The sequence below is a fragment of the Taudactylus pleione genome, unplaced genomic scaffold, assembly GCF_031769625.1.
Source record: "Taudactylus pleione unplaced genomic scaffold, aTauple2 ptg000774l, whole genome shotgun sequence".
NCBI lineage: Eukaryota > Metazoa > Chordata > Amphibia > Anura > Myobatrachidae > Taudactylus > Taudactylus pleione.
Window position 1 is genome coordinate 1 of NW_028285176.1, and position 72,089 is coordinate 72,089.

The window sequence follows — 72,089 nt, forward strand, 5'->3', positions numbered from 1 at the left end:
ATAAGTTAAACTAACTGCATTAAGCACTAGGTAAAATATATAATATAGTTTTACACGAATACTGGGTGCATCAATCGCAACAGCTAGTCGGTTCACTGTCCTGCCAGCTTAGTATCATTTTATGTATGGTAACAAAGGTTATGTCCTAGAGACCATGAATTAAAGTGATTTGTTAACATGAAGACCGAGAGTGCACTGTATAACCCAGGTGCTATTTTATGTCCTGACTCTTAAAATAATTAACCAGTATATCAATATAGCAATCAATTAGGGCTCACATTTATGATGACTCTGGATATCTACTGTACATGAAAATGTTTTGCATTTGCCCATATAATTTATTTTAATATAAGAGCTTAAAAGTAAATCACTTAGCATTCCCACAGTGCATTAGGTTATTTGTGTGCATATATTATAAAGTAATAGTTATAAGTAGGCTCCAAAGTTGCTGCATATGTATGTGCATGTACACACACACACACACACACACACACACACACACACACACACACTGACTGTATGTCCGTATGGTTATAAACTCAGGCGTCACTCTATTTAGAGGGTTTTTGCACAATCGCCAACGTTTTTACTGTGTTTAGAACAAGCTGCTCCGAGTGACACAAGGGGGAAAATTTACAAAGCAATGGCTTCTGTAAGCCCAGCGTGCTTTACACTGACTGCGAGTGCCATTTTAAATATGTACCTGCAACCCGCCCGGAAGCATCAGCTTACAGTAGGCGCTGCTTCGTAAATTCTCAATATATCCAAGTCATTGTTTTGTGAGATTACACAAGGTATCCAAATCCAGGTTGTCCAATTAGCAGCAAGGCATCACAGTAATTCCATGTATATCAGTTATTTAAAACAATTGTCATACAATAAACACATCGGTATAGTCATGAATTGCATCAGAACACTGAGTATGAGTCACATCTCACCACCTGTTTAGCCAACATTTCAGGACGACTGCGTGTTTTTTTTCTGAAGGCGTAAAGGGAACAAACATAAGCATGAATCATTGCATTGATTGGATACATTGTTTAATCTCACAAAACAATGACTTGGGGGGAGACTTATCAAATCTTGGCGAGAGATAAAGTGGAGAAAGAGAAAGTACCAACCAATCAACTCCTAGCTGTCACTTATCAAACACACTGCTCTCAGCTAACATCTCCTGGAAGAAAGCCAAGGCCGAAACGTGTTGGAGACCACCAGCCACCCACCATTCTTTCCCCACCAGGCATATCACGCTCCTGACCTCCAGGCTGCCTAAGTCAGGTACGCTCATCTGCCAGGTTACCGGCAGCAACAGCAGCCACCGGCATCCCCACCCCCCGGGAGGCCACAGAGCGCATCCCAAACAACCATCCCCCACAGGCAATTCGATGCCTGCCACACACAGAGCCGGGTCGCTCACCACCTGACCACAGCCGCTCACCATCAGCGAGCTATTGCACCATCAGGTCAAGGTGCAGTGCGGACACCACACCCACCTCTGCATCCAACCTCGCTGACAAACATTCTGCAACACCTGAGTTCCAGCCATCGAACCAGCATAGTCAAGACAAAGAGGAAGGGTACGTACCCACGTCTATTCCACCGTGCAGGATGCTACCGGCACAAACTTCCTACCACCGAATCATCCCTCCCCAGTCACCTTACTCTCCCAGACAGCTCCTTAAGACTGTAGACCAAAGATCCAGCAGGGATAACGTGCTGGTCCAGAACCGCACTCACCGGAGCTCAGCCTATCACACCTCTCCCACCAGATCCCATTCTCTCCCCCACTACACCCCCCCCCCTCCCCGATCCTTATCGGAGCGGCACTGTGCCTCTCATTAAACGATCTGGCCCCACATTTTTCTTGTCTGTCACCTTTCATGGTACTACACGCCACACTATATACCACCACCCCTCCACACAAACACCACCCCCAACTCACCACACCTCATCACCCAGCCAACCCATCATCCACAAGAAGAGCGCACCCGACCAACAATTATCAATTCTACCAATATCAGGACCTGGTACTCCTGAAAGAAGGTGCAGCACTTCACAAACCCCCAACCCATCCACCACATCCACTTGCAACATACTTACTCTCCCACCCATCACCCTGCTCTCCCAACCCCACCCATCTCCATTTCTCCCCACACCATTCCACCCCACCTCACACCCCCTCCACATTATTCTCCAATTAGGGCACACCACGGATGTGCGCAGTCCACCCCAACCAACTTATCAAACACAGCCTGTAACTTGACAATTACAAGCTGATTGGTTGGTACTTTCTCTCTCTCCACTTTGGGCCTGATTCAGAGATGTACGGAATTGCAGCAGCACACAAGCGGCTGTGCAATTCCGTCCATTTAAAATGCAAATGCAGAAGGAGGTGTCACACACCTACTTGTTGCATCTGCATGATTGCAGTGCTATGACCGAGATCGCAGCCTGGGATCACCATCAGAACAATCGCGACCATCGGTCACAATTGTTGGCCCTTCGGCCAGGGTGCGGTAGCTGAAGCTTACCGTAGCCTGACTGGGTCCTGTCAACTTGTGAGGCCAGGAAGTCTGCATGCACCCACGCTGACCCTGGCCTTGCCCATCCAAGAAAACGGGGGCGACACACCCCTGTTTCTGGGAACGCTGCCCAGGAATGCCCCCGTTCCCCCTCCTAAAGGACAGGCTGCGGCTGTGGGGCTTTGTGAACGAACTCTAAGACTGAGGGCTGCGCATTCGCAGTACACCGCCTGTGCATGCGCAGTCCTCCCACCATTGGAGATGTGCACTAACCATTGGGTTTGTGTAAATTTCTGAATAAGGCACTTTATCTCTCTCCAAGCTTTGATAACCATAAGGACAGACTAGGTTAATATATGACAACGGTACCGATCTGGCTGTGTTGAATTGGAAATTAGCGCCGTGCTGTTGTAAAGTTTCCTTCATAATCGTGTGCGTGTGATTCTTTGTGCTTTTCATTTTTTTTTTACAGTTTGTTAAAACAGTGTATGAATAATTCACTAATTCATGTGAATGCATTCTTTTAATTCACAGCATATTACAGCTGGATTTTCTGCGCAGTAACAAGGGTTACGTTTGCAAATCATTTCTTTTATTTACTGCTTCCTAGCCTGGAAAATACATAGAGTTATCATAACTCTTTAGTGCTGGGAACCTTTAATACTAGTAAAATGTTTTTCTTATGGTGTCACTTGTGCAGGAAGCTGTGTTTTTAATGTATGATTTTGTAAAACAGAATTTTGTAATATATCTGTGTTCTGTAAAAGTCGTTAAGAATCCGGATATAACTGCTTGTATTTATTGTAGGTCCCTACGCAAAGCACTTGATTACACCAAGCAGAGTCTAAGGATTTCCATTGATCTTGGACAGCATGAGAAATCTGCTGAGAGGTGGATTCAAGCTGGAAAACTTTATTATCTACTGCAAGAGCACGAACTGGTGGAGATTTATCTACATGTCAGTGATATTACGGAACAACACCACAGTGAAACACAATGTATCACCATAATTAGAAATCTATGCCCCAGCAATAGTGTCACTTAATTGGATACTAATCTAATACACAAATTGAATAGAAGCACACATCCATCTAGTACAGTTTCTACAGATAAACTTAGTACTGGTTGTGATGAGGGACCAATAGACAATATGAGTGATTTACTGAGTACATGTAATATAAGGACACCATTCATTTATTAGTAATGCTAATGTCGGTCAGTCAAATATAAATAACTGCGTAATGACTGATTTATTCTGTGTTTTCATTACAGGCAGGCATCCAGGCTTCCATGAAGTCAGAGCACTTTACTGCAACATTGCGGGTGTATGAGGCTGCTGGAGATATATTCTTCCATGGGCTACAGAAGAAGGAGAGGGCTCTACCTTTTTACAAGGTGACCAGCTCTTACAGATAACAAAGTAACCTGACACGCAGCACAATATAATACAGAAACTGATCTAGCTACTGTTGAAGCAGCCTTTCATCAGAGTCTCTATTCAAGGACCTGCACTATGATTGTGAATGTAATTGTGTTTGAATTGTGACAATACTTAATTGGCACAAAAGTATGCAGTGGGCATTGCTAGTGTCATTGGCCTGTATGGTGTTGCACATATTCTGACTTTGTATAAATAAGCTTAATTGGTATTTTTAGCAATAAGGACCACTCTTCTGATTTTTTTAATCCAGTTTACAGTCTCTTGAAATACAGTTTTGTACTTTTATTCTGTTTTTAGGAAGGCGCTCTCCCACTAGCAAAGAAACTTCAGGACACCCAATCACAGCTGCGAATTTTCCACAAACTCTCTCATCTGCTAATAAGTCAAGGAGACCATAAAGCTTCACTGGAATTTGCTACCATGGCTGTCCGAATCAGCACACTTGTGGGTGGGTATTAGGAATGTTATAAATGTACAGCATACCTTTTAGGAAGACTAGGATCATGACTTTCTCCCTACAACTAGCATTTAAATGCATTGTTCCCATGACTGGGACCTCACCGTTTTTGAAACTCTTACCCCTCCTCCCTGGGCAATGGTCTGTTGTGGTATGCTCAACGGGCTGCAGAACTTTGCATGAGTCCACAGCTCCGTACCAGTGATAGTGCCATGCCATTCATTCAGCTATTGTCAGCAGTCTTCTAGTCACAAAACATGATCTGTAATGATTAGAGTATTAGGGGAAGATGTACTAAGCTCTGGAAAGTGATAAAATGGAGAGTGATAAACCACCAACCAAACAGCTCCTAACTATCATTTTTCAAACACAGGCCCTGATTCAGAGCCGGACGCTCTGAAAGAGCGTTCACTCTGAATCTGGGAGTTTTTTCTTTTGGAGCGGCCTCCCGGCCGCTCGCATAGCTGTGGGTGACCACCCACAGCTATTGCGAGCGGCCAGGATGATGGCACGATGGTCAAAACCATCGCGACCATCGGGCTTGCGAAAAGACCCTTGTGGTAGGGTCTCGTGGCCGCAACCCCCAGAGAGCTTCCGGCTCTAATAGAGCCGGAAGCTCTTCCACTGACATCACTGGTGATGTCAGAGGGGCCGCCCACAAACGGCAGGCGTTCGCATGGGAATGCCTTCGTTTGTGTAGCCCACCCCCTGCCACACCTACAAAATGGGGCGAGCTGTCGATCAACATCGACAGCCGCCCCTTTTGTAGTGAGCCACGGAGCGAGTGCTTTTTGCGCTCGCTCCGGGGCTCGCTTGCGCACTGGGCCACCATCGACCCTCTTGCGAGCGGGTCTGAATCAGGCCCAGAGTCTGTAACATGACAGTTAGGAGTTGAGTGACTGGTAGTTCATCATTTTCCAATTTATAACTTTCCAGAGCTTAGTACATCTCCCCCTTAGACTTTACATTTCCTTTATAGAAATGCAGCCATGAAAAACTACAATCCCATTGTATGTCTCTGATATTGGATAATAAAATGTGGAGGTTAAGTCCTTTTTTAATTGGTTTCCATAAACATAGCTTATTTATGTATGGTAGATTCACATAAACATTTACATTTAATCATGAAACATTAACAGTTGGTTTGTGTACTGTAAATTATAAGTAATAGGCTCCAGTGTTTTAGCATTTCCAAGCTGAAGATTTGTAAAGTAATGTAATACACTATCAGCCTCTTGTGAGTTCCGCATGATTTGAACCAGTCTTATGAAATCTAATACTTAATAAATGTGCTAGAGCAATGGTCATAGTAAAGCTATTAAATGTAAACCTGCTGCATAGGAGGCAGTCTGTAATCCTAGAATAGTGGCCACATGCACTTAGTGTTCTTAGAAATGGAATGTTAGGAATCTTTGTTTGAATTGAACGGAGAAACTGTTCTATATAGCATTGCTCTTCATCTTCCTTCTGACCACAGTGAAGGAAGTTCTCCATCCCTGATGTTTAATTGAATTTATTTTTCTATTCAGGGGATCCACTACATGAGTTGGTTGCATTCCATCGGTTGGCAGGAGTTTATTACTCCTTGCATATATATGAGGTTGCTGAGTACTGTTACCTTAAGGCACTATCTATATGTCCTTCACCAATCCAACATACTGCGGAGGCTGGCTATTATGTAAAGGTTTATTGGCGCCTGGGGGATATCGCACTGCATAGAAGAAAGGTAACACGTTATACCCATCCCAATCATGTCCTCTGTCTTCATTACCATAAGCCAAGTGGCTGCAACTTTGTGCTTTAGTTTTACCTTGCTGAAACAGTGTTGGAAAACAATCCATAGTGCAGCCCAGAAGTATTTACTTTTGAATGTTCGTTTTCAACCACATACGCCTGAAAATTGTATATCATAATATTATATTTTGGGATACTGTGCTTATGTGTAGCTGTTTATGTGTTCGCTTAGGATATACGGTGCTACTGTGAGTTCAAAATCACTTCGACAAAAAATATCACAATATATTCAGGGCCAGTGCAAGGTTTCTCTGCACCCTAGGCAAAACTTCAGCTTACTGCCCCCTCCTCACACACACACCCCAATACCAACTTTCCAGCCCCTCAGGTTAAAGGGTGGAGGTGTCATCTTAGAAGTTCCACAGCCACCGCCTGAATTAAGCACAATAATGATGCCTCTCTCTCAGACACATCCTTAATTTTAAGATAGGCAGACTCAGGGGCGCCCCCGAGATTCTGCAGCCCTAGGCAGCTGCCTAATGGTAGAGTTGTCCCTGAATATATTTTCTGTATAGGCACAAATTAATCAAGCACATGAATAGAGATTATTATAGCAGGCAGTGGTTCCACCGCACAGAGATACTACTAAACAACCTTACTCTAAAAGTGTTGTAGTCACCATACTCTGGATTGCTGTCCCAGTCACCGAGCTACACTATTCACCCTATCAGTTACCTAGGATCCGATAGCAGAGTCTACAAAGTCTGCGAACAGGGCCGGCTTGAGGCATGTTCGACCAGCTAGTGATAAAGTGCTGGGCTCTCCCCCAGCGTGACGTTACATGGGAGGCATGCCATGTGGGCATGCCCTCAAATGATGGCATGGTTTATGATAAATAGTTCGCACCCCCATTTTTGGTCACACGCGACTAGGGGGTGAATAATACCCATCCTGCACAGGGCGCGCCTACCCCTGGAGCCGGCCCTGTCTGATAAGGCAACAAAGTCTGCTAAGGTTTGGTAAATCTTAGACTACAGTATAATTCTATACAAGTCCAACAGGAGCCACTAGTCAGCCTGTTCAAAGTAGAATGTAGAACCTTCTGTGCAACCTCTTTTACATCCGGTATGGTTCCCACAGTGGTTTCTTTGCTGATTAATTGAGATAGCTGTTCCCTGCTAGATTATATATTTGCATAAAGGAGTAGTCACTGACCAACCCCCACATCCTCAGGTAAAAGTAGGCACCCACTGGAGTTGGCTCCAGGAGGTGTATAAGAGGTGGGGCATAGAGCAAAGGACACCTATTTTGTCAGGCAATAAAAGATAACCACTTTAACCCATATCATGTACATGAATTAACCCAATAATGCAATTTAGGTGTAAATGGCAGTCCAGCTGACTGACAATTCTGGTATGACATGAAAGGAAGTATAACAAAGTTTAGTTAGTGGCCAGCACAGTTTCCATGGAAGGTTGGTTGCCCTAACAAGCCCAGCTCTTGTAGGGAACATTTTTTTGTCAAATTATTGATGCCTGGTGACATTTAAGGACATGTGAAGAAGTTTCCGGCTCAGGAGGATTGGCAGCCATGCATAGCGTTCACAGCTCTATGGATGGGAGATGTCGGAATATGGCCCTTGGTTGGATTAGGTGCAGCATCTATGCAGTTAGACGGCATAATAAATACTAACTCTCTACCTCTGCAGATTTATAATGACTGCCGCATTTAGGTCTTTGCTGTTGGAAATGTCATCATTCATCATCAACTTTTATTTTTAAGGTGTCTCGTTGTCTCAAAGCTCTGCAGCAGCTGACAGTTAGAAAATCCAAATTCTTCCAAATACAAATCTACTTAGAGAGAGAACAAGTGTTAACGAGACTGTCTTAGATGAAGGCGTGAGAGGTTATGAAAGAGGTGGGGAGGTGCAGGTCAGAGGCAGATCTGAGCAGGAGCTTTTATATCATGACAGGGTCAGAGATGTATGAAGGGAATGAGTTGACAAAGGCTTTGAAGATGAGTGTGAATATCTGTTATTGGATCTGGAGGAACGTGGGAGGCAGTGTAGAGATTTGGTGAGTGGATGTGGAGCAGCACATTAGGAAGATCTGGCTTGCTGCTACATTAAGTAATGTAGAGGGAAAGGAAAGATAGCAGGAGGTTGCAGCAGTCAGAGCAGGAGATAATGAAATAGTGGGATAACAGCTTTGGTAACATCTAGAGTGAAAATGGGTGTCTTCTGGCAGTGGTGGAGAGAGGAGGAAACATGATGTGAAAGACCATAGGGGAGAGTAGTAACACTGGGAGTAGGGAAGATAATGACATTGGTTTTGGACTTTAGTCATTGACCATGGAAATCATCCATTTTAAATACAAGATAAAAGTGGATTTTCAATAGGGGGGGGGGGGACTTTGACCAAATTGCTTCTCAGAATTGGGAACCTACTGATACAGTAAGTCACCAACAGGAACTGAGCTTGCTGTGACACTATATAAATACCAGCTATTCTTATTCTGTGTAGTACAAAGCAGGAGATACTTAGAATCGGTGAAACCTGATGGGCTGAGCTATAATGATGAGTTTTGGCTTTTTAAAGATTAAAGTAAATTACAATATGTGGAAATTTGAAAGTACGTCAAAGTGCATACACATTTAATTTCACACAAACACAGGAGACTGACAGCTTGGTAGACTTGCTTTTCAGAACCGCATTGGGAGGATTGATTAATACATCGGATGAAGTTATGTCGCAGTACTGTAAGCAGCTTAGTGATCTTTATTAGGTCATATAATAATGCTCTAGTTGTGGGAGGAGCTTTAGCTACATGTATTTCAGTGGGAAGGAAATACTGCGATGCTTAACAGCATGGTGGTATATCTACTTATCACTAAATTATTTATTTTACCTTCATGATTCATATCTGAAAATGTTAATTTTGGAGTTTGGACTAAAGAATATATGTAAGATCTGGATACAATAATGAGGCATCCGTTATATTTAATATGCATAAAAGGTGGAAAATCAGATTTTAACAACAACGGGACTAACAAAGTAAGCATTTAATTTTTTTAATTATGATACCCCTGTGATTTGATGCTTGAAAAAGTAAGAATAAAATAATGGATGATAGATCTTCCTGCAGGACATGGCGCAGTGGCTGTCCTGATGTGCGTACAGTAACCGATCTACGTGTTTTACAGGATGCTGAGGATGCAGCCACATACCTCTGCTTGGCCCTGGCAGCTGCTATTGAATTCGGGAATGAAGAGTATCAGTTGGTGCTGATGGGGAAACTTTCAGACCTGTACAGCAAGATCCTTTGTGATGAAGAGCAAGCAGACCTGTTCATTAAACAAATTCTACAACTTGGCAATAACCAAGTATGTACATGAAACTTTGCCATACAGGACAAAAAGAGAAGAGCTCAATTCCCTTCTGTGTCACATAAACAATGGAAACCTCAGAGAGCACACACAGCCTGAGTGTTAAAATAGTTACTAACCAATGAAGTTATGATTAGCTAAAGATTATCTCCCATTTATCAGTATGGGCCATTACAGGAGTTGAGTCATTGCACAGAGCCCTTACGCACTGATAGCATCTCAGGTATAAAGAGGATAATGGTATTATTATCCACATAATACTAGAGAGATCGGCTAAGCATTCTGCATGCACTGTTTACTTTCAGCTTAGAACTCTGATCTCATATAAGAATCATCAGATGTTCTATTTGCCAGAAGGGCAATGTTGACACAAAGGAGCATTGCAGCTCTAAGATGTTGTATCATTTTTAAACAAATCTGAAAGGACTATCTAATGTACATTGTAACACTATATGTAATATGTAAATAAGAAGCAGTGATGTGTTTAATGTATCACCAGCAATGAGCGCTAAAACTGTCACTTTGCACTGATGCACTTAAATCAGAATCACCAATTAAAATGCATATAATACAGTATATACTGAAAATAATTTGCTTAAAAACAAATTCAACACAATATTGACATCATACAGCAAAGTCCTAAAGTATCTAAAGTCATTAAATGAATACATGTATTTCCCCACATTTACTGGCTAGAATCATAAAACTGCTCAGTGACTTATGCCCTATTGTAAAGCAGCGTAAGGTTATAAGTGGTCCCTTTTATAACATATGCAAAAGCAGAAAATGTACATTTTCACTGTACATAGGATCCAGATGGCAAACTGCATTAAATGTAATAGACAAATCTATTCACAAGTGATAATGCCTGGTCTCTCCAGCATCCAAGGCTACCTGCTGCGCACCAAGCCCCAGTCCTGTTTACAGAAGACCAGTGCTGAAGCCTCTCCTGGGCAGGAGCCAGACCGGCACATAATCAGATGCCCACCCAAATCTTGCTGTGCTCCCAGCGATGCACTGTTCCACCCATGATTTGCATCAGGTCTTCAATGGTTGTATTGGAAGAGTACATGTAATAGTCCAGTCTATTCATGATTGGTCAATATAAGCATCATAATATAGAAGAATTAACTACAGTTAAAATATGGTATTTCGCCAAAATGCACTTTCGTCAATATACACTGTATACTTAGAGGATATGTACCTTGACTTATACCTTGTCATAGAAAGAAAGCACACATGCACATCGTACATTATTGTGTGTTTTGATAATAATACAAATCCATATTCTGTATATAAGTAATAAATATCTTGAAACACATTACTACTGATGATTTCCTACAGTAGTAGAATACTGTATATTGAACTAAACTATATTAGTTGACAGAATGAATAATGATCATTTGTGAGTGTTATCAGTACAAAGAGTTTAACAGTTAAGTCAACCAGCTTATTTGAAAAATGTATAACAAAAAAAACACCTTTTAGATCTAAATCAAATGTATATGCATTTTGTGGACATTACTGATGGGGCTTTCATGTTCAATAATGTCTTGGTCCAACATTGTCCCTGTAAGATATGATACTGGGAAGAGCATTATATGTGGCTACTGATTTGGATTGCACATTGTTCCTGATCAATCAGACCTCACTTATAATGCACATCTACAGTCCCAGGAAATGCTAAGTACGCAGAAATTACAAATCACTCCAAATAATACATATATACAGCACATTTATTACAGTCTGGTATCAGGGCACTGTTACCAGAGATAACCTATGCATTATTATATGGATGTATTCGTGCGAGCGTTGAGAACTAATAGACTTGAAAGAAAATAAAGAATCATTGTATATAACCAAGAATAGATTAGGCTTGTGCCTAAGGTGCCTAGAGTTAAAGGTGCACCATGCTGCTATGCTCAGTTGACATTTGAGTCTACTTTGTACCTAACAAAGCATTGTACTGTAAATAGCTTAGCTAATTGTCTTTCTGCAAAGTCTTCTGATGGCCGCGATCACTTCTGGCCCAATCGGTGCCTTTTCTAGAACTTACAATGTAAATAATGCAACTAATTTCAGACTTTACTGTGTTGTGAATATTATATTGGAGCTGAATTGATTTATGAGCTGAAAAAAAGATAATACATTCATTTCTGGGGTAAATTTTCTAATTGTAAATTGGTGTATTTAAGTGGGGTGACACTTTTTTTTTACATTTCTTCCCATTTCTACAAACAGAACCGGTTAGATATTATATTTGGTGAATCTATTTACAGCTGCTCTAACCCAATTCCCCCCCCCCTTATATTTGTATAATGTAAATATTAATAGTTAAATGTGTAAAATATTCTTGCTATAAGTATTTGCCTAGTTTCTATGATACTTATAAGCCGTTTGCAGAGCTCCCCATCCTTACCCTTTTCTATTTTTCTCTGATCTCCCAAGCTCTGCTGTCATATACATACTACATACACACAGTATCATTGTATTAAGCAGAGCTAAGCTAAGATTTCAGTTTCATATCTATTTAAGTGCATGGCTTTCACATAATTGAACATGATTAAAAGCAAAAGTGATAAGTGAAGAGCCACAAAAACAATTGATCATCTCCATTTGCAATGAGTTTTATTGCATTGTGTACTATAGAAGGAAATATGTAACTATATAGAGGTGATGTCACTACTGCACCCCCACATCCAAGGAATAACTTTGATGCACTGACACAAGAATGGTTCATTGGTTCTGCTGTCATTTTGTGTTTGGTGTGATTGGCTGCTGCTTATCTTGCATGTTGTATATAGAATATGTAATTAGCTGAATACGGAGGTGTACATTTTTCCTCATGTGTTTTAATCTCAGTAACTACCGCATGATGCAGTAAACAGCAGTTTTCATTTAATAATTTATTGCATGTAATGTTTTTTCTACAGTCATGGTGCTTTTTGTATTTTGTATCACATTTTAATAAACCAAAAGTATACAATGAACATATTAAAGGCTAATTTCATGGTAACAATATTTTTTTTAACCATATGCCATATCCCCAACTACAGAACTGTGGTGTTTGTCATAACACCTGCAACTCACCCTTACTGGAGATACAATAATGTTTGTCTAGGTAACCCATGAACAACTGAAATACAAACCAAGCTTCTGTTAGCTGTTAATTCAGCCGCCTTTTGGACTGCGACCCAGCATGAACTAATAAATCTCAAAAACTAACACTACCCTTTCCGGCTGCTGTTAGTATGGACCAGCAGCTGGAGCCCCAGAAGAGGCAAACTATATCAATGCGCAGGCTGCCTGTTGTATGAACCCCCCCCCCCTGTACAATTTCTGGTTGGAGGGAGCGTTATTAAAATTTTTTATGGTGGAATTACACGTTTTTTTTTACAACCAATATGTGGGGGGTCTCCATCTAGCTTATAGTTAAATATTGGCACTTGTAGTTCCACTAACTACAGGTAGACTAAAAAACTGAACAATATTGAATGACAAGTTACTGATTGGTGAGGTTCTGTTTCTATATTTAACATTTCTGTACATTAAATCCCATAATATAAGAATATTTTTAAATTGCATGTATGAAAGTTCTGTTTGTGTTCATGTAATTGCAATGATGGTTCTCTGTAAATAAACAACATTTGTGTATTTTTAAGAGTATGTGAAGTCTTGATTCATGACGTACATGTCCCTGGCTGTTTGGTTGTTACTGATTTACATGAAATATCTTCAATGTCATAATTAGGGGTGTGCACCGGCCACTTTTCATGTTTTGGTTGTGGATCTGGATCTTTCTTCATGTTTTGGAGCTGGATTGGTTGTGCCAAAACCACCCTTCTGGGTTTTGTGCTTTTGGATCTGTATTTTTTTTGAAAAAAGCATAAAAACAGCTAAAATCACAGAATTATTATTTTTTCTTCCTACGCTATTATTAACCTTGATAACATTAATTTCCACTCATTTCCTGTCTATTCTGAACATATCACACATCACAATATTGTTTTTAGTAGAGACGAGCAGAATCGGTTCCCTGAGAACCGAACCCACACGAATTACGGGGATCTGAGGCAGATACGAGTCGGCTCGGGTTTTCCCGCCTGACTCTGATCTGAAAACGAGGCAAAACGTCATCATCTCACTGTCGGATTCTCGCGGGTTTTGGTTTCTATAAAGGTCCCGCGATTCGCCACCATTTTTCATTCCGGCTGTGAAGAGGAAGGGAGCTGGGAGCTGTGCTGTTGTGTTATTGTTAATTGCTGATGCTGTGCATAGGGGCTGGCTGTTGTCTATAGCGGGGCTGGCTGTTGTGTCCATATGGGCTGACTGGCTGTCGTTGTCCTGTCCTTAGGGGCTTGCTCAAGGCTGTCATTGTCCTGTCCATAGGGGCTGGCTGTTGCACTTGTCCTGTCCTTAGGGGCTTGCTGGCTGTAATTGTCCTGTCCATAGGGGCTGGCTGTTGTACTTGTACTGTCCATAGGTGCTGGCTGGCTGTATTGCTGTGTTGTCCAGGCGGGTGCTCTGTCCTTCAGGGGTGCTCTTCACCCACCCCCAGTGTGAAAAAAATAAAATAAAATTAGTGTTAGCCACACTTGTCATCAGTGCAGGGATGCTGTGCTGCTGTCTGTTAAGGGGCTTTCACCCCAGTGTGCTGCTGCCTATTTTTAGGGGTTCACCGCAGTGTTAAAAAATAAATAAAATAAACAATTTTTTTTGTGTGGCATGTTAGCCACACCTGTCATCGGCGTAAGTGCGCAGGGGTGCTGTGCTGCTGTCTGTCGATGGGCTGCTGCCCATAAAATAAACAATTTTTTGTGTGTGCGTGTTAGCCACACCTGGCTGTCACTGTCATTGGCGTAGCTGTGCAAGGGTGCTGTGCTGCTGTCTGTCGAGGGGCTGCTGCCCAAAGAATAAACAACTTTTTGTGTGTGCGTGTTAGCCATACCTATCATCGGCGTAGGTGCACAGGGGTGCTGTGCTCCTGTCTGTCAAGGGGCTGCTACCCAAAATAATAAAAATGAAAACAACAATATTTTTTGTGTGGTTGTGTGCGTAGTGAGTATGGAGGACAGTCACATGACCAGAGAGCAGGAACCACATACCAGTCTTGTAGCTGCCGTCAACATCATTTATGAAGGCCAATGTACCAGGGCTTAAGTCAGGCCAAAAAGTCAGGCTAAAAAAAATCAACTTTTACCCTGTTTAAGCAAAAAAAATGTAAAGCTAAGTCAGCTTTAGAGAAACAAAAAATTGGCAATATGCCATTCAATACACGAAGTGGCAAGGAAAGGATAAGGCCTTGGCCTAGTTTATTTATGACTGGTGGTTCTAGTGATAATTTAAGCCCCTCTGCTTGTAGGAGAGGTACAAAAAAAATGTAAATTGTTAAGACGAGTAAGACATCGGAAAAATCAGAAATCCCAGAGGAGAGTCCAAGTGTGTCCACGGTTGCCATGTGTGAGCCTGACCTTTCTAATACTGTAATTGAAGAGGATCCTCCTTTCACCATTTGTGTGCCTTCTGATGTAGAAATTGAGGATGCTTCTGTGGAATTGCACGAGGAGGATATTTATGCAGTTGGCGATGACAAAAAGGATTATGAGGATGTTGATGAGGATGTTTGTGTAAAACCTGTAAATCAGGCAACAGTGTTGCCCATGGTGGGAAAAATCCCATTGTTGGCATGCCTGGGCAAAGGACCAAAATATCCAATTGTCATGTGTGGAATTATTTCCACCCAAATCCGGACAACCATTGCCTAGCCATTTGTAACTATTGGCAAGTAACAGTGAGTAGAGGTAAGGACCTTAATCATCTTAGAACCTCCTCCCTGTTACGTCACTTGCAGCGCATTCATCAAATTGGAAAGGGTATTTTAAATTCTAAAAATTTGGGATCAAAAAATCAAACAACAATCAACCCAGTGTCACCTAGCTGCTCCCTTCTATCTGGATCCAAGCGCCTGCAGCCTCCACCACCAACACCTGCACCATCAACATCCTCATTTGTGAGTAATCCTGCATCCAATTTCATAAGCATCACTGACTCCTCTCCTATCTGTGATTCCTCAGAAGGATCCTATAGTGCTACGCCTGTTGCTGCTGCTGGGGGTGGATCTTCATCCAAGAAAGGGACCAAGAAGACTACTACTAGGATTAATGTAGAAAAACAATTGACTATTAAACAGTCCTTTGATAGAGGAAGTAAGTATAACAGCTGTCACCCAGTTTCACAGCGGATCACTGATGCCATGACGGCTGTGCTGGTATTAGATGGTGAAATAATAAAAAATGAGGATGATAGTGTGGAGGAAGTGCAAAAGGAGGATGAGGGGGATATTTTTGTCCTATCTACGCAGTGGTGTCCCTCCCCGCGGTGTCACCTGGTGCGGGGAGGGATGCTGTGCGTGCATCGGGGCCTTGCGCTGCCAAAGAGGGGTGTGGCCTGAACCCTGGTGGTCCCATTCTTGTTACTGCAGGAAGGTGCAGAAGGTGTCTTGTGGCAGTGCTGTCTCCCTTACAATGTCAGGAACCAACGGCTGCACTCAATGCTACAGTGCAGCACTCGGCTCCTGTCACTGAAGGGGAGTCTGCACCTTGGTGTCACCCTTCATCGGGTAACACCCGGGTGCGGGCCGCACCCCCCTTGTGATGCCACTAATCTGATGCTAATGTGGATGTTGATGATGAGGATGTGGTTTGCTTAAATCAGCCACCAGTTCTTGCTAATGATAAAAAGAAAGCCAGAAAAGCCACGTCTTGGGTGTGGAATTATTTTAATCTAAATTCTGACAACAGTTGTGAAGGCATCTGTTCCATTTGTAAAGCCAAAGTTAGCAGAAGAAGGGCCGTTAACCATCTAGGCACCTCCTCCCTGTTACATAATTTGCAGCGAGTTCATGCAATTTGTTTAACAAAATTATCATTTGTAAATTAATAACAAGCAGTCAGTATCGGCTACCAGCAGCCTGGACCAGCACATCCAATCTCCACCACCAACACCCTCATCATCAACCTCCTCCATAATAATTGAAGGTAGTCCTTCCAAAAAATGTTTTGTGGGGACCCAAACAAACCAAGGACTTCAGCTATGAAAGTGTCAGTCCTAGTGGCTAAAGTGCTTGGTTTGATAAACTGTGCAAGTCCTTTTTAATATCCCACATAAGAGTGGGTGGGAGGGACAATTCCATCTTGCATCTCTTTACTTTACATTTGGCACAATTTGGGGCATTGTCGTCTGACATTATTATAGCTTATTAAACTGCCATCCAGTCTGCCACTACTGTGTGGCAAGGTTTCATAGATGTCCTATATATTTTTAAACTGCCGTGCATTTGTGCCGCTGCTCTGTTGCTTACTTTAGCCAGCCAGCTCGCTGCAGCCTATGTTGGTGAAAAATAGTGAAATCAATATTGTGAGCTGTGAGGTAGTTAAAAATGCCTAGAAATGCCTGAAAATCATTGTTATTAAGGTTAATATTACTGTAGGAACAAAAACAGGCCCAAATGATGTGGTTTTAGCTGTTTATATAATTTTTTGGCAAAAAGACAGATCCAAAGCCAAAACCAAAAATAAAAAAAACACAAAGGAAAAAAATCCAAAACCAGATTCAGATCCAAAACCAGGGGAGAGTTTTTAGGCCAAAAGGTTGCACCGAGGTAGCTGGATGACTATGCTAAGCGACACAAGTGGGCGGCACAAACACATGGCCCATCTAGGAGTGGCACTGCAGTGGCGGACAGGATGGGAGTTTGAAAAACTAGGCCCCAAAAGGCGCAGCACGGTGACTTATCGCGTCACCCATCGACTGCTGCTGCTGGGCACACAGGACGGGACTCGGGAGAGAGATGGGCGCCACCAAGGCTAATAGGACGCTGTTCGTGGGGAACTTAGATCCTATCAGACCCCAACGAGGAGATCCTGTTCAAGCTGTTTCTGCAGGCTGGTCCTGCAATTAACGTTAAAATTCCAAAGGACAAGGATGGAAAGTTGAAACAATTTGCTTTTGTCAATTTCAAACATGAGGAGTCTGTTCCCTATGGAATGAGTTTGTTAAATGGAATCAAACTGTTTGGGAGGCCGCTGAGAATTAAATTCAGATCAGGAAGCAGCCATGGCTCTGCAGAAGCAGATAGCACAGCCTACTAACCACAAGGAAATGGCAGTTTTACTGGAAACAGTCCATCAACACGACTGCAGGCATGATGGCAATGGGGAGTTCACAAAATACTCTGAACTTTCACCTCCTGTTCCAAACTATCAGAGATCTTACTCTTCTCCAGACAATCTTCAAAGACAAGCAATGATAAATAACTTCTATAGGTTGGAATTCTATCAGTAAGATATTGCCACAAGACTAAAAAAGTCCAGGTAAGGCTCTAGAAACATGACAGTAAATGTACTTACTATATTGGCCGGTTCAGCTGCCAGATCTCAATCTATACTAATATTATAAGAACGTTGTGCCTGTCTGTTCCAAGTTGGTGCACAAACTACTGAACCGATTTTCATGAAAGCTGCATAATTTTGAAGTGGAAACTCCTGGAAATAACTTGCACTTTGCTTCATCTCGATTCGTCAAGTTAAAGGGAACATTAGAGACATCTTTACGGTGGATCTGACCAGTATCCAAACACTACACTGGTAATGACACACTTGGACATTTTTGTTAGTTATGCTTTTGTCAAACTCTACATAGCCCACAGTTCCATCACCATGCCATACCTATGTGAGAATACCCCATTATGGCACAGCTGCACTTCCTCATTCAGCAGGTACTACCTACACAGGCTGGTTGAAGGGGCCCGGATCAGCTGCTTAGGGGAACATTGTCCTCTTTTGCAGTGTTACTGAGGCAGTAGAGGTTCCAGAGGGGGAGGAGCTATCAGTGTGATCGCCCCAACCTGTAATACTTCTGTATAGCAGCACAGCCACACATCGGGCAGGGAGTGAGGGGACTGCTGTTTCTAGGACTGTGGAGGGTCCAAGGAGGCTGCTACTGCTGAACAGCAGCAGTCTCCTCTCTCTCCCTGACTGATGTCGCTGCCGATGCTGTACTGTGGCCCGTGGTAGTATACAGTACAGATAAGAAGTGTAAAGGTGCATACACATGGTCCGATATGTCAGATGTAACGATACTGAATCAGAACCTCTATACACACCTTCCTATACCTTCTAATGTCCTGCCTATACCTTCTAAAGATGACGCTACTTTGCGTACGCAGTCATACCATAAATAAAGACTTAGACGTGGAATCTGTGGTTCCAAAGCACAAGTGTTATTCAGTTAAAAGTTCAGACAGTTACACGCAATTGATCTAGACACAATTTAGGCCCAAAAGGAAAATTATACAGACCCAAGTACAGTATATATACGCAGGCGCTTCCGGACCCGGAGATAGGCATCAGCAAGTGACCCCTAGTCATACAGCATTCAGCACGAAGACTGAGAACCAGCGTTCATGCACACATATTTATACCCCCCCAGAATAAACAGGACAATAGGGAAGTTTGTTGCTGATGTCATTGGTTCCCAGGGGAGAAGCATCTGTTACAGAACAGGCTGGTTCAAATAGACTCTCCCTGCCTCTAACAGCTGGGGATCTTACTCTTCACGCCCCCTGCAACATTCTAACAGTTGTTCATGAAATATACATTTTGTTGCTTGTAGGCTCTGCGATCCATAACTTGAGTTTGCATGATGCGACCTCCCCACCGATAACACCGGAATACTGTAAAAAGAGTACGCATCAGTACAAGACCAAACACGACTTGTTTAGCATGTATAATACCTTAGTTATCAAATACCTTTATTTCTCAGCATTTAAACTAACTGAACCAACTTAAATCATACACTTTAAAGCTTATTGAACCTTATGTGTGAATATGTAATGTGTGGGTATTCAGGGTTTGATATAAGGACGCTAGTTAACTTGGGGCAGATGCGTGTGCATAGAACTAATAAAACAGCGGTTTCATATAAAGTCCTATGCATTCGCTAATATGCGACTAGTTAACAGCGCAATTGTGCGTATTAATGTGTGTATGAGAAATGGTGAAAAATGCAATCGCATGGTGCTAATAGTATCATCGCCACATGTACTAAAATGTGAGTTTATCTAAAATGGCGCTTATTCGGCCATTCGCAAAATGGCGTCTTGCGATCTCATTTTCAAGATGGCGTCTTGTGGCCAGTCGCAAGATGACGTCGTCGCGATTAAATTTTAAACTGAACTTGTCTCAGCCAATTATTCAGCTTCGACAGTCCACTTTTTGATAGCAAACAACATGCTATCACAATCTGCTATTAGAATTTAATTTATGCTTACATTTACATATTATTTGGTGTTATTATGGGATGGCACAAGGTGGTTCTTAATCCATCAATAATGTGTCTCTGGGCGGGGGCATAAAACTACTATTATACGCACACCGCGGATCTTGGAAGATCATGTGAAAGGTGTGGGAATGCACCAGTCTTATAAAAGCAGTCTTGAAGGGGAATTGAGACTTTACATTATCTGAGCTGTTCTTTGAATAACATATCAATAATACATTCTATGCATGTCTAAATATAATACATTAAATAATGGTGTTTCCTAGCTCAGGGTTGTAATGCAGTTCTGTATTTAGCTTGGTATTCCTACTGGCCACCATCATGATTTCATTCTTTCATTTTACTCTATTTTTAAATTTTCCACACTTCAACACAATAGGAACACACCAGACACATATGCCAATTATTATGATGACAATTAGTATAAGGATTAAGAATTTGCCTATGCTGGCGATCACTTCCTTGACCCATTCCCCTAGACCGGAGAACCGTTTCACTGGGTTCAGCCATGACACCCATCCTTCTATCTTTTCCCCTACTTCAGCCACTGAAGCATTATGGTTCTTACGAAATTCCCATTTTAGCTGCAGAATTTCATCCATCTTCCGGTCTATCACCTCCTTAGGGTCGCTGGTATCATTGGTGACATAGGTGCAACATTTTACTCCAAATTGGGTGGCCAATGTTACGCAATACCCTCCAGTAACAGTTAAATAATTCAACACTAGCCTGTGTTGCACCAGTTCTTTCTTGTATGCTTTCAATTCTCTCCCTGTATACCTGAATGTGTCATCGTACATCTCGGTGATATTATCTATCAATTTGGCAAGTTCCTGGATATATCTAAAATTTAATGTACCCCAAGCGATCCTAGTGGGGTCCAATGCGACCAGAACTTGAAAGCCAGTTGTCTCACTGATTAACGGAGTGGCTTTATGTATATCACCAGGTACCATATTTCTTTTGCCTCTGTGTTCATATTGTGTGTGAAGATATGGTGACTTTGTGTTTTTATGTATACCCAGCATTTCAACATGTGTGAGGGTCATAACTTCTGGGACTATTCTTCCCAGGTAACACAAACCTTCGGAACTCGGGGAGAGCCATTTATACGCTTTTCTTCCACAGATGAAATATACATTATCAGGGAGAACATAAGGAATGGTATGCATCATTATCATTAAGCACATTTCCCTTGCAAACAATCCTATTTCTGGTTCTTCCATCTGGTACATGCAAGTTTCTGGCTGTATTATTTTAGCACAATAACCATTTGGCACCTTACCAATAGTTTCTTTGGTGGAACTCAATGTATATCGATACCTAAAATGTTTCCCACCAGACTTAATGGAGCGCAGCAGGTCATGGTCTATGGACTCATAATCAGCTCTTTGTGAGAAGGTCATCGTCTGATTATTCCCCGTCACTTCCCAACTCCCGGGTTTATTGTGGTTGGTTATGTTTAGACACAAGAGTGATCTATCTACTTGGAATTGATGGAATTTGAAATGAAGTGGTTTGGATGAGAGGAATTTTCCATCCAATGTTTTCCCTTTTTGCAATTCTAAAATTTCCGTGATATTCAGCGGAAATGGCACCAACCCTACGTTATGCTGTCCCTGTGGCACATGTGAACACACCCAGCAATCAGTTTGATTTAACACTTTGCCTACCATGCTATGATAATCCTCTAGAGGATACCCACCCCAGTATGGATTATATTTAGGTTGGCACTGTTGGATACAGTTCTCATCAACTAGGGACCCACAAAGCTCACAAATACAGGAATCTTCAGACGATAAACCTCCACACCTTCCCCGAGTATCTGGAATGACAGCTCTCTTAACAATAACAGTACTAAGATTGGTCAGACACTCCCCTGATTGGCATTGCACTCCTCCTGATTCCACTCCATCAGCACTGCCATCAGCTCCCGTTTCCTCAATCAGTCCCCCATCACAGACACTGGATATCCCGGACTGACCAGGATGGTGAACACTCTAAAAGAGAATATGAAAATGAACACAGCAGGCCCGTCCATTGTCACAACAAGACCTGCAAATTTCTCTCAGTTCAGGTATCTTACTACGACCTTTTCAATCATCCCGCAACAAGCTCGCGAGCGACAGGTCCACGCTATCAGCTTTGTCTACGACTTGTTTCTCTGCCGGTTGATTGACCTTTTTGCAGTGAGTGGAATGGACCCAGGTATCTCTCTCGGCCACCTTCAAAGATGTAGTACTCGTCAGCAGCACCTGGTACGGACCTTCCCACCGATCAGTCAAACAACCTGAACGCAAGAAATTTCTGATCATTACATATTCTACTGGTTCAACATCATGACAGTTCGTTTCAGGCATATCATTAGACAACAATTTCAGTTTCTGCTGCTGTTGCTTTAACTGCTTACTCATTGATATAAGATACTTCAGTTACCTCGTTGTTACCCTTTAGATCTTCCTGTGGACTTACAATGAAATGAGGTTGTCTACCGAACAATATTTCAAATTGGGACAGATTCAGAGGAGATCTAGGAGTGATCCTTATGCTATGTAGGACCAAAGGTAACGCTTCTGGCCATCCTAGTCCAGTCTCAGTCATGATTTTGCTTATTTTTAATAGTCCCGTTCATCCTCTCTACCTTTGCACTGGCTTGCGGTCGGTAGGGGGTGTGAAGTCAGCTATTAATACGCATCAGCTTACACATATTTTGAAAAACATCACCTGTGAAATGGGTACCCCTATCACTCTCGATGATTTTAGGGATACCATACCTGCATACAAATTCCTGAACTATTTTCTTGGCAGTAAATGCAGCAGTATTAGTGGCCGCTGGGTAGGCCTCAACCCAGTTAGAAAATACGTCTGTGCACACTAATGCATACATAAGGTTCCTGCAGGGTGGTAATTGGATGAAATCAATTTGTATCTCCTGGAAAGGTCCATCAGTCAGTGGAATGTGGGACGGTTCAGTAGGGATCACTTTCCCCATGTTCTTTCTCAAGCAGGTCAGACAGGACATTGCTATCTTCTCTGCTTGTGAAGAAAAACCTGGTGCGCACCAGTATGCCCTCACCAACTTGCACATACCCTGTTTACCCAGATGAGTCAGACTGTGTGCTGCCTCAGCCAGGCTGGGGTAATATGTCTTGGGGGCTACTGGCTTACCATGTCCATCCCTCCAGAGCCCAGAGGACTCTTGCCCACATCCCTTGGACTTCCAAATGGATTTTTCCTGAATTGAACACAAATTTTGCATCTCAATTAATTTCAACATATCAATAGTTTGGAATGACATAATTGTTTCAGTTGGAGAAAACATTTTTAACCCTGCTGCCCATTTTGCAGCTTCATCGGCTCTGTTGTTGCCCAGTGACACCGGGTCATCCTCGCATGTGTGGGCTTTGCATTTAATTACTGCCACTGCTTTGGGCAGTTGGATTGCTTCTAAAAGATGTTTCATGTGTCAGGAATGTGCAACTGGTGTGCCTGCTGCTGTCATAAAATTTCTCAGACGCCATAGAGCCCCAAAATCGTGCACCACCCCGAACGCATACCTCGAGTCAGTGTAAATGTTAGCAAATTTGCCTGCTGCCAGTTCACATGCTCTAGTCAGTGCTACTAACTCTGCCACCTGGGCTGAGTGAGGAGGACGGAGAGGTTTAGCTTCTATGATGTCTGTGTCATTTACAACAGCATAACCTGTACATAATTCACCTGTGTCTGTTTGTCTATGACAACTCCCATCCGTGTAAAAAGTTACATCCACATTCTCTAAAGGTGTGTCATGTATGTCAGGTCTAGCAGTAAAGGTCTGATTCAGATATGTCATACAATCATGCGTATCATTATGTCTGCCGAACTCACCTCCCGCCAGCAACTCCTCTCCTTCCACCCTTTGTACATCATGTTGTACATATGGTAGGTATGTTGCTGGATTCAGCGTACTGCAACGTTTAACGGTAATATTTTCAGAAGCGATTAGAGCTAGTTCCCATTTGGTGAACCTAGCCGAGGAGACGTGTCTGGTTTGAGCTGAGTTCAACAGAGCAGATACAGCATGGGGAGTGTAGACAATCATATCATGGCCCAATACTACGTCCTCACTTTTACTCACCAATAGAGCGGTAGCTGCTACACTTCTCAAACAGGTGGGGAGTGATCTTGCTACCGTGTCCAATTGGGCACTGTAGTATGCTACGGGCCTACTGGCATCACCATGCTTTTGTGTAAGGACACCTGCAGCACAACCATCGGCTTCTGTACAATACAAATCAAAAGGTTTTTCATAATCAGGTATTCCCAATGCAGGAACTCTTGTCAGACTATCCTTAAGATTAAGGAAAGCCTGTTCTGATTCCTCTGTGTGTATGACACGATTGGGCTTTGAGGAAGAGACTAATTCCTGTAAAGGTAAGGCCAAAATAGAAAAACCTGGTATCCACATTCTATAATATCCACACATTCCCAAGAAAGTATGGATTTGCTGTTGATTCTGCGGCAGTGTCATGTTTTGTATGGCCTGGATTCTTTCTGTTATGAGGTGTCGTAACCCCTTGGTTAGTCAGTGTCCCAAATATTTACTCTGGATTGGCACGGCTGTAGTTTGTTCTTAGCCACCTTGTGTCCTGTTTCTGAGAGATGAAGTAACAAAAGTTTAGTATCATTCAAACATGACATAAACGAGTCAGAACATAGCAATAAATCATCCACATATTGTATTAGAACAGATCCATTGGCAGGTTGAAAAGATTGTAAACAGTCGTGCAATGCCTGGGAGAAGATACTGAGGCTGTCTATGAAACCTTGGGGTAATCGTGTCCATGTGTATTGTAAACCTCTGTATGTAAATGCGAAAAGATACTGAAAGTCAGGAGGGAGAGGCACAGAGAAGAAAGCTGAACAGAGGTCAATGACAGTGAAATGGGTTGCATTTGGTGGGATTTGCATCAAAATGACAGCTGGATTTGGCACTACAGGGAATTGGCTCTCTACTACCTTATTAACACCTCTAAGGTCTTATACCAGCCTATAACCCCTCCCACCACTCTTCTTTACCGGGAAGATGGGACTGTTGGCTACACTAGCTGTACGGACTAAAATTCCCTGTTGTAATAATCGCTCAATTATTGTAAAAACCCCTAATTCTACCTCCTGTTTTAGTGGGTACTGGGGAATTTTGGTAACTGTACTTGCACCTCCATCCACATAAGGTGGGGGAGGTGAGCGTGAACTCCACGATGCTACCTTGCCGCACGTGCATGCCATTTTGCGGCTCGCCCGTATTGCAATTCAACGTCGCGGATGTATTTTCTGACAATGTGCTCACGACGCTAGTTTGCGTCGTTTGCACATTTTTAAGCCACGCATCCCCTTCATGCTGCCACAGTTTTAAACATTCAAAATATTTAACCTTTTTCTCTCGGGAGCGCATCAAACTGATGTGATCCCGGACTTTGTCTAACACATTTTTATCAAAACTACCAATTCTGGGAAACAGTCTAACACTCTTCCTTGTCATATTAAACCATAAATCACAATACCTTATTGCATAAGTACCGTACTTGGTATGCATGATACGATGGGCCGATCCGATCGGCGCCTCCATTAGCAGCACATCATTGCCTAACATCTCTACTGTTTGCGTGGCTCCCATTCTGAGTGAAAGACAATCAAACCGGTGAAAGACAATCAAGACACTTTCACTTACCTGTGGACGATTTAAGTCGGTGCGTCCACACACCTGGATAAGACTTAGTAAGGCAACTTCCACACATGGATAAGATTTGAAAAAGGCAACTTCCACACCCGGATAAGATTTAGTAAGGCAACTTCCACACCTATGAGAATTTATATGTCGGCTACTCTCACGCACCTCTCTACAACAAAGACAACATGTACACCTGCTACTGTGTATAGAACGGTAAAGCTGCTTACTGAGCAGCTAGACTAACCCTTGCACCTAGCCCTTAAGGATCATATGATACCCTTAACTTTGTTCAACAAATATTCACTGTTACACACTTTTTTCCTGCGCAGAAAAATACACGTTAACCCAGATATTGGTAATAGAAAAAAATGTAAACCTCAATGGCTTTGTTCAAACACGTGCAGCACAACCGAAAGAACGTATATGCTATTGTGTGACCAGTCGCATACACAATAATGCAACTACCACACAACCGTATAATGGCTTTTTATCTGCGTATGCAAAAGTGCATCTTTGCTATGCGCAAACCTGCGACTTAGCCGCGTACTCAGTACTGCGACACCCTTTTAAACGTAAGGTTCTATCAACAGAGGAAAAAAAAATTTTCCTCTCTTGTCCCTGGATTCTAGTCAGCTTCCTTGATTCACACGGAGACGGATAGTGATCTTTCAGCACAAAGTGGTTGCAGGCAAACCCTGCATGTGGCCACTCCACCCTTTGCTGAAATATCGATAGACGTATGTACCGTGTGAGCAGGTAAGTGACTTCACTACGAGCCCCCAACTAACGATACTGGATCAGAACCTCTATACACACCTTCCTATACCTTCTAATGTCCTGCCTATACCTTCTAAAGATGACGCTACTTTGCGTACGCAGTCATACCATAAATAAAGACTTAGACGTGGAATCTGTGGTTCCAAAGCACAAGTGTTATTCAGTTAAAAGTTCAGACAGTTACACGCAATTGATCTAGACACAATTTAGGCCCAAAAGGAAAATTATACAGACCCAAGTACAGTATATATACGCAGGCGCTTCCGGACCCGGAGATAGGCATCAGCAAGTGACCCCTAGTCATACAGAGTTCAGCACGAAGACTGAGAACCAGCGTTCGTGCACACATATTTATACCCCCCCAGAATAAACAGGACAATAGGGAAGTTTGTTGCTGATGTCATTGGTTCCCAGGGGAGAAGCATCTGTTACAGAACAGGCTGGTTCAAATAGACTCTCCCTGCCTCTAACAGCTGGGGATCTTCCTCTTCACGCCCCCTGCAACATTCTAACAGTTGTTTATGAAATATACATTTTGTTGCTTGTAGGCTCTGCGATCCATAACTTGAGTTTGCATGATGCGACTTCCCCACCGATAACACCGGAATACTGTAAAAAGAGTACGCATCAGTACAAGATCAAACACGACTTGTTTAGCATGTATAATACCTTAGTTATCAAATACCTTTATTTCTCAGCATTTAATCTAACTGAACCAACTTAAATCATACACTTTAAAGCTTATTGAACCTTATGTGTGAATATGTAATGTGTGGGTATTCAGGGTTTGATATAAGGACGCTAGTTAACTTGGGGCAGATGCGTGTGCATAGAACTAATAAAACAGCGGTTTCATATAAAGTCCTATGCAATCGCTAATATGCGACTAGTTAACAGCGCAATTGTGCGTATTAATGTGTGTATGAGAAATGGTGACAGATGCAATCGCATGGTGCTAATAGTATCATCGCCACATGTACTAAAATGTGAGTTTATCTAAAATGGCGCTTATTCGGCCATTCGCAAAATGGCGTCTTGCGATCTCATTTTCAAGATGGCATGTTGCGGCCAGTTGCAAGATGGTGTCGTCGCGATTAAATTTTAAACTGTACTTGTCTCAGCCAATTATTCAGCTTTGACAGATGAATGACTGAATGATTTGCAAACGATTTAATGATTTTTGACTGCATTAAAATTAATGAAAATCATCCAAAACTGACTGCAAACAGATCAGATATCGTTATCTGACAAACGGGAATGCGCATCGTTCATCGTTGCCCACATGTCTGATTTTTCTTTCAGATATGAACGATTGAATGATTTTTAAAATCGTTATCTGAAGAAAAATCTGACCGTGTGTATGCACCATTACAGGTGGGGCGATCTCACTTATTGCTCCCCCTAAATCTGCCCCGGCCTCAGTAGCACTGCTAAAGGGCACAATGTCCCCCTCCATGGGCGTATTGAGAGGAGGGGGCACGTATGCATTCCCCATCCGGGGCCCCCTCCTCTCTCTCCAGCGGCCGCCAGTGAACTGACCGCAGCAGTAGACTCCGGGCACTAGCCTGTGCCCGGAGTCTACTGCGTATGCCCTGGACACCAGGAAAATGGCGCAGCAGCCATTTTCTCAGCAATTTTCCTAATGCGCATGCACAAAATGCCGGGAAAATGGTCAAGGTGGCCATTTTCCAGGCATTTTATCTAGCGCTACCCTGCCCGACGTGGGACTTTTGAGAGGTACAGTAAGTATAAAAAGTATGGGTGCAGGGTGTGTGCTGTTGGCCACTCCTGGACCCAGGGGTCCATGTGCACCACACGCCATGTACCCATTAGAAATACGCCTCTGTCCCCCTTAGTAGCTGCTTTGGGTCCCCCCAACCAGCCCAAGCAAGTAGTAACACCCCTCGTCCCCCTCAACACCCCTGGTTGAACGAACTGCATGACTGTTTGCAGAGTGTATCTGCCATGTTTTCACACTGCACAAGTAGAATGTTGCATTTGTGGATGAGGAGGCAACTTCTCGACCCCCCCCCCGATCAGCCCCTTTTGCAGCAGATGGGAATTTTTTTTTTCACTTTTTTTGTTAGGGGGCATGGCCATGTCTCCCAATACCCGGGCCTGAATGAGCTCTCGATGGCCCAGCATTGTTAACATTCCTGGGACCTGGCGAAACCAGTCTGTTCTGCCAGAAATTAATGGAGAAACTGGCTATTACTAATGGCTTGGTCACAATTAATGTAACTTTTTCAGCAATTGGTAATAATTTCAACCACCAGATGATTCATTTCAAATCAGCTCCACAATGATGAAATCTCATTTTCTGACTAGCCTCATTTATATTTTTAAGGAATGTAATCCTTGAAAGAAACATTACTTTTCACCTAAGAGGTGTTTATGATCTGTCAAAGAACTTACTTGGGGAAAATCCAATTATATATTTTTTTTACTTTTCTTAATCTCTCTATTATGTTGACAAGTCCATGAACTATTTACACTAACTCACTCTATTGCTTTCCATATTACTCTCATCTCCTAAATGAATTATGTATCTGTCACAATTGTATAAACCAAATTCTGGCACTTGGTTTTCCTTCCTTCCCTTTCATGTCTATTAACAGCCAACACCAAATAGTACTGTACATATTACATAGATTAGGATGTCCCGCACACTATAGAATACGTTGAAGAGTGCATGTGGTATCACAGCACTCCCTGTAAAAGCAGTCACTTTGCTAGTGCTATCGCACAATATTATTTTATTTGAGGCGCAGAGAATGCGGCAGCCCCCCATTGCTGCTCAACCCCCCCCCAAAAAAAAAACCAATTAATAAAATCTGGAAGTAGACCTAGCAATGTAGTGTTCCAACAATGATACAATATATGCAAAAAAAGCATACAGTATGTTATAATAAATAAAGGTCTGTCACGATGGAATATACAGGTTGAGTCGCCCATATCCAAAATGATTGAGACCAGGGGTATTTTGGATAATGGAATATTACATATTTTTGAATATTTGCATAACATAATGAGATATATTGGGAATGGGACAAAAAATCTAAACACAGAATGAATTTATGTTTCATATACACCGTATACACACAGCCTGCAGGTAATTTTATACATTATTTTTATAATTTTGTGCCTTAAAGAAAATTGGTGTACATTGAACCGTCAAAAAGCAAATGTGTCACTGTCTCAGTCATGCTACAAAACTTCTGTATTTCGGAATATTCCATATTTCTGAATATTTGGATATGGGAGACTCAACCTGTATATGTAACCTTGGAATTGAGAACACAACCCAGAAATGGAAGATATGACATATAGCCATGGTTGTGAAATGTCAGTAAATGTTCTGACAGTACAAATTAGTAAAATTATTAAAAATCAGTATAACACCCTACCCTGTGACAGTACTTGTGTTCATACAGCATGCGCCACAACAATTAATTCAGATCTAAGCAGTCATGAGACCTTACAAAGTCACTTGGCATGATTTTCCAATACATACTACTGTCCTATTTGCACACTACTCACACTTTAGAATTACACATATGATTTTATAAAAATTACAGATATTTCTTTACAGAAACATTATAAGAAAATAACATTTTCAAGGGTTGGTCAATCTGCATATAATCTGTGTAGACATTGCCTTTGTCCAGAACTGTCAGCAGGGCAGGGACTATATTGCAAGCCCAATTCGAATCTCCTTCTATGGAGAGGTCAGAAGTAGTTAGCTTGCTGCTTAGTTTAAATGGGCTCACTTCACTGAGGGCTTTACTTTTTTTACTTTTCTTAACTTTTTATAAACTTTTTTTTTTCACAATAATGAAACTTTTTTCACCTTTTTTTAACTTCTTTTTAAACTTTAAAAAAACAAAAAGTTTAAACTTTTTTTTTTTTTTTTAACACTGGGCAGATGAACATTGGACAAGTTTGTCGTCAGCACTGGAGCAATGGACACCGGACACATGCATCAACAGCACTAGAGTGGATGGACACCAAACAGGTACGTCAGCAGCACTGGATCGATAGACACCAGACAGTTGTGTCCTCAGCACTGGAGCGGACGGACACCGGACAGGTGAGTCGGCAGCACTGGAGTGGCTGGACACTGGACAGTTGTGTCGGCAGCACTAGAGCAGATAAACACCAGACAGGTGCGCTGGTAGCACTGAAGCAAATGGACACTGGACAAGTTTGTCGGCAAAATTGGAGCAGATGGACACCGGACAGCCAGCCAGCTGAGGAGAGTACACAGCAGCGTGGACTACAGTCAGCAACTGGCTCCGGATTCACTGCCGCGAGGACTTATAAAGGAATCCAAAATTTGCGAGAATCTTATGCCAGCTGATGACATTTCACCTCAATGTGGAGCCCAAAATTGTCAGGGAGATCCGAGAGGTGGGTCCGGATCCCCTCTGATCGAATAAGTTCAGGTGGGCTTGGGTCTCGGAGATCCGAGCCCTCTCATCTCTAATATATATATATATATATATATATATATATATATATATATATATATATATATATTATAATAATGTGGTTAATGTTGTTGCAAAATATAATGACCTAGAGAAGTTGTACAATGCATGTATCTTGTATTTTATACAATCAAAGAATAAAAGAATAAATAGTTAAAAAACTCATACTTCCTTAATTCACTGGACCTCATCCTTTGTATTGGGGCACATTGATATGTCCTTCACGTCTACTCCACATCTCTCAACCACCTCAATTTTGTTAGAACAAAACAATTTTCTGGAGTTTTGTCCTGATTTGCAGGGGTTTCGGAGGTATACTACTACTGCACACTGTGGAGACAGGTGGCTATATGGAAACATGCAGAATGCAAAATGGAGCAGAAATACTCAGACTGATAATAATAATATTCCTTAACCCCCCCCGCGGCTGTCCGCTCGCGGCGCCCGGCATCCCTTCAATCAGGATGCCGGGCGTTGGTCTCCCGGCATTGGTAAAATGAGCGGCGTCTACATCTAGAGATGTAGAGATCTAGAGATATGGTAAACATGCACTGTTAGGGGTGCACTGCTATAGATCATCAATAGGGTTAATTATTAATACTGTATAATAATACACTATCCAGTGCATAAGGAGACAAATATGTACATACTGTATATGTCCAGGGCAGTGCAAGGTTCTTCTGCTGTTCCTCCAGTGTACCAGACTTGCTCCAATGCTCTATAATGGTGCCCACATCTGGGCACCATTATATATGCTGGAACTATGACACACAATACACTTTGTATGCTGTATATTAAAGCTGGTTAAGTGCTAATTGTGCCCTCTTCATGGACTGGCCACACTTGCTCCAAAATCAAGCATTTGTAAACCCTCCTCTAGAAATCCTGTGTTTGCCACTAGCATACCCCACTCAGTCTATAGCAGGTGGTGTAAATACACGTTTCTTTTTACAACCCGATGTTAGTGCAGAATCAAAATAATAAGATGGCGTAGCCAAATTCACATCAAGATCAGCTTGAACAAGTATATAAACCAGGCAAATACTGTAAACTGTACTAGAGTGTTCTCCTGGCTTCACCTTGGCACATACTGTATACTACTGTTCTCTATCCATACAACTGGTGCATATGCCATTACAGAGATGGACGCATTGCGAGATACGCCCAGCTCTGCAACTTGGCACATACTGTAAAGTATACTACTGTTCTCTATCCATACAACTGGTGCATATGCCATTACAGAGGTGGACGCATTGCGAGATACGCCCAGCTCTGCAACCTGCACATACTGTATACTACTGTTCTCTGTCCATACAACTGGTGTATATGCCATTACAGAGATGGATGCAGTGCAAGATATGCCCAGCTCTGCAACCTGCACATACTGTATAGTATACTACTGTTCTCTATCCATACAACTGGTGTATATGCCATTACAGAGGTGGACACAGTATGAGATACGCCCAGCTCTGCAACCTGGCACATACTGTATACTACTGTTCTCTATCCATACAACTGGTCCATATGCCGATAACTTGTGTGCAATTCATTGTGGTTGTCCTTGTATGCATTGCAATAGAAATCCTTTTCCCTGAGTATATGGCCATATGATAGTAACTATATATATATATGTCCTCATCCCTATGCATTTGTTCATATGCTGTTGTGTGTGTATATGATCTCCAGCCCATATGTATGGGTATATGAATTTGTATATTAAGATTCTATAGCAAAACGTTTGTACATGGTATACTGTATATGGATGTCTATTGGGCATCTTCTTTTATCCTATGTGAAAATTGAAAATATTAATAAATTCAATAGAAACCATAGCAAAAATGAAAATGGAAACAATAAGAAAATCGGAAATATGAAAACAATACAACAAAAACAAAAATAATTGTATTATAATTGTGAGTTCTACTCTGTTGAATTGACACATCTAATCAAATAGGATTTTTTAAACCCTAAAATACATGATCCTAAAAGAAAGAGACTTGGGGCGGGATGTAATAGAGATCGAGTCTGCCGGAGGTGCGGGATGCAGACTGATATCAGTCATTTTTTTAAAGTTGCAGTCATTTACAGGGCAAAGCCGAATTGACTATTACATCCCACCCTTGATGTTCTCAGAATATTAGGAATCCTCTTGTTTATTTGTATTTTTTTTTAAACGAATGTCAGAGAATATTTAATTGATTTTTTATATATGTTTGCAGGGTTAAAGGATATTTAGTGATGAAATGTTTTTCCTTTTTATAGTTATAGATTTCTTTTTTATAGGTATATGTTTTATGGTAAATATAATATATGGCTATCCAATAGATAGAGCTAAATAGGGGAAGACGCATACTATGAACTATTCAAATACTAATTAAAAACACCTGTTTACAAACTTGATTGCCTGGACGTTCTCCTATATAACCATAACATGATCCAGTGCGGACATCCAGCTTGAAAAAATCCACAGAAGTGGATGAAACGCGTCGCTGTACGCCACTACATGTTTCCTCACATTCCCCGTGATGGTCACATGTAACAGTGGATTTTGCTAAAAAATACTCCATCCCCGTCTCCAAGCACTGATCGTTCTAGCCGGGTTTGGAATTCGAGCCGCATTTCCCAAATAGCCGGCTGGTCCCGCAGCTTGGTGCCAACCCACGGAAGTCTGGGGTTTACAACAGCTAATCAAGCCGGCGGCTGAGTGCACTGAGGTCCGGACTCAGGGCCCGATTCAGACCCGCTCGCTAGGCTGCGTTTGCTTGCAGCCTGCCGATGTTTGCAGTCTCTGCATGAGTATGCATAGCATTGCACGTGCGCAAACTAGTCCATGCAATCGGGAAGCGTTCGCTTGCTGCGCATAGTTAGCTTGTCTGAATGAGTGACAGGACATGCCGTTTGTGGGTGGTGACAGGATGGTCGATGAAAACGGGGGTGTGGTGGTGCGATCGCAGGCGTGTCTTAGCGTCTTCACACCATTTCAGAGGCATGCATAATTAAGACGCATCATAGTACACGTCACAAGGCTGAATTTTACACTGAAGCACTCGCAATGCTTGTGGTAGGGTATGCACTGGCGGCTCTAGGCACGGGCTAGCAGGGTCGTCGCCCGGAGCGCAGCCCTGCTCCCTGCCTGTGCTCGCCATCACTGACTGCAGTGGAAAAGCCCGCCCTCCACCCACCATCTAGTGCTATTGGGTAAACGCTCAGGGGGAGGAAAGGGGTGTGGCTGTGCAGCACAGGAAGCCTAGCACCGGTCCTGAGGGTATGGTCAACCACAAGTGCTGTGTTCGCTTCCGATGGTTCTCGCTGTTACCGATGGTTGCATACACTTCCTGGAGATGACGTGTATAAGTGGGTGTCTTAAGACAGGGTGGTGGGCATCTTAATACACACCGCGATCGCACGCCAAGACATAGTGGACATGCTATTGCCTTGCAATCGCCGGATTTGCATACTTTGGCAGCTGACGGCTGCTTGCGAACGCATCTAGCGAGCGGATCTGAATCGGGCCCTCAGTGCGGCTGTATACAAGCAGCTCCTACATTGCTACAATGGAGCGCTCTGCAGGCTACCTAGGCATTGGACGCTCTCAATGAAAGGGGAAAACGAGCAGGTAATATCACCTTCCAATTTATATCTAAAGAAGAGTATGGCATCTGTGTGCTACCAAAAATTTTAATACATGACAAGCAAGGTTATTTGAATATATTTTACACAAATTTGTCCACTGAGACGCTTACTTGGACAAAGATCTACTATTAACTGCTATCCCCACGTGTGATGAGTTCATGGTGGATGTTCACATATTTTCTCTTTTTTTTCTTTGTTACTCATAATGAAATGCTGAAAATAATCTTTTTTCTTCGTACTGCTGTTATATATATATATATATATATATATATATATACACACACACACATATATATATAAAAATTGAATACTTGATACTATTGCTTAGTGAATTGTTACATTGTATTTTTATGCTAGCATTTATTTGAGAGGATCTTCTTGCTGTATAATAAAACAGGACTTTTTATACAAGCTATTTGCCTATTGTGGATGCCAGCATGGTTTGTTCTTTTTTACATACTGTATACTACTGTTCTCTATCCATACAACAGGTGCATATACTGTTAGAGATGGACGCAGTGCAAGATAGACCCAGCTCTGCAACCTGCACATACTGTATACTACTGTTCTGTATCCATACAACAGGTGCATATACTGTTATAGAGATGGACGCAGTGCAAGATAGACCCAGCTCTGCAACCTGCACTTACTGTATACTACTGTTCTGTATCCATACAACAGGTGCATATACTGTTACAGAGATGGACGCAGTGCAAGATAGACCCAGCTCTGCAACCTGCACATACTGTATACTACTGTTCTGTATCCATACAACAGGTGCATATACTGTTAGAGATGGACGCAGTGCAAGATAGACCCAGCTCTGCAACCTGCACATACTGTATACTACTGTTCTGTATCCATACAACAGGTGCATATACTGTTACAGAGATGGACGCAGTGCAAGATAGACCCAGCTCTGCAACCTGCACATACTGTATACTACTGTTCTGTATCCATACAACAGGTGCATATACTGTTACAGAGATGGACGCAGTGCAAGATACGCCCAGCTCTGCAACCTGCACATACTGTATACTACTGTTCTGTATCCATACAACAGGTGCATATACTGTTACAGAGATGGACGCAGTGCAAGATAGACCCAGCTCTGCAACCTGCACATACTGTATACTACTGTTCTGTATCCATACAACAGGTGCATATACTGTTACAGAGATGGACGCAGTGCAAGATACGCCCAGCTCTGCAACCTGCACATACTGTATACTACTGTTCTGTATCCATACAACAGGTGCATATACTGTTACAGAGATGGACGCAGTGCAAGATAGACCCAGCTCTGCAACCTGCACATACTGTATACTACTGTTCTGTATCCATACAACAGGTGCATATACTGTTACAGAGATGGACGCAGTGCAAGATAGACCCAGCTCTGCAACCTGGACATACTTTATACTACTGTTCTGTATCCATACAACAGGTGCATATACTGTTACAGAGATGGACGCAGTGCAAGATAGACCCAGCTCTGCAACCTGCACATACTGTATACTACTGTTCTGTATCCATACAACAGGTGCATATACTGTTACAGAGATGGACGCAGTGCAAGATACGCCCAGCTCTGCAACCTGGACATACTTTATACTACTGTTCTGTATCCATACAACAGGTGCATATACTGTTAACAGAGATGGACGCAGTGCAAGATAGACCCAGCTCTGCAACCTGGACATACTTTATACTACTGTTCTGTATCCATACAACAGGTGCATATACTGTTACAGAGATGGACGCAGTGCAAGATAGACCCAGCTCTGCAACCTGCACATACTGTATACTACTGTTCTGTATCCATACAACAGGTGCATATACTGTTACAGAGATGGACGCAGTGCAAGATACGCCCAGCTCTGCAACCTGGACATACTTTATACTACTGTTCTGTATCCATACAACAGGTGCATATACTGTTACAGAGATGGACGCAGTGCAAGATAGACCCAGCTCTGCAACCTGCACATACTGTATACTACTGTTCTGTATCCATACAACAGGTGCATATACTGTTACAGAGATGGACGCAGTGCAAGATACGCCCAGCTCTGCAACCTGGACATACTTTATACTACTGTTCTGTATCCATACAACAGGTGCATATACTGTTACAGAGATGGACGCAGTGCAAGATACGCCCAGCTCTGCAACCTGCACATACTGTATACTACTGTTCTGTATCCATACAACAGGTGCATATACTGTTACAGAGATGGACGCAGTGCAAGATACGCCCAGCTCTGCAACCTGCACATACTGTATACTACTGTTCTGTATCCATACAACAGGTGCATATACTGTTACAGAGATGGACACAGTATGAGATACGCCCAACTCTGCTACCTGGCACATACTGTATACTACTGTTCTCTATCCATACAACTGGTACATATACATATACTGTTACAGAGATGGACGCAGTGCGAGATACGCCCAGCTCTGTAAACTGCAAAAATAATACATATTTTATTATGGAGCATTTTATGCTGCGTATTGGTGCAAAATGTGTCTAACGTAACTTTGGCCTATAGTATTTTATGATACTCAGGGCGTGATTCAGTGCAGCATGCAATGCCGATGTTCACGTAGTTGAGTGTTTTTTTTTGCCACTGCGAATGTGCAAACATTTCTAGAAACTTGTATGGCTCATACGTTACACAGTGTGTACACACAAAGGTGGTATTGCACAAGATACAACAATTAGATCCAAGGCGCTTCTGAAAATGATCCCTCAGACTGCCGTTTCTAAAATCAATTAGCTGCCGCTCTAATTAAACCTCCTGTGACTGTTTGCTACTAGAAACAATAAAGACAAATATGCAAGCGCTATGCAGATATATAATTTAGATATGCATATATGGTAAATTACAAAACTGGGGACATAAAAACAACTTGAATTGAAATTATATATCACAGTCATAAATTTAATAAGAAAATCAATAAAATATGCTGATGTATCAGCCTCAAAAATCAAAACAAATATATAAATAGTTTACACTGCTGTATTAATGCACATAGAGCAGCAGACTAGGAGATGGGGTAATGGGACTGGGAGCAGGGGTGCTTGGATTGAGAGGGGAAGAGATAACCGGGAAAATGTGTGCAGCAAGGCTGCTGGGACTGGGGAAGGGAGGAACAGCAACTTGGAGAAGGGGTGCTGGGAGACACCACTGTCAGCCAGCAGAGCAGCCACAGTCTCAGATTACGGATGGCCATCGACCATCGACTAAATAAAAATCATTTATGGTTAACCACTGATGGTCGATGGCAGGAATTCAATGGTTCCACCATCGATGGCTCAGATCAACACAAGTTTTTTTCATCTCTCATAGCACAATGTTTTTTTCCTTTCTCGCATAGCCCTGCCTCCAACATGGCCCCTGAAGCCAGCCCTGCCCCCACTCCTGAAAGGCCCATTGTCCGGCAAGTATAAAAGCAGTCATGACCATCAATGGATTAAACTATTGATGGTTGCCAGCTGATGGTTTCAAACAATGGAGATCAACCACCAATTGTCATCACTATCTAGGATGAGTCACTACCATGAGGTTGCGCTGCTGCTAATCTACACAGGTCAAAGGAGCATGTGATAGGCTCTTCCAATCAGAGCTCAGCATATGCTCCTCTGACCTCTCTGCAAAGTCTCATGGGAATTAGCAAGTAATGCAGTGCCCAGTCCTCTGTATGGAGCTGCTAGCCGGGTCATTCAAAATAGCCATGACGACTGCCCAGCAAGCAGCTGCACTGCAGCCTGCATCCCTTCTACAGTGAACGTCGCCGTAGGCTCCGCCTTAAAACCTGAACAGTTTGGGAACCTCTGCCTTTAGGCCCCCATACATCAGAGATTGATTGCAGCAATCGTGCAATTTGCAATCAATTGTGTATAAAAATCTTTCCCTTTTTCAATCGATTGCAAATTGCACGATTGCTGCAATCAATCTCTGATGTATGGGGGCCTTTAGACCAAAAGAAGCCCTAGACTCCTTTACTTACAATAAGATACACACCTGAAATGTGCTATGATAAATGTTGTGGACTTCTTAAGAAGTGTCTATTTATCCCTGCTCCCTTTTACTGTACTAAGTGTAGGCAATTATGATTATGAATGTCTATTCTAAATCTCTTTCTACAATATACAGTATAATATATACAGTATATAGTAAACAAACATTACATATTTTCAACACAATGCACTATCTATAAAGTACTTTATATCTCTTTCCTGTTGCCCTCACCCACTGAACAATGCTACATCCGCACATAACAAATTCATATAATTTCATAATCTAAAGTGTGCAACTGCTGAAAGACTGGAGCTTTGTTCTGAATTAACCAACGTCAGTGAATTGTGATCTCCATTATTTTAATTTCACTACTTATGCCTGTATGGGAGAACTGTCTGTTATGGGGCCTCTCATTATCTTTCTCACCATTACCGGGCTGTAATGTCTCTGCCCCTTTTTCCTACTGGCGGCCCTGACTCTAAACATCGCACCGTGAGTAGGAGCAGAAGTGACGTCCGCCCATACCCTAAGATAATGAGGTATGGGCGGAAAGATGCAGGGGACCCGCACAGCCAATAGAGAGGCTCCATAACAGACAGTTATTACAACCTATGGGAGAAGAAGGGGGCGGATAATAGTGACATCACCAGATTGGTAATTATCAATAAAATCTGATATGAATTAAGAGTTTTGTGGTTTTTAATATGAGTATCTTTTTAATGTATGTTGGGATTTTTATATTGATTATTAAGCACAACAACTCCTGATTGGATAGACCTGGCTTAAATACCAGGAAGCTGTGCACACTCCTTACCTTGAAAAAGGCCACAAGGTGGTCAAAACATGGCATTTGTCTCAACTCCACAATGGTAGTAGTCCAATCTACATATTTATCCCAAACGTGGTCCTCAAGGCTCCCCAACAGTTCAGGTTATAGAGACATCCATGGTTGAGCACAGGTGGTTAAATCAAATTGACTGAGGTACTAATTAAGTCACCTGTGGTCAAGCATGGAAATCCTTAAAATCTGGCCTGATAGGGTGCCTTAATGGACCAGAATGCAGTTCAGCAGCCTAAAGTTAATAGGTTATGGTCCCCATACAATGACTTTGCTAACACTTTTTACTGCAATGTGGCACTCAGTGATAAATATGCCATGTACAGCGAGTTTACTATTATTTATTTATATTAAACGTTAAACACAATGGCTTCTGATTTGAGAATATCATTGGGACACATGAGCAACCGACCAGAAAAGATCCAGGAGAGAGGTCTAATGTGTCCTGTGACTGTATATAGAGCAATCCACTATGTTTACAGTTAATTGCACTGGCTGCAGCAACTTCCAGACAATTGATAACCGAGAACACTCTGCTCTAGAGTCAGCAAAAACAAGATAACGTATTAGTGAGCATTTAACAGAATCACAGTGCTGCCAAGCCAGTCTATTTTTTCCCCTGCTTGGGCATGGGGATTAGCCAAATAGGACTCAGCAACAGGAGATTTCTAACAGACACTCATAGCTGGTACATTTTACACATAATTCACTTAGTCTGTCGTCTGAATCTCTGTACCGTGGCAAAAAAAGCTAAAGGACAACAGTGTGAAAGCAATAATCTTAAACTGAAGACTCTTTCCTTACCATCTCCCCATATGGAGCAGTCACCAATATGACAGAGTTCAGCCCACTTTCTGCTTCTTAATAACATATCAGCAACAGCAAAACACAGTACAGTACATTAAAATATTTAGTAGGAGTAACTTTGAGAAATGGAGTTGTCCCAATTTAGCACTGTACAGTACACACATTTTCTAGTTTTTTTTTTCTTTTCTTTGCTCAAATTCTCACTAGCTACAGCAGTGATTCCCAACCTCGGTCCTCAAGGCACACTAACAGTCCTGGTTTTAGTGATATACGTGCTAAAGCACATATGGTTAAATCAAAATAACTGAGGTACTAATTAAGTCACTTGTGCTCAAGTACGGCTATCCTTAAAACCTGGACTGTTAGTGTGCCTTGAGGACCGTGGTTGGGAAACCCTGAGCTACAGTATATCGCAGGGGACAGGGGTGTAACTAGATATTTGTGAGCTCCATAGCAGCTGTTTATTAGGTCCTTTATGTACCACCCAATGGTGAAAAATCTATATGACACACAGAACGTTAATAGGGAAAATGCCCCCCCCCCCCCATACTGAGGGAATATTTACTATGGGACACTTAGCCCTTGCTATAATATTTTAATGTTAACCGATCTTCAGTTGTACCTGGTATTTGTGATTAGAGAGGGGACAGTGCCGGCTCAGGTTTAGGAATGTACAACTGTATATTAGAGATTTACCCATACCCCCCTGTTTTGGTTTTGGATTCTTTAAAATGTCTAAAAGCCGCTAAAATCATGTAATTTGAACCTGCTTACATGCAATCCAAAACCCGAGATCCAGTTTTTAGATTCGAGAAACGAACTTAGGGTAGTCCAGAGCCTGTTCTAATTGTAACCCCAAAAGTGACCCTAGTCAGGACTCGGTTCTACTAATAACCCCAAAAGTAATCTGAGCTTATTTTCCATAGTTTACACTTTGGGGTAGATGTACTAAGCCTTGGGGAGACATCAAGTGGAGAGAGATAAAGGGGTCTATGTACTAAGCCTTAGGGAGACTATTCATCATATGGCCCCCGATGATTAAGTATTTACCTCCTGTGGGAATTACTTAAGTATCCACCTCGCCACGGGGGATACTTATCACCAGAGCAATTAAGCATTGCTCCAGTTCGGGGACAGCTGCTCCAAAAAGCAGCTGTCCCCACGATCAGTAAAACTGCTACTTCTGTAGCAGCATTACTTACCTGTCCTGTCGCCGGCTTCTGCGTATGTGTGACCTCGGAAGGCAGTGAGGAGGTAAGCGGAGGGATCCGCACAGATCCCTCTTCACCTTCCCGGAACTCCCTCCCATAGGAAGGAACAGGGCTCCAGCAACAAGCGCCATCTGAAGATGGAGCTTCTTCTCGCAGGCACACTCCGAAAACTTTTAGTTTTTGGAGTTTCCTGAATATCAAGTGGTCCTATCGGATCCCTGATGATGAATGGCATGTTACATTAAATAAGTGGAAGCTAGTGTTTCCACATGGGTAAAGGGTCATTTAGTGATGATGAATGGACCCCTTGGAGAGAGATATAGTGGAGAAAGATAAAGTACCAACCAATCAGCTCCTAAATGTCAGTTTACAGGCTGTGAGGTATATTTGCTAAGCCTTGGAGATAAAGTGGACGGAGATAAAGTATCAACCAACCAGTTCCTAACTGCCACTTTACAGGCTGTGTGTGAAAAATGACAGTTATGAGCTGATTGGTTGGTACTTTATCTATATCCACTTTATCTCTCTCCACGGCTTAATACATAAACCCCTAAGTTTGAAAAATGACATTTAGTAGCTGACTGGTTGGTACTTTTACATTGTCCCACCCTAGGATTACCAATTCTATTTTCAGATTCTCAGACAGAGGCCATAGCAGCAGTAGGGTAGCATGACAACATCAAAATGTTGTCTATAGTGGGATTTCAGTAGTTACAACAGAACCTGTCCAATCTGCTGACGCTTGCTTTGCTACCTCTGCACTCACAGCATTTGTATCTCTGCTCTTTGGCCGCGATTCAATTCAAAGCGATGCTGAATAGGGAGGGAAGGAGCTCCTGGAGCGATTCAATTCATCGCGCTGTTTGGTCCGAATAAAGCATTTGTTCTTGTACCCTCCTCAAGGGGGCAAGGAGAAATCTGACTAAAGTGCCGGCCACACGGCTGTTTGCCAGCTTAGCACGGCACTAACAGCCCCGCGGCCGTCACTTTAGTAGGAGAATGCCGGTTCTCGCGGCGAAACACCCAGGATAAGTCATGAGAACCGGCATTCTCCTACTTCATATCGCGCTGAATTGAACAGCTTCGGGGAGCTCCCTCCGGGGGCTATTCGGCATGCTTTGAATTGAATTACACCCTTTATTTGCTGAGCCTGTGCTTAAGCAGCTGGAAGAATCAGTCAACCACATACAGCAGAATTACAGCAAATATCACAACATTTTAAATATAAATGTATTTTGTAATTTTCTCCTTGTTTACAGCCTTATGAATCTATTTGGATACTTTGCAAATGTTGTTTTTTAAAACTAATTGATACAGACATTTGTATGTAAATATGTGCAAAATGGTAATATGTCTGCATTACTCAAATCTTCCTGCCTTCCAATTTTCTAACATAAATTGTAAAATGAGACATTTTGAATGCAAGAAGAGTGTTTTGTGCCCATAAATAAAGATTATCATGAGCAAAACACAGAAGGAAAACAATGCAGCCAAATATATTAACTCAATGCTGCTCATGAACTATACTTTCTTCTGTGCTTTACTGCGTCTAACAGTCATAAGTGTGATAATAAAACACTATTTCCAGCTGTTATAAGCTGTACATCTCTCATATAATTCAATTCATGACAGCTTTTTAATACTTGATAGAAGCATTTAACCTCATTCAAAAGCAATTAAGGGAGAAAAACCCACATAAAACTATATTTTAAGGTAATTAACTTAATCAGCCTGACAACTTATTGCATTTATATATATTTATATATAAAATTTTAAAATTGTGCACAGCATAAATGAATAAGAACAGTTCCAGTGTTTTTTTTTGCTTTGTTATGACCCATAACCATAAGTTTTATTTTTTTCACAATAGCAAGCAGAGGCGTCACACAGAACATGTTCAGAGAAAGAAGATGTTTATTGCCTAAACCAGTGTTGGCTAACCTTGACACTCCAGCTGTTATGGAACTACATAACCCAGCATGCACTGCTACAGTTTTGCTATTAGGGCATGCTAAAACTGTGGCAGGGCATGCTGGGATATATAGTTCCACAACAGCTGGAGTGTCAAGGTTAGCCAACACTGGCCTAAGCAGTCAGTTTTCAGTTGCCAAAGTGACTACCATTAGGACGGCAAACAGACTATAATATAACATCAGCCATATGTGCATGCTCATTACAAGTCAACCCAATGGGATCACAGCAAAACCTGGAAGGCTTCGCTGAAGTCATAAAAACTTTTTTTTTTTTGCTGGCAATGGGGACCACCCGCTAATGCCATCTATAGACATGTGCTAAAGGGGTTATATCTAATTTTTAAATGAAGCCGCTAATGGTACAATTATGAGGGGGTTCAGCGTATTACTGCCTATTCTATAGCCCCTCCCAAATAAGCTATTGTGTTCCTTGGTAGTGCTGTCCTCGTCATGTTCTTCCGCATATATACCAGTATGATAGGGACCATTTGCAATGTCTACTTGCTTTTGGCAGGCTCACAAAGTGGCAATGTCCATGGAGACTTCCACAAGTTGCAGAGATGACCTACTAGTTCAACATGAGCAATATGTCACACACTGGAGTCTGGATCCCTTTATCAGGTTCGGCAGAGCTGGCCCTAGCCAAATTTGTGCCCTAGGCAAGATTTTGGGTGGTGCACCCTCCCATGGGATCCAGAAAAGGGGTGTGGCCCCATGAAAGGGGCATGGTCTCACTGTACTGTGGTCTCTTACCCCATTGTGCTGTGCTCCCAGCACTAATCACCACACCGATCACCCAACACAGCACCCCTCTCCCAGCACAGATCACAGCACCCAGCACCCCTCACCTAGCACAGCACAGAGCACAGCAGCCCTCACCCAGCAGAGCAAACCTCTCCCAGTAGTGAGCACCACAGCACTTCAGCCCTCACCCAGTTCCAGACTTACTTTACTTGAGTGCAGCCTGCAGAGCCATCTGACTTGAGGTTCAGTAAGCCGTGGGTGGTGGACCCGCTTTTTCCGGCTCAGGCTGGTAGACCACAAGTCGGTGCATACTGCCCCAACACTAACCACTAGCCACTGTCCAGGTGCCCCACCACCGGCTATTCTGCCTATGCCCACTCAATGTTTGCTGCTGAGCTCTGATTGTGGACACTGCGCAGTGACAGTAGCAGCTGCCAGAGACTCTGTAGGCAGCAAGTTCCCGAGCCGTGCCTGCCCCAAACCTCCGCCCGCCCTAGGGGGGCTTGGATGTATTCCAAATGCCCTAGGCCTTTGCTTACTTTGCCTATGCCTAGGGCCAGCTCTGAGGCTCGACACTATCACTTTGTGTCTGTCCATGTCCCTGCTGGCCGCCTGCGGCATCCCCAAAGTGTTTAGGTACTTATCTGTACATATGGCTGGCATTCTCCTCCAGGCAGTTACCAGTATTCTGAATCATGGGCACTGCTATCTTGAACTATGTCACATGACCCACTCTGCCAACTATCTTCCAGCAAATCCAATCACATGTGCCGTCTAGCCTATCAGTGCATAGAGAGCCCCATTTAAACCAAGAAGTGCTTGCAGCACATTGTCAGTACTCTCTCAGAGAAACAGTACCCTGGCTCCTCTTAAGATCACCGCTGTTTGTCACAGCATTGTTCTCGCCTCCTTTAGATGGTGAGAGCGATGCGGACCCCATTGATCGCAATGGGGACCCGGCGCCGCCTTTCCGGCTTCAGCAAAGCCTTCTAGGCACTGCAGGGTCCCCGTGTCATGCACATGTGCAGACAGACCATCGCGCATGTGCATTACACAGGAGCTCGTCGCTAGCAGAGTTAGGCTGCCAGTAGCTGAGAGTAGGACTCGTAGGTGAGGAGGACTACGCTGGACCTCGCCGGAGAGATAAGCATTGGTAAATACTAGTGCCATTTTTCTTTGTATCACGGTGATACTAAACGAAAAATGCTGCTGGTATTTACATTCGTTCATGAATGGGGCCCTATCAATGAGACACTGAGAGCTCTGCAGGTTAGAAGATCCCTCTACAGTAATCTTATGCTGTCAGTAGTGAGTGAGTAAATTGACTTTATAGTGTTCCCTATATAATCCATTATGTGAATAGCCTAGTGTATACTATTAATTATGTATTAATATTCTGTTTTATAAATAGTTTAAGTAGTAATGGATGTTACTACTTAAATATTATACTACTTGGCAGTTTACACTATGGCAGCACATAATTTGTCTTAAGTTAATGACCTACCTTTTGTTGCATACAATAGCTTCCTATCTGCCATATTTTAGACCATCCCTTACACTTGCTATAGTTTGAAATTATTCTTATTACATACTTGTTTTATACTGTAATGCCGGGGTGGCAGTGCTATATCTGTAATGAGATGATAATGGTGGTATTGCTGCGTGGCTACGGCAGTGGCATTTCTGTACTGTGGGGGTGATGGTGGCATTTCTGTACTGTGGGGGTGATGGTGGTATTGCTGTAGTGTGGGTTTGGCAATGGTATTGTTGTAGTATTGTGGTGTTATTTCTGCCATATAGTTGTTGCCTAGCTGCCGTATGGTGGTGGCATTTCTGTCTTGTGTGGGTATTAGTAGTATTGCTGCCATTTGGTGGGGAGTATTGCTGATTGTTGTTATATGGGGTTAAAGTTACAGTGGCACTCACAGTACAGTGCAAAGAACACTGTCATTTTCTTGCATGGTGAGACACGTATTTTAGAGATGAGTATGGTGAGAAGGATAGAGAGACTGGGTTCAGACTTGTATAATGTCCCACGGTCCTTTAGCTCATCCATTATTTTACGCAGGTATTAGGCCACATGTACTGTATCAAGTTACCCTTCCACCCAGACATTTTCTACTGATGTTACAGAATGGGATGGGTTCTAGTCCAATTTTTATGAGGAGAAGACATCTAGTTGTAAAAGTAGTCTCATTGTAAACACAATAGCAGCTGTATATTGTGTTTGTGAAAGAGAAGTACCAGGAAATATTTGACATCCAAATACATAAAGATAATTTCTGAATGAAAAGTCAGGTCATAATGACTACATAAAGAACATACGCAATTGTATAAAAATATATACATGAATATTTAGTGAAATAATCACTATCCTCCTTGCACATATTGATGTGATTTCCTGCTCTCTCCACCTACTCAGCGCAGCAGGTCAGCAGTGTTGGTAAGCAGCAAATGACGCAAGGAGCTCCCTTTGGAAATGATGGACTTTCCGAGGCAGACACCTCACAGGAGATTCAAAGCAATCTGCATTACAAATGGTTTCTGGAATTACCCATGTGCATTGCTGATGAATTCTATGAGTACGCTCTATCGTTCAGGGGTAATAACTTATTTCTAAATCGACATCTGTTCTTGCATGTAGAAAGAGAAAGAATGGGAAAGAATGAGATATTAAAATTAGTGTTTAATTGATATAATGCTTTGTGTATTTAAGTATGCTTTGTTCTAATGACATCATTCTGAGGCAGTAACACCCTCTTGAATATCATTCCTTGGTGGACCAAACATTAGTAGACCCATTACTAGAATGCAATCATTATGTTATTGATTATCTGGTCAGTTAATAAAAGTAATCCACTGCTATACTGGAATTCAGATGAATAGGTTATTAATCTGTTCATTTTAAAATATCCCCATGTACAAGTCAATAAGTAAAGACTAGAATATCTGTTTTCATTGCACTTTGATACTTTGAAGTTACTGAAATTGTCTGTCAGCTTTTTATTTTTTGGAGTAATAGTAAACTACTAATCTGTTCCACCAATAGAATCAGCTTAGGAGGCAATACGCTATGAAGCTCATATAGAGATTAAGGGGTCTATTTACTAAGCAGTGTTAGGAGACAGAGTGAAAATTGATAAGGTGCCAGCCAATCAGCTCCTAACTGCCATCTCACAGGTTGTGTTTGAAAAATTACAGTTGGCAGCTGAGTGGCTGGCACCTTATCACTTTTCGCTCTGTCTCCCAACACTGCTTAGTAAATAGACCCCTAAGTATGTCTGTTCTTGTCGTATGCACTATGCATTTAAATAATGCACATTTGCACCAAAAAACGTTGTCTAATCTTACATTAACATCTTACACAGAACTCTCTGGCCCATAGCTGGCATTTTTCAGAGAATTGTCACAGTGTAAAGGGATCTCAAAGCATTTATTACAGGGTCCATCCTATATGAGGTCGTCCTCTTCTGACAGACATCCGCAGGTAGTGGACTGGGTGTCTGAGCGAGCAGGTAGTATGTTTAACTTCTTCTTCCAAAAGGGGAGAATGGAGCGACATTTAGATTGCTAGAATAGCCCTAGCAGATAAAACACCACCAGCGCTAAGCTGTACTAGACATGCTGGGCCTTGTCAGATAATTCTAAGGTGTTTAAATTCACTCAACTTGCCGTTATTCTGCTCTAATTAAGGAGGACAAGTAGGTTTTCTGCAGTCATGAAGGTTTACCTGATATACCGGCTTTATTTGTTCCAGATATAGATCCTTTCCTGAATGTCTTACTGGGAGATAAGGTCACTCCTGACACTAATGATAAGACCTTACAAAAAATTTCCAACATGAAATTACAGATGCCTCTGGTCCTTTATTACATGTTATAGACCAGGCTCAAAGGAAAGGTGAGTCCATCACATCCGTTGAGTCACTAGTAGCTTCTAAATTTGCTTTGCTCAAGGCAATCAGTAGATCAACCCTCATTATAGGGCAGACCTTTAATTACATTACTAATTTATGCAGGGCTCGTTGGCTTACTAGGGCTTGGCTTCAATGGCTACAGCAGATCTCATAGTGGAGGTTTCACATCCAAGTCCACAGGACAATTCCCTCCATCTTTTTGTCCAATCCAGGCAGGGGAGGGATGGCCAGTGAGTACTCCTTCTCCCCATATACTGTAACTCTGTTACATTGCATTCACAAATGGGCCCAGTTTTGGGCCAGCAACACTGGCTCTTTAGTCCTTGATTGCCCGATCAATTCAAAGTGCTCAATTATCTTTGTCTGGACAATACCATAGCAGAGTCCGATATCAACAGGATGGGTAGTACCCAGTCATTGTCACTGTGCACAGAGGTGTTAGAAATGTGACATTGGCCCTACATGGGAACATTATTCTTTTAGCTATTCCTGGAGAAACAAACAAACTGGCAGATTTGCTGTCTGGATGGAGCCTATTCGTGGACAGAGTGTCTCTAAAAGACAACATCTGTCAGAAAATTGTCTCAGCACTCTGAAACCCAGTGGTAGAACTTTGTCTCTCCTCTGAATACCCATACTCCTCTATTTGTTTCTAGAGTCTGGATAAAGGGTATGTGGAAGATGGATGCGCTGTATTTTCCATTAATGAACATTACATTTCCTTATGAAATGAGTGACTCAGATGATCTGTACTTGTCATAGTCAATTAAGGGGAATATTAAAGAGAGTCTCATTACCAGAGGACGCCTATTAGTATTTCCATAAATTTGGTTTGGGTGAGATAATCTGCTAACTTCCTTATTCTCCATAATAGTTAACATATTCATACTGTCACCATCACTATTCACATTGTACGGGAGCATAGTGGCATTAAATGTGTGGAGACTTGTAATCTTATCTTCATGCAGTCAGAATTATGCTTTGAAATAATAAAACTTAGATTTGGGGCCAAAACCCCCAGTAAAGTACAGTAAAATATACACAGTCTATCAAACACACACAATCTTAGTAAAGTCCATAATGAAAGTGATGCATGATGGAATTGTTCTTGGAATATGTAATATAGTAGAAAGACATGCACAGTTTAACAAATTAAGCACTTCACTGCTGCTTTTGTGGTTGAAGTGCTTGGTTTGTTTGGGCCCCCACAAAAGAAAACATCTTGAAGGTTTGGTTAAACCTAGCTATCAATGGGCTTAAGGCTAACAGTTGTAATCATCCTCACACTTGGAAGATGTTATCATCCTCATCATCACCCTCATCACTGTTAATATCATAATCACACAATATTAGCTTATCCCCACTGGAATCGATCATTACAGTCTCTGTTTTTTGTAATTGGCAGCAAAGGTGTTCCTCATAAAATTTTGTAGTTCATTTAGTTATTCCACATTTTTTGGAAGTAACCTCCTACCCAAATCACTCACAAGGTTCCCGGCTGTGCTAAATACTCTGGAGGGTGGGCAGCTTAAGTACCTCATAGCTACAAGGGTCTCCAAATTGCCTTTTTTTCCTCCCAGTAGTCAATGGTATTGTATGAGATGCTAATTTGTACATTATCATTAAAGTAATTATTTACCATTCTATTAATGCTTACTGTATAAGTCATGATACAGTTGTCAATATATCTGGACAATTCTTTAAGGCCTGGCTGAATGTCAAATTGTTTCACTCTGGCATGCTGAGTTGACTTAGCATCATCATCACCACCAGTGGGCCTTTTTGGAAAGGTCAGTTTTTTCCTGGATGCAGTATTAGCAGAATAAACTGAAGCAGGAGATGTTGTATCATGTGCTACTTGAGCTGACAACTTGCTCAAAAAGAGCTCTTTCCATCTCTTAAGACCTGTGCCATCTGTGTGAAAGAATGACATTACATATGGCTTAAACCCAGGAACAAACATGGTTACTGCAATATGTTGCAAACCCTTTGTTCTGGTGAAGCAGATAAAGAACTAGATCTACAAGTCCAACATACTTAGTGAAATTGCTTAGTTTGAATCTCCTCCTTCATCTCCTCCAGTAGTTTAATTAAAAGTATATCCTGACTCAGGCTGGCAGTGTCTGAACTCACTTCATTGGTTACAATTTTAAATGGTGTCAGTATCTTGCATAAAATGGAGAGTGATCTCCAGTGTGCTACAGCAAGGTAACATGTCCCCCTTCTCCCTGAAGCATCTCTGATGCATATTGTCACGGACCTCTGGCCGATCTCTCCAGATACACCAATCTGAGAATCACCGCCTGTGACTTATACCAGTTAACTCAGCATGTGTGGTTTTAACTCCGGTAACTGCCACCAGCAGAAGACCAATTTAACGCTAAGTGTAAGGCAAGCTTCTGCTCTCACCTGTACACACAACTTATCAATAGTTAAATATAGGTAACATGCCAAACATGGGCATTTGGTGTCATAAAAACACAGTTCCAGAACTAGAAGTAGTTTAGATTAATTCAAGAAATATCTTCAAAGCTTATGTACAAAAATTACAAAGGATATAAGGATGTTACAAAAAGTCACAAACACAGTTAATTCGCAATTTCAAGTAAACCAAAGAAAATAATAAAATGGGAGAAAACAGACCATTCAGATCACGACGGATAGAACAATCTTTGGGAATAAGGCCTTTCCCTGTGACGACGTCCGATGCCCTGTGTCTTGTAGACAACCTCAAGCAGAGAATCACACACTCTTACCAGTGAGCCTGTATTTTATCCATGTGTGCCCAGCTCCTTCCCCCTCACCCCCCCTGGGGGGTGTTAACCCTTCTCAGCCCAGAGTGTATTGTCCCTCTAGCTCGACTATGGGGTTTCTCTATCATTTGGGCAGGGGTTCTTAATTACCTTTCAGACCTTCCTAAAGGTTTAGAAGTAGGCTTAGGTGAACAAACGTGCACACAGATTAAGTGGTTAAACATACACCTCTGTAGCCTGACCTTCTGTGAGTATAACCAACATTTCTTTGATCTCTGACCATACACAGAACACAGATCTCTTACAGACTGGTTATCAAGGATCTAACCAGCTGTCAGGTAATTTCCCTGGACATCCTTCTTATGGGCTATATACAAGTTGACATAATTATGGCTGGCAGTGAAACAATCTTCCTATAACCTCTGGTTAAACCTTTCTGTCTATCTTCAAAGGTTTGTCATTTCCTTTACACAAAACAGTACATATACATTTACAAGGGAAAGTTATGGATTCTGCTGATGCAATCAGGTGCAATTATGCCCATGCGGACGCAAAATACGCTTTTTCTCTACACATATAAAGGGTTCAATTCCACCTGGCTACTACCTCTTGCTTCAATTGGTAATATGGCAAATTGAACTGTTCTTGAAGCTGCTGGAATTTTCTACATGAGGTTGATGAATGCTGAAAATGGCAAAATTTTATACAGGCCACAGCCAGCATCTCCTGCATGCACCTGTCATTTTTTAGGAAATTCTGAACCACCAAATTTATTGTGTGCACAAAACATGGTGTTTTTTTTCCAACAGATTGACACTGGTATGCCTCTTATACCTCTTTCAGATATACAACCCGGGAAATTTCCTGCTCAGACCCGGGAATTTCTCCTATGAAAAATCCCGGGTATTTGGTCTAGACCCCCCTTTCAAACTACAGTTTCTACCCAGGAAATTTCCAGGTTGCACCATTCAGACAAGAACAGGGTTTTTCAGAGTTTTATTAAAGTGGATGGTAAGGTGCAGAGGGACAGGTGGGGAAAGTGACATAGGGACAGGTGGGGAAAGTGACGGGGGGACAGGTGGGGAAAGTGACGGGGGACAGGTGGGGAAAGTGACAGGGGGACAGGTGGGGAAAGTGACAGAGGGACAGGTGGGGAAAGTGACAGAGGGACAGGTGGGGAAAGTGACGAGGGGACAGGTGGGGAAAGTGACGGGGGGACAGGTGGGGTAAGTGACAGCGGGACAGGTGGGGAAAGTGACAGGGGGACAGGTGGGGAAAGTGACAGAGGGACAGGGGGGAAAGTGACAGGGGGACAGGTGGGGAAAGTGACAGAGGGACAGGGGGGGAAAGTGACAGGGGGACAGGTGGGGAAAGTGACAGAGGGACAGGGGGGGAAAGTGACAGGGGGACAGGTGGGGCCGCTGCTCTCAGTGCTGCCGGGGGTGAGTATGGGAAGGTGGGTGCAGGCGCTGTTACCGGCAGTAATTACAGGGACAGGTAGGTACCACAGCTCTATAATCCTGGGGGGGGGGGAATTATTAGTATTATCATGTAGTTACTCTATACACTCTATATAAAGCGCTGCAGCGGTCAGGTTAGCGAGTATTCCGGGGTCCCACAGCATGTTTTCTGCAGCTGGGGGCTATATCCAGGGGGGCAGCCCTATATAAGTCAGGAGCTGGTCCCTGCACATGGAGTATGGGATGGGGGGTTGCGGGCACTGTTACCGCCACTGGTGCCGCCTCCCCGGTGGCTCAGTCGGAGCCAGGGCCAATCAGAAGCTGCCTGGTGCAGCCCGGGAGTAAAATTCCCGAGTTGCACCATTCACACTAGAGCAGGATAGTCTTCCAGGGACTTAAGTCCCGGGAAATACCCTGGTCAATTGCAGGGTCGGCTACCCGGGTAGGTACCTTTCACACAGACATGAGACCTGGGAATTTTGGTCGAGGCAAGCCAAAATCCCGGGAATCTCAGTATGTCTGAAAGGGGTATAAGTGAAGTCAGTGATACAGAGAGTAACCTGACTGTGAATATGCTGGTGTTGTGTGTTAGATATTACTGCTGCTGAAGACAATATACACACACACTGGGCTGTCACAGTCATGTAATCTTTAATTTGACCAGTACTGCTTGTTTACACATCTGTAGTTAAGTTGCTAGTTGGTACAATGGTATTTTCTAGGCAAAGAATAGTTTTTGTTTAAAGTCCCTGTATGGGTGAGGAATTGCTGGTTTGGTTAAATAAAATAGAGATGGAATTTGGTAGTATGGACAGATGACCTCAACTAATCCTCTAAAACCAGATGCATTGATGGCGGATATTGAATGCAGATCTAATGCTAACATAGCCTCATGGCTTCTGTTATTCCCTGTGCAACAGAATGGAGGCTGTCATATTTGGTTCCTCTTGCAAATTGTTGTGAGAAATTAAAAGTCTTTTTCTTGGTAGCTTTCTGTGAGGCAGATTTACTCCCAGCTGCAGCCCTAACATGCAGGGATTCTTTTTAGGAAGGAGTCAGGTTGCGTTTGCAAATTGGATGAACTACTTCCTCTGATCATTAATGAGGAAGTTGATGATGAAGATGTTGGTAGTGGAGAATGCATGTGCTAGTATCTTTCCATGCTGCTGGTAGATAATGCTATACTGCTTGTTATTATTTTATATGATTTTACAGATTTTGATAAATAATTCGTATTAACTCCTGCAAATGAAATAACAAGGAGGAGGTTCCTAGATGATTAATGTCCCTACCTCTACTTACTTTAGCCTCATAAATGGTAAAGATTCCTTGAAAATTGTGTCAGCATTTAATTAAATATAATTCCACATGGAAGAGGTGTCTTTCTTGGTATTTTGCCCAGGTGTGAACATGCACTTCTGCTTATCACTGGCAAAACTGTTGCAACTGGTTGCTGACTTACCTTTACACAAATAACTTTATTCTCCTGAATTATATTAGCTTGTTCTTGTAAGATACATTCATTAGTCCTCATTAGTGTCCGATACCCAAATATCCCCCTCATCTTGTTGCACTTCTAAAGTAGCATACTAAATTTCTTTGTCTAGACCATCATCATGATTACTTTTACTACTGCTCATCCTCACATTTGCAGAGGGTTCACAAATGGTGGAAGGAGGGTTCTCTAGGATTACAGTGTTAGAAATGTCAGACTCGCTGATACAGCCGCACGTGTGGATACAGTAGTGTGTTCTTCAGCTTTAGTGTTGTTTTGTTCACTGATTTGCTTGGTTTAGAGGTGACACATCTAGAAGAAGGTGTTGCATGCGAGGTTACAGAAGATGTCTGTCTGTGTTTGGCCCTGGCTTTCGGCAGTCTGTGCATGAAAGAGCAGTAGCAGGACCACCAATTGCAAAGAAAGGCCATGGTCTGAACTAGGGGTGAGCGGGTTCGGATTTCTGAAATCTGAACCCCCCCGAGCCCCCCCTGATCCAAGGCCGATCCGAGTCAGGCTCGACTTTTCCCGCCTGACTCGGATCTGAAATCGAGGCAAAACGTCATCATCCCGCCTTCCGGGTCTCGCGGGTTTTGGATCCTATATAAGGTACCCGCGTCGGCGCCATTTTCTCACTCGGCTGTGGACAGTGAAGAGGGAGGGTGGGAGTTAGGGCTGGCTGGGCTGTGTAGTGTAGTGTAGTGCAGAGTAGTGTTGTGTGTGCTGTGCTGCGTTGTGCTGCTGTTGTCCATAGGGGCTGTGTCCACTACTTCAAAGTCCATAGGGGCTGGCTGTGTTGTGCTGTGCTGCTGTTGTCAATAGGGGCTGTGTCCACTACTTCAAAGTGCATAGGGGCTGGCTGGACTGTGTTGTGCAGTCAGTTGTCCATAGGGGCTGTGTCCACTCCAAAGTCCTGTGCAGTGTCCCAGTCCTAAAGGGGTGCTGTAGTGTTGTCCAGGGGGTGCTCTGTCCATCAGGGGTGCTCCCCCCAAGTGCTAAAAAAAATATTTTTTGTTCTGTGTTTGTGAATTGTGTGCGCAGTAGCCGCACGTGCATCAACAAAGTAGTGCCAAGCATGCGCCTGTGTCATAAGTAAAGGGCCGGCTGGCTTGACCGTTAAAGGGTGCTGTAACCCCCAAAGTACACTCCAAACCAAATAAAAAAATATTTCCTGTGTTTGTGAATTGTGTGCGCAGTAGCCGCACGTGCATCAACAAAGTAGTGCCAAGCGTGCGCCTGTGTCATAAGTAAAGGGCCGGCTGGCTTGACCATTAAAGGGTGCTGTAACCCCCAAAGTACACTCCAAACCAAATAAAAAAATATTTTCTGTGTTTGTGAATTGTGTGCGCAGTAGCCGCACGTGCATCAACAAAGTAGTGCCAAGCGTGCGCCTGTGTCATAAGTAAAGGGCCGGCTGGCTTGACCGTTAAAGGGTGCTGTAACCCCCAAAGTACACTCCAAACCAAATAAAAAAATATTTTCTGTGTTTGTGAATTGTGTGCGCAGTAGCCGCACGTGCATCAACAAAGTAGTGCCAAGCGTGCGCCTGTGTCATAATTAAAGGGCCGGCTGGCTTGACCGTTAAAGGGTGCTGTAACCCCCAAAGTACACTCCAAATCAAATAAAAAAATATTTTCTGTGTTTGTGAATTGTGTGCGCAGTAGCCGCACGTGCATCAACAAAGTAGTGCCAAGCGTGCGCCTGTGTCATAAGTAAAGGGCCGGCTGGCTTGACCGTTAAAGGGTGCTGTAACCCCCAAAGTACACTCCAAACCAAGTAAAAAAATATTTTCTGTGTTTGTGAATTGTGTGCGCAGTAGCCGCACGTGCATCAACGAAGTAGTGCCAAGCGTGCGCCTGTGTCATAAGTAAAGGGCCGGCTGGCTTGACCGTTAAAGGGTGCTGTAACCCCCAAAGTACACTCCAAACCAAATAAAAAAATATTTTCTGTGTTTGTGAATTGTGTGCGCAGTAGCCGCACGTGCATCAACAAAGTAGTGCCAAGCGTGCGCCTGTGTCATAAGTAAAGGGCCGGCTGGCTTGACCGTTAAAGGGTGCTGTAACCCCCAAAGTACACTCCAAACCAAATAAAAAAATATTTTCTGTGTTTGTGAATTGTGTGCGCAGTAGCCACACGTGCATCAACAAAGGAGCAGCGCCAAGCGTGCGCCTGTGTCCCATAAGTAAAGAGCCGGCTGGCTCATTTCTTAAAGGGTGGTGTAACCCACAAAGTGCACTACTCTCCAGCAAAAATAAAAAAATATTTTCTGTTTTTGTGTGCGCCTTAGCCGCACGTATATATCAAATTGATATAACATAAATGGAGGACCAAACTTTCTCCGATAAAAATAAAATAGAGAAAGATCAAGAACCACTTCCTCCTAGTGCTGAAGCTGCTTCCACTAGTCATGACATAGACGATAACATGCCATGAACGTCGTCTGCCAAGGCCTATGCCCAATGTCATAGTAGAGGGCACATACAATCCCAAATGGCAAAGTTCAGGAAAATGACCTTGAAAAAAACATTTAAATCATCTGAAGAGAAACGTAAACTTGCCAATATGCCATTTACGACACGGAGTGGCAAGGAATGGCTAAGGTCTTTCCCTATGTTCATGACTAGTGGTTCAGCTTCACATGACGATGGAAGCCCTCCTCCCACTAAAAAAATCAAAAGAGTTAAGCTGGCAAAAGCACAGCAAAGAACTGTGCGTTCTAAGAAGATATCACAAATCCCCAAGTGGAGTCCAAGTGTAATGGTGGTTGCGATGCCTGACCTTCCCAGCACTGGACGGGAAGAGGTGGCTCTTTCCACCATTTGCATTCCCCCTGCAAGTGCTGAAAGGAGCACCCACAGTCCACTTGCTGATATGCAAATTGAAGATGTCACTGTTGAAGTACAACAGAATGAGGATACTGGTGTAGCTGGCACTGAGGAGGAAGTTGGCGAGGAGGATTCTGATGGTGATGTGGTTTGTTTAAATCAGGCTCCGGGGGAGACAGTTGTTGTCCGTGGGATGAAAAAGCCCATCACAGTCATGCCTGGGCAGAAGACCAAACATTCCACCTCTTTGGTCTGGCAATATTTCTATCCAAATCCGGACAACAACTGTCTTGCCATATGTACCATATGTAAAGGTGAAATAAGTAGGGGTAGGGACGTTAACCACCTAGGAACATCCTCCCTTATATGGCACCTGCAGCACATTCATAAAAGTTACTGTCAAGTTCAGAAACTTTTGCTAAGACCATAAGCAGTCCAGGGACACCTAAATCCCTTTGTCCTGTTATATCCAAGTGCCTGCAAACCACACCGTCAACTCCCTCCTTGTCAATTTCCTCCTTAGTCAGGATCGGAAGTAGTCCTGCAGGCCATGTCACTGGCATGACTGACTCTCCTATCCGGGATTCCTCTGGAGGATCCTGCATTGCTACGCCTCCTGCTGCCGCTGCTGCTGTTGCTGCTGCTGGGAGTCGTTCATCATCCCAGAGAGGAAGTAGGAACACCACTACTTTTACTAAACAATTGACCCTCCAACAGTCGTTAGCGAGGAGGATGAAGTACGACAGCAGTCATCCTGAAGCAAAACGTATAACTGAGTAACTGAGGCCTTGACTGCTATGTTGGTGTTAGACGTGCATCCGGTATCCGCCATTAGTGCAGTTGGATTTAGACAATTGATGGAGGCAGTGTGTCCCCGGTTCCAAATCCCATCTAGGTTCCACTTCACTAGGCAGGCGATACCGAGACTGTACAGAAACATCAGAAAAAGTGTCCTCAGTATCCTGAAAAATGCCGTTGTACCCAATGTCCACTTAACCACGGACATGTGGACAAGTGGAACAGGGCAGACTAAGGACTATATGACTGTGACAGCCCACTGGGTAGATGTATCACCTTACGCAGCAACAGCAGTAGCGTCACCAGTAGCAGCATCTCAGAAACGCCAGCTTGTTCCAAGGCAGGCTACGCTGTGTATCACCGGTTTCAGTAAAAGGCACACCGCCGACAACCTCTTAGAGAAACTGAGGGAAATCATCGCCCAGTGGCTTACCCCACTAAGACCCTCCTGGGGATTTGTGATATCTGATAACGACACCAATATTGTGCGGGCATTACATCTGGGAAAATTCCAGCATGTCCCATGTTTTGCTCACACAATAAACTTGGTGGTGCAGAATTTTCTGAAAGCGACAGGGGCGTGCAGGAGACGCTTTAGGTGGCCTGAAAAATTTCTGCCCACTTTCACCATTCAGCGACTGCGTGCCAAAGACTGGAGCGCCAGCAAACACTCTTGAACCTGCCCCGCCATCACCTGAAGCAAGAGGTTGTGACGCGGTGGAACTCAACCCTCTATATGCTTCAGAGGATGGAGGAGCAGCAAAAGGCCATTCAAGCCTATACATCCACCTATGACATAGGCAAAGGAGGGGGTATGCACCTGACTCAAGCGCAGTGGAGAATGATTTCCGTGTAGTGCAAGGTTCTCCAGCCCTTCGAACTTGCCACACGTGGAGTCAGTTCAGACACTGCCAGCTTGAGTCAGGTCATTCCCCTCATCAGGCTTTTGCAGAAGCAGCTGGAGAAAGTAAAGGAGGAGCTAAGACGGAGCGATTCCGCTCGGCATGTGTGACTTGTGGATGAAGCCCTTCATTCGCTTTGCCAGGATTCCAGGGTGGTCAATCTGTTGAAATCAGACCACTACATTTTGGCCACCGTGCTCAATCCTAGGTTTAAAGCCTATGTGGTGTCTCTCTTTCCGGCTGACACAAGCCTGCAGAGGTGCAAAGACCTGCTGGTGAACACACTGTCAGCTGAAGCGGAACGTGACATGTCAACAGCTCCTTCTTCATTTTCTCCCGCAACTGGGGCTGCCAGGAAAAAACTTAGGTATCCTAAGCAACCCGCTGGCGGTGATGCAGGGCAGGCAGGACCAAGTTTGGACATCTGGTCCGGACTGAAGGACCTGGCAACCATTTCTGACATGTCTACTGTCACTACATATGATATTGTCACCATTGACAGAATGGTGGAGGATTACATCGGAGACAGCATCCAAGTAGGCATGTCAGACAGTCCCTACCTGTACTGGCAGGAAAAAGAGGCAATTTGGAGGCCCCTGTACAAACTGGCTCTATTTTACCTGAGTTGCCCCCCCTCCAGTGTGTACTCCGAAAGAGTGTTTAGTGCAGCCGGGAACCTTGTCAGCGAAAGGCGTAGGAGGTTGCTTCCTCAAAATGTGGAGAAGATGATGTTCATAAAAATGAATTATCAACTCTTCCAGGGAGACCAGCCTCCAGAACGTAAAGAGGGACCTGTGGTGGTGGATTCCAGTGGGGACGAGTTAATACTCTGTGAGGATGAGGATGTACACAACACTGAAGAGGGTGAGGAATCGGTGGATGAGGAGGATGAGGACGACATCTTGCCTCTGTAGAGCCAGTTTGTGCAGGGACAGATTAATTGCCAGCTTGTTTTGTGGGGGCCCAAACCAAAACACAAAACACGAAAAGTGGCCGGTGCACACCCCTAGTCTGAACCTTTACTTGCCACATGTGGTGTATGCCATATTGGCAATTTTATATTTTTTGTCAGTAACCTTTTTCTTCATAGTTAGAGGTGATGTTTTCTTAAACATTGAGTAGATTTGGAGTGTCCTTTCTTACACCATCTTCTTACCCCTTGACCTTCTTTAAAAATAGATGTTGAAGTACTGTGACTACTGGGATGCTCCTGTTTTTCTATAGCCTGATTTATGATTGATTTACACCATGACAGAAGTAAAGCTACTGTAGTTGAATTTAACTACCACCTCACCAAGTGAGCCTACGTTGAGATTACCTTTACTATGCAGTTTAACTTTTATTATTTTGAGGTACAGCTGATGGGGACACTACCTTACCAATTAAGAACAGTATTATAAGAACAGTATTATACGCTTTCTCTTAAAAACATACACACTCTTGAATTATGATTTAAATTGAATTATGAAAGACAAGATTTTTCAACACCAGACAAAAAAAGGCTTTTTATATTTATTATTTTGGGGTGCAGCTGATGGGGACACAAACATACCCAGTAAGTACAGTAATATATGCTGCCTCTCAAAAAGACACACTCTTTAAATATGATTTCAACAGATTCATGAAAGACTTGACATTTTTTTTGACACCAGAAAATAAATGTCTTTTGTGCCCTTTTATTAATTTGGGTGCAGTTGACTGGGACATGACCACACCCAGTAAGTACAGTAATATACACTGCCTCTCAAAAATATACTCTTGAAATATGATTTCAATTGAATTATAAAAGTCAAGATTTTTTTTTTGACATCAGACAAAAAAATCCTTTTTTGTACCTATTTTTTGGGGTGCAGCTGTATATTATCAGTTATATATATTGATTGATCTTATGACCAGGCACCCATTTTTTTATATAGCTACAGTAAGTGTGTGTGATTTATCCTACAAGCATATGCTGCAGTGTAGATATATATCCTTGTGGAAAACAATTGTAAGTGAAGCTCACTTCAAGTTCACTTTTAACAAACATAGACAAGAGACTGTTTGGGGTCTGATAAACAATCACACAGTGACAGTAGCCTGTTTCCAATTTGCACTGGATTACAGCTAGCTAGTGTCTGACAAACACACAGTGACAAAGGTGATTGCAGTCTTTTAAATCCTTCCCACCCAATCCATTTACCTACAACTCTCTCTAATGGCATCTATTGAAGCAGAGCTACAGCCCACACCCTCTCCATACATTCTCCTGAGTGAAATGGCTCCTGATCATGAGGGAGGGACTCTTATATACAGCCCAAAACATGCAAGATCTCACATTTCTGGTGAAAATAACGATTTGCCTTGTTTTGAGAACCGAACCTGGCAGGAAGACCGAGCCGGGAGTCCGTTCTGCTTTGAAACTCTAAATTCGGGTGATTTCAGATTTCTGCAAAACCGAAACACTCACCAAAACTTTAAACACTAGTGTTGTTATAGATAGAAAAGCACCAGCATTCCTAGCATGCAATTTGCTCCGTGCTGACAAAGTGAAGAGAATAGGGAACAATCATCCTGATCAGTTGGGAGCAATTTAGAGATGCTGCATTCATTTATATCTCCATTTTGACATTACTTTTGTACAGTATATTATTTATATTTAATGAACCAGATCAAAAATAAATGATGTACTGTTATTAGCTGAAGTCTTTGTGTAACTTTAAATCAATCATAACAAATTACAGTATGTTTCTTAGCCTCTAATTCTGGATTAAGATCAAAGGTGAGTAAACATAGAACTAACTAGGGTGTATCCATTTGATACTGTTTCCCTTCTTAAATATCCTTAATCTTTCCTGAGCACATGACCTGTGCTTACCACAGACACCATCAGCATTTCTCCAGACATTCGGAATAACTGGATAATAACATATGAACACATGATGCAACATGATGTATTTATTGCTTATTTAAGTAATACATTTATTAAGATATTTCACTAAATAACATCCTATCTCTTAGGCTATGTCTCCCTTGGAGTAACATCAGGAAATATGTTTTATTTTGTAACTGACATCTGCTTAGTGCTGTATGATCATTATTAATCACTCATACTTCCTAAATGCTGATGGTCAGAACTCAGAGACAATACAAACTGGTACTGTAGTAGCGAAGTTTGAAAGAATTGTCATACTTTGAATGGGTACATGCACCACCTATTACACACATAATACAGCTACTGCAAGTCACATGCAGTGTTGACCAGCAAGATGAATAATATAATATTCTGTACAGCATGCCGTGACTGACCTTTATATTTTCCTTTTATTTTGATTGCTTTCCATTCCTTTCATTTTCAGTCCTACAATTAGACTAGGAACATTACTAAGATACAGGTTTATGTTTTTTTTACAGTAGATTGATTTTCTCAAACGTGGTCCTCAAGGCTCCCCAACAGTTCAGGATTTAGAGATATCCATGGTTGAGCACAGGGGACTTAATTAGTACCTCAGTTAGTTTGATTTAACCACCTGTGCTCAACCATAGAATTCACCAAAACCTGAACTGTTGGTGAGCCTTGAGGACAGCGTTTGGGAACCACTGGCTTAATCACATTATTTCCAATCAGTATAAAAATATACAATCAAAGTAGCCAGAAATAAAAATGTGTTCCAAAAATCATAAACACTCAATAACAGACAGAAACAAAACACTCTTGTAAAGCACTAGAGGGCATATTCATCACAATCCGCATTTTAAAGCTAAACATTTTTGCATAAATTCACAAAGTGAAAATTTATATTTTCACATAAATTTACTAACAATCTCTTTCCAGGAGACAGGGTCCAATATAAGCCCTTCCTGGCGAAGAGCTGGAAGCAGTGTGTGACAGTGTAATGTTATTTTGCGTCACCAGGGGGCAACAGAGAGGTTGCCGGAGGTTCCCCTCTCCATAAAAATTAGCAAAAAAGTAGATCAAGGGCTACTATATGATAACACCATCTGGAGATGACATTATCCTATAGGGGCCAAGCTCCATAATGCAGCTGCTGTTGGAAATGAGCGGACTGCAGCAGGTATCTGAGATATCTGCTGCGGTCCCTCCATGGTACATTCAAGGGATGCTTAATATTTGTGGATATGCCCTGATAATGGCTTTTTTTCAGGGAATATTCCTCAAATATATTTTGATAAATAGTCCCCTAGTTTTTATATCTACTACTAAGAGCAAGTAAAGTGGATTTGGTATTGCTTGTTTAGGAAAATATATTGTTAACTGGGATTTTGGAAGCTAAGTCTCTAGAATGTACAAACAAACTGTTTTACACTGAGAAATGTTTGATACCCATTACATTGTTTATTCTGATAAATTGGATGCGCATGGCAATGTATCCGCACTGCTTCCTCTGGTACAAGCTTTGCTTCTATTCCTCCACAATGTACTTGCCATGTGGGGCTGTCTGAGCACATTCACTTATTTGTGAATCGGTGGAATGCAGACATAGCGCCTGCATGCAATGTAAATACCAAATTACAAGACTGTAAAATGATTCCTTTTCTAGTCTCTTGTTATTATGTTTCTTATCCTGCTTGTCTTGTATTTGTATTTGCTTGTATTTTAGGTATCACATTCCATATCCCCAGTATCTGTACTTCTGCTAGCATCACTAATAATTTATGGAGTTTCATTCTAATATGTTTTTCTGGATTTGTAAATACTTCATTATATATTATTAACATACAGAGCACAAAAAGTATAAATTACATTAATAAGTAAACTGACATGTAAACAGCTTGCGTACCGCAGGTGGTGGTCAAATACCGCGAGTTCATCAGTATAAATGTCATGAATACCATGTACCACACAGATGGAATGGGTATGTAATGCCAGCTGTCAGGATGTCTCCTGTCAGAATACTGACAGCAGCTTCCCGATGGTTAGTATAAATATACTAACCCTCCCTCCTTGTAGCCTAACCCTAACCCTCCCGACCCCGTACCCTAACCCTCCCTGTTAGTGCCTAAACCTAACCTCCCCCCCTTCGTGCCTAAACTTAACCCACCCCCTTAGTGCCTAACCCTAAACCCCCAGTGGTGCCTAACCCTACCCTCAACCACATAATCCCCCCCCTCCCCGGGTAACGCTAAGGGTGCCCGGACTTACCTCATCCGGGCTGACGTCCTTCGGTGTTCCGGCATCAGGACTAATGGTGGCCATTCATGGTGAGATTCAAAAGTTGGTAAGATGAGTTGTACAATTTCCCTTGAAATTATTCCCTTAAGATCCTGGACGATTTGTTTTGAAAATGCAAGGACTTCACATAAGACTTCACATAAGACTTCACATAGGATTGCAAATCATACATGATAGGTTGAGGTCTCTCTGCAAAACCATCTGATCTGCGATCCAACTAGATGACGGTGGGGAGGCGCATCGGGGTCGCAGAAGACTCAAGATACAACTATTTTCAGAAGATTGGTCTGTCGAACCTGTAAAAACTGCCCAAATCATGTGATCAATCGTCCTTGTGTATGGCCAGCATTAGATAGGTGTAGGTATTGAGACCTGCGGCATTATGGCCGCCGCTCTTATAACTACATTCCCACACAGACACAGCAAGGATCTCCTTCACAATGGAGCAGGAATGTGTCAGGCCACACCCTACCGGTTTTGTCACAAGGACTTCATCACAAGGACTTCATCAGAGGGCTGGCCAAGCACCACAAAGTTCACATTAATATACCAACAAGCAACCAAATCCAATGTATTTGTCACACTGAGCTTTCATCAGGTGCACATTGCTTAACTATTACAACATTACTCTTATACATGACATAGATACATAGTAACAAATTTTACTTAATAGTTGACAATAGCCGCATCGCTTTATAGCAGACATAGATACACAGTAAGAAATTGTGCAATATACCATACTTATTACAATTAAAAAAAAAATTGGAATTAATTAGTTAAATTAATTTAAAACATATTGCATAAAAAAAGGAAAACAATTAATATCTTCATGTGAGGTTGACCTATATCAGTTACACAAACATGTAAGTCCATTGAACGCCATCAACGTGTTTTGAGTGTATTCACTATTCCTCATACAACCCTGAGGAAGAGTTAATACACTCTAAACGCGTTGATGGCATTATGTGGACTTACATGTATCCGTATCCTTATTGAAATCTTCCGTTGACAGCCAGGCAGTTTTGCTTGAAGAGAGGAGGTAAGGTATCCAGAAAACTCCCACAATACTCACTTTTAGCACCTAGCCAAATGCTGAACATGGTATGGTTCCAATTTTATCTTTTCCAAGAAAGAATTACTGAGCTTTCCTACTTTTATCTATGATGTATCTTTTTTGTGTGGCTTCATTGAGAGCCTAATGTTTGCATCAGTGCTATGTATGAATAAAATTGTTCAAGTTTTGACGTACTACACCATCTCTGCATTTTCTCTTTTTAGAGTACTAATTTTTCTGATGAACAAAGATGGGTCATTTCCTAATCTAAGAAAGTATCTTTGAATGGATTAAGAGATCACTATCTAGAGTATAAAAAGGACTGACTTTTTACCTGAAATCTATCTGCGTCAAGAAAGAAATCATACCTGACTATTGAAAGTAGTAACTTTCATGACCCAGTATAAGAACTGGCAGGACTGCAAATGTTTAACAATCTTTTTTTTATATATTTATTTGACTTTTTTTGGTTGCGGTGGACATCCTTAGTTTGACGCTGTGATTGCTATAATCTAGTGCGCCAGTGCTTTTTCTCATCATTGTTTCACTTTCTACATAATTACATAAGTGTATTAGACAGTTGCAGACAAATATAAAGGAATATATGCAGGGGCATTGTAAGAGAGGAAAGGGCCTGTGTGCAGACTCAGTGCAGGCCCCCTCCTCCCTGGCAGCGCATTAGATTCTGGCTTGGTGCAGGTCTCTGGGAAAATGCAGGTCTCTGGGAAAATAGCACCTGCTCCTTATTCCCGAGGACATCAGTACTGCGCATACAGAGCAGAACTCTTTAGACTACGGAAAGGTGAGTATAACACAATTTGGGTGCATGGTATCCCTTAGGGGTGCCTAACCCTAACCTCCTCCCCAAGTGCCTAACCCTAAACCCCCTGCAAGTGCCTAAACCTAACCCCCCCTTCCCCGCAGCCTAAACCTAAGTCTCCCAGGGGGGTGCCTAACCCTAACTTCCACCCGGGGGGGGGGGGGGTGCGTAACCCTTAGCCCCTAACCTAATCCTCCCCCCCTGCGCGGCTGTCCGAGCCCGCCGCCTGGCTTACCATTGATCGGTATGCCAGGCGTCGGGCTCCCGGGATAGGTAAAATGAAAGGCATCGGGATTTTGACGCCTGTCATTAGACCCCTGCTGGGATTAGACAGTCGGGAAGATGGCGGTCAGCATTTCGACCGTCGGCTTCCTGACTGCATCCCGAACGGAGGAAGTATGCGTGTGGAATTGAGGCTGGAGATGTAGCAAGGAGAAGAGTGGTTGACAGCTTTGTAGGAGCGATTCATTGTTTGGTTGCTTGACTCTAAATAGCCATTATTTATTACCTAGCAGTATATGTAAAAACATTTTTGTTTTTTTGTTTTCTTGGAAGATAGTCATCTCTTTCATGGTGTTAAAAGGTTTCTCAAATTATTTATTTCTTCTTTTCTTTCAAATTTCCTATAATAAACCCAGAAGGTGCATACACACACAACGATTTTTTGAACGATTATCGTTTAACGATATCGTTTAACGATAATCCTTTGAAAAAATCGTTCACTTTCTGAGTCAAACGACGAACGATTATTGTTCATGCGCGTTCACGTTTGTAGTTCAGTCAGACTTGTCAACTCAACGATTTTCATTAAGTTAATATGCAAACATCGTTTGTAGTTCATAAAAATCGTTCATTACATTTAAATGAACATAGTAAATGAACAACTTTAGTAAACGATTTTTTAATTTTTTCAAGGTAGAAAACCGTTTACTAAAATCGTTCATTAACTCAATCGTTGTGTGTGTATGCACCTTTAGAATTAGGCTGGTTATGGTCTTCACATTTAGCCCCCTTTCCCTTAGTGCAAGTTGATATGCGTTTAATAGCCTAGCACAATTAGTGCACTTTGTAATTAAAGTGGTGGAGCTGGTGTGTTATTTATACACCTCACAGACAAACTCATTTCTGCTGTGTACATACTGTCATGATGCATGAAATTAAACCATCACCGGATAACTTGTAAGGTGACAGTGAGAACCAGCTGGAATACTCATATTACATTTCCTCCTGTTATATTTTACGGTAAGCACTGAAGATCGCGCCAAGTTATGACAAGGGCACCATTGTAAGCACATAAACTTGTGTCTATTACATGAACATTTCTACACGTTGGAATAAAGGAAAATATGTAAATAAAAAGCTTGAAATAATATTTTATACACTGTAGAGCATTATGTCACATGAGGATATGTAAATATGTGGGATTATCTTTCATCGTGACACGTGCTGTAAATTGCTGAATATTTTGCATGTATCCCACATGTAATTGTTTACTCAGGCTGGCATATCCAGTGCTGAGATAGTTCTGTACTGTACATTGGTAACAATGAATAATAGCATTGCTTAAACATAAAAATACTTCTGGTCATTCATTGTTTTAAATATGCATATGAAGAGATATTGGGCCTGATTCAGAGCCGGACGCTATTTGCGCTCTCTCGTTCAGAAAAAAGGGGTGGCTATTCAAATGAACCATTCGCTCTTTGCGGTCTGTTCACGCCTCTAGGTCTGAACGAGCGAACAAAACATGCAGTCTTTTTTTGGAAAACTATGCCCCCTGGCCGCTCGCATCCTACATCATGTCCGCTATTTATTAGATTAATTGAGTACATTGACCAGCGTATGAACTGCTCGCTATTCTTGTGGTTGGTTTTTCCTACCACAATCTTGCGAGCAGTTCTGACCATAAAATAACCCAGTAACGTGGTCAATGACGCTGCTGTATTAATTATGCACACCCATAAAATGTCCGTTTTGACCTTTAAGCGGTCGGATCTCCACTCCCCGTTTTCAAGCACCTTCCCCTGTTACCACCCACATACGCCTCCTCCTGTCACTCAAAATAGCAGGCATTCGCTATTTAGCGAACAAATGATTTTCGGCCGCACTGACTGGTTCGCGCATGCGTATTACGATTCGTACGCATGCGCAGTTGTGCAAACATCGTTCGTAACGAACGAGCGGCCGCTTACGAGCGGCTCTGAATCAGGCCCTTTGTTTCTATAATTAGCCAACATAGCAGCAGGTGCTTGTTCCAAACACAGACTGTGCTTATATTACTGTAACTTTAGATTAGTGGAGGACATTTTATTTCCATGCAGCGGCTACTCTGGCATTTTTAAGCAATGATTCTTCAGTTTACTTACAGACTTAGGGGCAGAGGACGCAATGCAGATATTTTTGCAGAATGAGCGACTGCTTGCTATTGTGCACGCGTGAACGCCGCACTGCACATGTGCAGCAATTGCATTGCGATTTCTCTCATACATAGGAATCACTCGCAAAGTCAGTGACAGGTAGTCAGTGATTGAGGAGACTGGTTGTGGTCAGGAAAATGCAGGCGTGTCTCACTGTCTATATACCATTTCGTGGGAGTGTACAAATTAGCCATTGCGATCTCCCTCACAGCACGAGAACTCTCTGCGTGTCAGGAGAGGGTAAGTGTTTGCATCTGGTCACTCGTGCCTTATATGATGCTTGACTGGCCTATGTGCATCAATGCTACCAATGTTTCTGCTGATGCACGCCATCGGACAGATATGAGAAGGCAGCAGTGGGCGTCCCTATGATCCGTTAAGCTTTGGAAGGTATTAGCATATTTTAGCAACTGTGATCCGTAAGAGATCGCAGTTGCTAATGCATTACCATTCTCTGCTGAATCAGCCCCTCACTTAAATAATAAATCATATGGGAAAGGATCTTGTTTATTGGGGAACCAGGGAGAGCCCTGACAATGGGTGACTCAGGAAAACTGATCCATGGATATGACATTATGGAGTCTATTTACTAAACAGTGTTAGGAGACAGAGTGAAAAGTGATAAGGTGCCAGCCAATCAGCTCTCAACTGCCATCTCATAGGCTGTGTTTGAAAAATGACAGTTGGGAGCTGATTGGCTGGCAACCTATAACTTTTCACTCTGTCTCCTAACACTGCTTAGTAACTAGACCCCTTTATTTGTATAAACTGACATAATTTGCACAGCAGTACATTTTCTAGATTATTCAGACAATATTGTAATGTCAAAATAAAATATAACATAAATCAGCCATATTTAATTTGTACTCAATTCAATGACTATTCTTTTTATGTATATAAGTAGAATCAGGGCCGTTATTAGCTATGGATGACTGGTACTGTTGCACAGAGCGCAGAGGCTCTGTGGGTGGCACTGTCGCCCCCTCTGGCCCCTTGCACCTGGCTAGCAGTGTGTCCTGTGGACACTCCATATGGGCATCCTGCACAGCATATGCAGTCGATCGGGCATCCTGAGGTCACCCGGTCAGCACTGCACATACCGGAGCAGCCGGTCAAGCCCACTTCTATGCGACGTCATGATGTTCGCTCAGTGGGTAGTCTGTCACAGTGCACAATCATGCCCTGTTATGGCTCTGCAGCTCTGAGTAGAGTAGTCACAATACAGGCAACATTCCAGCAGGGGTGCTGAGAGGAGGGGGGGAGTGGGTTCTTATTACCTGGACCAAGGCTTGTTGGAGGGGCCCGGGTTCTGCTGCATCTTCCTCTTACCTGTTAGCGGCAGTAACCTCTCTCTTTGGTGGATCCAGGTTGGCAGTCTCCTGTGCTTGCACTCAGGGCCGGCCCGGGCCCCTGTTACACTCGGGGGGCATGGACTAATTGCAGGAGGCATGGCTACACCCTCATTAGTAAAAATATTACACGACGATGAGGGAGGTGCTATGAGCCCCTTAGTCTAGAGTTATTCCGGGGGTGGGGTGCAATCTCCTCCCCTGCTCCCACACAGGCAGAGGAGAGGAGGCTTCTGCTGCTCAGTGGCAGCAGTCTCCTTGGTCCCAATGCAGCCCAGCACACAGCAGCGTGCTGGGCCTGTGACCTGGGCTGTTGACAGTTAAGACAGAGGGGGGGCAGTAATTAGTAACCCTCCCAGGGTGAGAGGTTGAACTGATCATGCCCTACCCTCGATCTACCACAGGCTGAGAGGCACATTGTGTCTCCCCCATGCTTCACAGCACCACAATTAATATTTTTCATACTGTTTTGTAGGGGGCATGGGCACATCAGCATGATTAAGCCATGCCCCCTACAGTTCCCAGGCCTGGCACCTCTCTCTATGACCCTGCTTCCAGTTATAGGATTTTCTTACTCTGCTACTCCCTGATGAAGGCCCGCAGGGCTGATACGCATAGAAGCTTTCACATCAACACCATTTCTACCTACACATTTGGATACTTTCCACAGGACGATACCCCTATTGAGCAGACTTGAGACGGGATCAGAGATTTCAGTACAAAGCCCCCACAAGCTGACAAAGACGTGGTCAAATGACCGTCATCACGGGACCCGGAAGCAAGGATTAGAACAATGCCAGGCAAACATCAGCAAGGACAACTGCAAGAACAGAGGTGGGCTTTGGGACGTATGGAGGAGGTACCTGAAGGTAAGACTCTGTTAGAGGAGGGTGTGCCTGATGGAGAGTACCATCGGGATTCGAAGTTAAGGACGTCCCCTCCCCAGGATACAGCTGCATCCCTTGGAGACTGACACCAGTGGATGTCTAGCGATAGGCAATACACTGTTTGTCTCTTTGGAGGGCAGCATAGTCCAGAGTCCCCACATTGTTCACTCACTACAGTTCCCTTCCCCCTTGCATCCCTAGGGGTACTCCGATAGCATTACCACCAATACATCTAGGATCCTCTCTCTTTAATTTAGGACAATTCTCAAGATATCCAAGGATTATGCATACTATCTTCTATGTTGACAAATAAAGGGATTACATCAGTTTAGAGGTGTGGGATACCACTCTCTAACTCCACCAGTACCTTTAAAGACACATTTTTAGGACCAAGGATTACAAATATTTTTTTTACTTATATATTCTATTATTTATTAACTGATATGTTGTTTGAATTTTTGTTTTTATTTTTTATATCTAATTTTTTGTTTCCGACCCATTGGTCTTTTCTTTATTTCCTTTATTTCTTTTTTAATTTCTTTAGTGTATCAACCCCATCTCCAGCCATTGCGATTTATATCTTTTTTTGGACAGATCTGTATTATTGATCATACTATACTCTTGTATTGACTTCTAGATAAGGAATAATTTAGACCATTTTTTTCTTTGGTGAGACATGAGACACTAACTGATTACAAGTTGTTTTTTGTATATGTAAGTGAATTTATTTTATTTGAACAGTTGCCTCCACCACCCCTTTTAAAACAAATAGCGAGACAGTACACATAAACTTCAGGCATGATTTGTTACCTTTATTCATATTACAGTTGTAAGGGACTGGGTTACCCTTAATCCACAAATATGCTGCCCAAACCTTTGCCTTTTTGGTAAGTGCTAGGTTACACTTTGCCTGTTACTCTGCTACCCTATCTCACTACCAAAGTGGTTGTACCAAACATTTAACATAAGTGGCCTTTACTGATCATTCCAAATGGTGTTACTTTGCCATTAGACACTCGGAGGCTTTGAGTGCCAACTGTGTAAAAAATTATGCAGGTCCCAGGGACCCCTCACTTTAAAAATTGGGGTCTTAACTGACTATTTCTGTGTCCCATGAGAAATAAGGGTTTCTGTGATAATCTAACAATTAGAGAGAAATAATGAAAGTTAAATAGTTATGTAAATAATTATTTGGCTTTATTACAGTAAGGAGGAGGAGGATTCTAGACAAGACTCCAGGGGCGTAACTAGGGTGGTTTGCGTAACTGTGTGGCATAAGGGGCATTACTAATGTGTGGTATAATGTGTAAGGGGCATTACTAATGTGTGGCATAATGTGTCAGGGGCATTACTACTGTGTGGCATAATGTGTAAGGGGCATTACTACTGTGTGGCATAATGTGTAAGGGGCATTAATACTGTGTGGCATAATGTGTAAGGGGAATTACAATTGTGTGGCATAATGTGTAAGGGGCATTACTACAGTGTGGCATAATGTGTAAGGGGCATTAACACTGTGTGGCATAATGTGTAAGGGGCATTACTAATGTGTGGCATAATGTATAAAGGGTATTACTACTGTGTGGCATAATGTGTAAGGGGCATTATTACTGTGTGGCATAATGTCTAGAGGTACTACTGTGTGACGTCATTTGAATTGGGGTTACTATAGTGTGGCCACGCCCCCTCCCCATGAGATCATGATGCTCTTTTGGGGGTGTGATGTCCCTATACGAAACATTGGGGAAAGGGGGCAAACCCAATGATCTGTCTGGCACAGGGCACCAAAATGTATAGTTATGGCTCTGGATGACGCTCATTCCCTAACACCTCCTATATGAAGTAGGGGTGAGCGGGTTCGGATTTCTGAAATCCGAACCCCCCCGAGCCCCCCCGATCCGAGTCCGATCCGAATCAGGCTCGACTTTTCCCGCCTGACTCGGATCTGAAATCGAGGCAAAACGTCATCATCCCGCCTTCCGAGTCTCGCGGGTTTTGGATCCTATATAAGGTACCCACGTCGGCGCCATTTTCTCACTCGGCTGTGGACAGTGAAGAGGGAGGGTGGGAGTTAGGGCTGTGTAGTGTAGTGTAGTGTAGTGCTGCTGTTGTCCACTACTTCAAAGTCCATAGGGGCTGGCTGTGTTGTGCT

General features: G+C 42.7%; 1 protein-coding gene across 1 annotated transcript; it reads left to right on the plus strand.

Moving 5' to 3' along the window:
- Positions 1–3,329: 3,329 nt before the first annotated feature.
- Positions 3,330–13,340, plus strand: LOC148475857 (SH3 domain and tetratricopeptide repeat-containing protein 2-like; the record flags this gene model as incomplete). Its single annotated transcript, XM_088457641.1, has 5 exons — positions 3,330–3,480; positions 3,795–3,917; positions 4,261–4,411; positions 5,950–6,146; positions 9,357–13,340. Coding segments are annotated over 5 exons (814 nt in total), but the record flags the coding sequence as incomplete, so codon positions are not given.
- Between the last annotated feature and the right edge of the window lie 58,749 nt (positions 13,341–72,089).